We start from the raw sequence: 69,532 nt of genomic DNA, 5'->3' as shown, positions 1-69,532 counted from the left end.
GCGTTGATGGCGTCGTCGTGCGCCGCCGCGATGGACTCTACGCACCGGAAGCCGGGCAGGCGCCACACCTTGATGCTCCGGTCCCACGACGCGGAGTAGAGGAGCGCGCCGTCCGGGGACACCGCGAGCGCGGTGACCGCGTCCACGTGGTGCACCCAGGTGCACCTCCTGTGCCGCCGGATCTCCACGTAGCTCCACGGCAGCAGGCACGTCCGGAGGCGGTCCACGGCGGTCGGGAGCACCGCGCGCAGGACGAGCTGCGGCCGTGTCTCGCCGTCCCTCCGCCGGCTACCGGCACGCCACGCCCTGATCTTGCCGTCCTGGTGGGAGCTCAGGAGGAGCCCGCCATTGCCCGTGGCGAGGAGAGACTTGACGGAGCTGTCGGTGTCGGCGACCGTCGTGCTGCTGCTGCTGCTGCTGCAACCGTCATCCTGCTGCTGCTCCTCCTGACTTCTACTTGCGCCGTCCAGTGCCCACAGCCTGATGCTCCCGTCCGACGAGGCGATGTACAGCGAGTCACCGTCGACGGCGAGAGCGGAGACGTACGCCGACGCCGACGAGTGGCCTTTGATCGTGGCGATGCATTGGTGGAGCGAAGGGCTTGTGTTCAGGTCATGGACGTCAAGGGAAGGAAGGGAACGGAGGCTCGGCTGCGACGCGAGCGACATGGCTCCCGAGAGCATGCTACCTTCTGCAGCCTCATGTTGGATTTGGCTCCCTTCCTGCTCACCAGCAGAGGATTTCATGGAACGGGAGACCCTACTAGACCAGAAAATCAAATCTTCTCCAGGGAAACGATCCAAACACAAGCTAGAGTTTCATGCAATATAATAAGAAGCGGCTACTCAGCTAGCATGCTAGGATGGATCATATAGTTTTTTTATTATTATTATTTTTGCGCCTGGTTTTAAACAGGAAAATGACCCCATAGGCCATAGACCAACACAAAAACCAAATAATCAAAAATGCATGATAGAAGCTCAAACTCATGTTTAAAGGCAAAAGGGACAACCTAGAGCGCTCTAGATCGCGATCGAGATCGAAATCTTGGTAGAGTGTCAGTATCAGATAATCAGATAGAGAGAAAACTAGCAGCAGTCAAAAGTAAAATGATCAGAAGTTCATAACCCTGGAGGATTCAATCCTCGCACACTAGCCTTTACTGTGGAGAGTTCAGGTAGACGTCATACGCTCACAGTGTTGTCCAATAAGCAAAGATCGCTCTAGCTAGTGGGGTAACAATTGCCACCGTTCGCGTGCAGCTAAGCGTCCGTATCCATGGATGTTACCTAACACCAGCATCTGCCCTACCATTTTTGGAGCTCATCAATCTTCCTTTTCTATGACACTTTATCCACTGTGCTTGCATATGCATTCTTTGAATCTATTCTAGTACAATTCTACACAAAGGTAGTCTTGTAATGATATCTCACCCAATCCGCCTTTTATTTCGTTCCCATCCAGCGCATGTGCTGCCGTGTCCCCTTAACGTTCTAAGCAATAGTTATATCTATAGCGCTACATTTTTCATCGAAGATAATCAAATCGTTTTTACATTGTATATTAACTATATTTACTGTTGGAGGTCGTCGTAGGCAGTAGCTTTGCAGGTTCCGAAGATGTCGCTCGTTGCCGAACGATGAACAGCAGCTTCACGCCGGCGGCGCTGTCTTCAAGGAGATTCACGCCCTCGCCGAGGTGCACGAGACGGACAGCGGCTCTCCTCCAAGATACAATTATCTCGTATCCTCAGCCGTGCACTTGGCCAAGAACGAACCAGTGGACTTTCGTGGGATGTAACTCTCTCTATGCAAAACAAGCAGATGGATGTGGGCAAAAACTTCGTGCAACAAATACAGCAGCAGTACGTGACTTATATAGCCTTGTATAGCAACAAGAAAATATTATCCCTAAGCCGGATAACAAACAATCAACAGATTGATTTCCGTCGGCCTAAAAATCTGGAACGATAAAGACTTATCTTCCACGTACAGCTCAAAAAACCAACAATATCAAAACTGAAAACCGAAATCTGAAGATAAGGCAAAAGTTCAGATATATTTATCTGAACCAAACTGAAGAATCGCTGGTACAAAATGAACAAAACCATAGAGATAAAATCTGAACAACCATCAAATATCGTTTGTGACTTTCATTCAGATATAATCAGAAGGAAAACCAACTGAATTCCAACATTTACACCCTAAGTTTCAATAAATACACTGAAATTTTTAATACACGCCATATAAGAGAATTATGGTTAAAAATAATTGATTAAAAAAACGCGAACGCGCAAAAGAATTGCACGTCAATATATTAGAAGAAAAGAAATTTTGTTACACGATGCAATCAGCCAAACCGGCTTATGCCAAGAAAAGGGGGAAAAACGAGACTACTACGATAGCTAAACGTAACTCCAATCAGCTGGGACGAGGGCAGAACCCCGCTACACTCCCAAGAAATCCCAAAAAAAGCAAAGCCAGCTAATGACCACAGACGACCCTTCAAGAGGATGGACTCTAGAACCACTGAGACCGAAGAGAGCGCAGAGTCGAAAAATAATTAATTACATATAGCAAAAATCATTACAAAGAGAAAAAGGTGACTGAAATCAAGTAAAATAATATGGTGCCGTTTTTTTAGCAAAACCTATAATAGTTGCTTGCTTCCCTGTCAGCCTTATCAATGTGTGTAGGTAAAAAAGGACAAAAAAAGAGAAAGAGAGAAAGAAATACAATAAGGATTTTTTTTTTGGTTCTGAGTAGGCATGCTAAATTAGTATCTGAATTCATCATGACAACAGTTTCAGCACCAAGATGGGACGAATCCCCAGCTGTTTTCTGAAGAATAATTCAGCACCGACATAGTCGCTCGATTGGTACCGTGCAATTGTGCTGCAGTACTGCAAGCGACAACACACTTATCCAACATTGTCTGGGAGAAACTCCATCCCAAAATCCTGAACCTCTATGTGATGCTGCCGAATCAACTTGTACGTGCAAACAAGCATTATTGGGTTGTGTGGTTCTATGCTCCGAGTGAAACCGAGCGATGGCGCACATGTTGTACTGTGTTGCTGTGATCGCACTCGATAACAACAATTATCAATTGGATAATGGAATTGAATCACACATGCTGAAATCAGTGATAAGGTTGTTCCTCTGTCATAATTCTGACAGTTGATATTCTTCCTTCGGAACAGAGGGCGTAAATGAGCAGGAATATGCCGGTCGTGTCAATAGCAACGCGAGCGGTAGACTCGCATTCGGTGTTCCCTTGCTGGGCCAGAGGAAATCCCATGCTGAACATGACGAGACAAGCAGAAAGCTTAGCCCTAGTAGAAGCCAAAGCCAGCATTGTCGTTGTAACTGCGATTACGTCTGCCCTGCTTATAGACAAATCAAAGGAAGGTAGCCTGGTAGATCAACTGGGACCAATATGGAGTATCTTCGAACAGGACACTGCGTCTGCGTGCCTATGAATTGTGAGGCACTAGTTCTGTGCCCTGGTGAATGGTGATTGTTCAGAGAATCAGAGCTCAAATTGCAGATAGTTTTCTGATTGTTTCTGGGTAGTTCCTTCGCCGGCCGGGCAAAAAACAGGATTGTTCCTGATCAGTACACTTCTCCGTGAAAGCTAAGGACGATCCTTCTCTGTGCCCGTATGTGTCGCTTTCCTGATAATACGATCTTTTTGCTAGGCAAGTTGCAGACTCGCGGTATCATTTTTTTACAAGCGGGCCGCCATTCTTGTCGTCTCGAGATGATCTTTTGTCTGTCCTGTAGCTGATAAGTCAGACCACTATTCTGGTAAAGAACTTGTCCGTAGCATTTGTAGGAGGTTAGATACTGAAATATTCTAATCGCCAGTTGATAAGCAAATTGCTCCTGAACTATCGAAGAAGATCTTTGTCTCGTCACTGACAGTTCCAGTTCTAACTGCTGATATGCCGGTCTTGTAAGTCTATTAGTGGTCCTTGGACCTTAACAACTGGGCCTTCAGGGGAAATCTGTGAATCCGGCCCATAAGGTCAATGGGCCGAAATTGATCACCTCTGGCCGGTCGGCACGGGTTTGATTTCAGCCCAATAAAATTTGAAGCTGGAAATTTTGCTTGGAAACAGTCAGAAAGAGAGTAGAACACCTCCCTTTGTGATGACCGCATCTTCGGCTTTCTCATTTGTTTGTCTTCGCTGAGGTGGTGAAACTTTGTGAAATAGGGCAAAAGGCGTATCTTAGGCAGCCCAGCTAAGAGATATGGCTTCCTCAACTGAATCGAGGCCACCTAAATACCTACTTCAATCACCTGTCGAATAGTCGAACACCTGTATTGCATGTTCAACTGCTCAGAGCCGGGTCAGTGTTTTGGTTCTTGCTTTGTTCATTTGTACACTACTAAATTATTTCTTTGTTTATACTTTGTATTTCGCGGATGATTCAAAGCCGAGATAGCAGTTATCAACTTGTCATGGAAAGAGAAAATTGATTTAGAATGTAGACCATTCGTGAGGACAAGGTATATCAGAACATTCTTTTTCCACTTTTCACTCGTCGTGTTTAAATGAGAAAAATCGAGATTCCAACTGCCTTGAGAAGAGCATCTCGCTTTGGAACAACCGAACCCCCTGCATTCCCACTTTGTACGCCATGGTTTCTCGATTTCTTCCTCCCTTTCTTAAATGGAGCAAATATAAAGAAACAATGGCATGGGCTAAAATGCATCCTGTCCCAAGTCAAGCTAGCCAGAAGATTATGTTTCCCTACATTCTGATTGGCAAGTTGGTTATTCCTTTTCTGATTGGTTAGGTTGGTGATTCAGAGATGTCGAGACGTGTGTTCTTTTGCATCTCGTGTATGCTTTGGTGGTGCAGTTGGAAGAGATGGCGTCTCTGGTCTAATATCTGAAAACGGCACTGATGACAATAATTGCTGGCCATGGTTTCAGCCTACGACCCTTCTTTAATCGTCAGATTATCTCTTGCGTGTTGCGTGTAGCTCACCGGAAAACAACCCGATAGAAGCTTCTTGCCAGGTCAGACTGTAAGCATAAAGAATCCAATCACGAACTCTTTGTTATTTTGAATTGACAAAAGGTGCTTGAATTCTAAACACGTCCTATCATGTCACGTAGATAATATGACACGAGTTGACAACAACATGAAACAGACGCAAGACCACACACACACATACACATCCGCTGATAATCTCTTGACCAAACCGATCCAAACCTACCAAACACGCGCTAATTTTTATTTAGACATTTCGTTCGACGTAACCCGCGGCGACGAGCGAGCGTTCCCGCCTCCTGGCCGGCTGCTGACCAGGCAATCCGTGTCGTAGTGGTGGACTCCATTGAAAATCCTTAAATCTTACGTGACAGCAGCTGGATTTTGCACCGATCGCACCACGTCTCCGTCTGTTTGCGGCTCAAGGTTTCAGCGATGGGCGCCTCCACCTCGCCTCGTCTCGCCTTGCTAGTAGTGGTCGCGGCGGCGGCGTTCGTCTTCGTCTCGCCGGCGATGGCTTTCCCGATGGGATTGCCGGCGACGGCGAGCCCGTTCCCGAACCCGTGGTCCGCTTTCCAGAACCTCTCTGGGTGCCACGCCGGCGAGGAGAGGGAGGGGCTAGGGAGGCTCAAGGATTACCTCAGCCACTTCGGCTACCTCCCGCCGCCGCCGTCGTCGTCGCCGTACAGCGACGCGTTCGACGACTCCCTGGAGACCGCCATCGCCGCGTACCAGCGCAACTTCGGCCTCAACGCGACGGGGGAGCTGGACACGGACACCGTGGACCAGATGGTCGCCCCGCGCTGCGGCGTCGCCGACGTCATCAACGGGACATCCACCATGGACAGGAACTCGTCGGCGGCCGCCCTCCGCGGCCGCCACCTGTACAGCTACTTCCCCGGCGGGCCGATGTGGCCGCCGTTCCGCCGCAACCTCAGGTACGCGATCACCGCGACGTCCGCGACGTCCATCGACAGGGCGACGCTGAGCGCCGTGTTCGCGCGGGCCTTTTCCCGGTGGGCCGCCGCCACGAGGCTGCAGTTCACGGAGGTGTCCTCGGCGTCGAACGCCGACATCACGATCGGGTTCTACTCCGGCGACCACGGGGACGGCGAGGCGTTCGACGGGCCACTGGGCACGCTGGCGCACGCGTTCTCGCCGACGGACGGGCGGTTCCACCTGGACGCCGCGGAGGCGTGGGTGGCCAGCGGCGACGTGTCCACCTCGTCGTCGTTCGGCACGGCGGTGGACCTGGAGTCCGTGGCGGTGCACGAGATCGGGCACCTGCTGGGGCTCGGCCACTCGTCGGTGCCGGACTCCATCATGTACCCGACGATCCGCACGGGGACGAGGAAGGTGGACCTGGAGTCCGACGACGTCCTGGGGATACAGAGCCTGTACGGGACCAACCCAAACTTCAAGGGCGTCACGCCGACGTCGCCGTCGACGAGCAGCCGGGAGATGGACGGCAGCGCGGCCGCCGCCGGCATCCGGCCGTGGAGTGGGTTCGTTGGGTTAGTTGTGCCGGCAGTTGTCCTGCTCTTAGCTCCGTAGACTTTCTAGTCCATTTTTCGTGCCTCGGTGTTGCCACGTCCATCTCTGGTTCTATTTCTTGTACGATAGATTATTGTTGACTTTTGGACAGATTCTTGTGTACATAACATTACTGAAGAATTATAGATATCAATATCATACATATTTTTTTGATAGAGAAATTGGGAAGTACTTCTCTTTTCTTTTATTTAAAGTTACTTCTCGGCTAGTTCGTCATGCTCTGGAAAATGAGCATCAAAACGTACTGTATGTCCTGTTTAGTGAGGTAATTAAACTCTAAATTTTCAAGCACCATGGAAGATTCCATTGACACGTTAGTCGTCTGTCCTTAGCAATTAGCATTCATTAGTAATATATTCCGGAAGAAAATTCTATGCGGCGGTGCCGCACCAGACAGCCCGTGCAACACCGTGTACCCTAGTGACGCGTGTCCAATCCCTGTTGCAACCCGAGCCGATGTCCAATCTCCCAGAGCTCTACAGTATCGAGTCATATCTACCGGCTGCATGTAAAATCTAATTCATTTTTTTAACAGTGCTCTATTTGATGCGAGATACATAATGCCGTTACTTTTAGACACATATTTAACTACTCGTTTTATTTAACTTTTTTTTCATGATTATTATTTATTTTTAGACACATATTTAGCTACTCGTTTTATTTAACTTTTTTCATGATTATTATTTATTTTGTGGTGAGATGTTGTAATCACTAAAAATATTTTATGCATGATTTACATCTTATGTATGTCCACAAAATTTTTAAATAAAATAAATGATCAGACGTCTGTTCAAAAGTTAATGAGATCATTATTAAAAAATGGAGGGAGTAATATACAGGGGGTTTTTCTAGGGTAATATACATTTTACTAAACTTTATTAATATGCCTCAACTGGTCAGAAATTATTTTTTCATTTGAATAGGGTTGGGAAATTCCATTTTGATGACGTAGAAATCACGGTTTGAAAAGGGCTTTGAGATTACATTTTTGTTGACATATAAATCACGGAAAGTTTATAAGGCTGCGTTCGATCAACTCCAAAAGAGAGAATTTTTAGCGCACGCAAAACGAGAAAACATATTAGCTCATTATTAATTATAAATTTTAAAAATGAATTTATTTGAATTTTTTAAACAACTTTTATATAGAAATTATTTTTAAAAAGACGTATTATTTAACAATTTAAAAAACGTGCTAACAGAAAACGAGCAAGATGAAGTTTGGAGTAGAAGAAAATAACTAGGCCTAAGTAATAATCTTGCTTTGATAATCATGTTCTGGTAATTGTATATGCAAACGCTGCTATAAAGTACGCATGGAAAAAAACAATTTCATTTATCAATAGTTCAAGAAATTAAAAATCGATAGTTATAAAAAGCGGACTATACGACCTAGCTAGGTTTGAAGCCTCACCATTTCTAATTATTTGATATTAGGACATTCCCTAATATTTACGTCTTATTGGTAGTTATAAAAAGTATACATAATCTATCGTAATACTTTCTTTAGTTTATGCTTTCTTAATCTATACTACATATTGTATCATGTTGTACTTATGATGAGTCTCAATTTAGTATTTATTTCCGCTAGTTTTGCTAAGAAAATGGAAGTCCCTTAGTCTAAAAAACAGTATTTTTCTTAATTTGGTAAATTATGAATTAAGAATTAAAAACGTATTCATGTTTGAGTCACAATTTATTGTTTTTATTAAATTAATAGCTCTGAAATTTAGAACTAATAAATTGTATACTTAGCCTAGATTGTCAATTACACTTTTTTATGATTTAATTAATTATCGAGTTATTTTTATTCAAGACTATTTAGTTTTTTCTACGCTTTAAAAAAATTCTTTGTCTAATGAATTTAAAATTCAAGAATTAATAATTTATCATGTTGCATCTACAATGCACTATTGTTTGATCTAAACCGTCATAATTCGGTCTCACCCGAATGGCTTAGATTTATTCTTATAACACAATAATTTTCTATAAGTACCCATTTGGTATAATTACATGCAATGTAAACATATGTATATTTATAGATATACAATTTATCTTCCCTGAGCCAGTTAAAATTTTCAGCCGTCATGACTGGACACATGAAACTTTCACATGTTGCTTTTGTTGACGCTATCCAGTGGTTTAGAGATTGGTCAAGTGGTATGCACCTTATTAAACAAAGAAATCACAAAAGCAATTCCAAACACAGACATTCAAAAAACGTTCCACTTGTTGAGTTTTTCCTCGTTCCAGATTTGTCAAACAGGCAGCCCTTCTATTGATCAGATCAAATCGGACGACCACCTAAAAAAATGTCGTGCGACCGATTCTCGCACCTCAAAGTAGTAACGCATTCTAGACTCCAGAGACTCTTCAACGCAACGCCAGATATCCGCACGCCACAGAAATGTGGGCCAGGCATACTGCTGGCCCCACCAGTCGGTCTCTCCATTGCTGGAAGCTTCCCGGTCAAAACTGTCATACGGCCCCACAGAACCCAACCGCCAATCTCCGGACACATCCAGAATCGCAACTGCTCTCCATCCACCTCACGTACAAACGCAACGCGTGCACCGAAAATTCTTCGCGGATGACCTGTACACGGGACGCGCGCGGGTGCACACCTATACTATAATAAAAACTGCGACCTCACAATTTTTCGCGAGGAGAGGAGAGCAACACAGTTTTCTTTCCCTGATCGATCGATTACTCGAGGCGATACCGCGTTAGATCGATCGATCGATCTTCGTTTAGTTTCTGGATGGAGCGGAGCAGCTCGTTCGGCACGTCGTGGGCCGACCAGTGGGACTATGGCGGCGACCCGAGCCCGCGGGCGGCGGCGCGGCGGGACGGCCACGGCGGCGGCAAGAAGCAGGGCGGCGTGGAGAAGACCAAGGCGGCGGCGGCGACGGGGCTGAGGAAGGTGAAGGAGGGCACGGCGCACGGGTTCCAGTGGATCAAGGACAAATGCCAGAAGAAGAACGCCGGCGGCGGCAAGAAGCAGCAGGCTGACGAGGAATCGGGGATCGCTGGGTACTAGGCTGTTTTTACTGTCAGACCAACGATTTGGTTGGTTGATTTGGTAGACGCAGTTTTATTCGTAGGGTTGTGCTTATGCATGTGTGTATAGTAATAGTTGGGGCATGCCAGCTTATTTGCTGGATTTTGTATAGGAACTTCCTCCGTTTCACAATATAAGTCATTCTAGCATTTCTCATATTTATATTGATATTAATAAATCTAGACTACCTACATCAATATAAATGTGAGAAATGCTAAATGACTTACATTGTGCAACGAAGGGAGTACCTTCATGTAGATGGACATGTGAATCAATATCGATTGATTCGTTGTTTTTTTAGCGCATCGCTCTCGGTTGATATGATAAATTTTGATGTTGATCGGTTACAACTTACAACACCGTAGTATCACCCAAAAGATAGGATGCGTCGTGATCATTTTCACTTTTATCTGTTCTGCAAGATGTAGCTTGATGATTTGCGAGGACACTTCAAAACTGAATCTTTGCCTGAGGCTAAACCATCCGGCCTAACCTGCTCCCACCTGAGTGGCTGAGTACCTGACCTTCGGTCGCCTTCACCTGTGGTCGACTGTCGATGGGTCGGCGCCGGTGATGTGGATTTCCGGTGGAACACAGAAAGCAGATAACGAGTGAAATCGACATGACATATTTTTGTCAAGGAAAAACTATGAATGGTACCGCATCAGAATTCCAGTACTGCTTTGAATACCAGATCAGTACTGTACAACATCAGCAGTTCAGCACTTTAGTACAGTTTTGAATTAGATGGATAGTATATACTTAGGATTTGAATACCAAATCAGTACTGTACAACAACAGCACTAAAATGTTTCGAATTAGATGAACATATATATGCTTACTTTTCAAAGTTCATAATGGGGCAATAGCACTATTGGGATGGAGAAACTAACAGGAAAAGGACATATGGTAGGTAGGTAGGTAAGTTGATCCCTGGATAGGTTTAACCTCAACAACACTAATTTCTCACCGAAAACTCCTAAAGGGAGCTGGAAAAACAAAAAGAAGAACATTCTTCAGTGTCAATGGTTACCTTACCAGTCGATACCAGCTGAAAATTTCACCACCATAACTCATGTACTGATCTTATGAAAAGATAAACCATGTACTACTAATCGATCTGTCTATGTGATGTGTTTAACTACTTAAATTTCCCCGAAAAAACTGATAGTGAAATTCATATTGCAGAAAAGACAAGCAAACAGGACAACATCTGTTCCCACTGATATGGCTATTATCTAGGTGCTAGCTGATGTGGAGTTCACTCATCTTCATTTCCCAGCGTAAGCATTGTGGGTTCCTTTTTCCATGTACTTCCTGCATGATGAGCTGATTGCAGTTCCTAACTTGTTTTATTGCACTAGTTGCAAATCTATATTAGTATTACAAATATTTTAAGATCCAGCGTCCCAGACGTTGCCAGCTCTCCTCTGAAACGTTGTTTCAACAAAGTTCAGACCAAATTCTCGAGCCATCGCCGTTTGATGCTCACAGCCATAGGTCATCCCCATCCGATCCTTTTCTCCTTTTGCCTATACCCTTTTGGTTACTAGATGGCCAGTTAAATTCTTGCAAACTGCACATCCAATTCAGCATTCACTAGCTTCACAAAGGTTCATCTTATTTATTCTGCGAAAATGACAAGTAGTGGCATCAAAAGTTCACTATGAAGTTCAAAGTTGACCTTATTCATTCTACAACAGATCATTGAACAGGAGGAAACAAACAACATATACTACCTAGTACATGCCAAGCCTAGTAGTACGGGACAATCTGCAGGTTCTAGGACTTTTGACAGAGGCCATCACTGAAGTCTGAAGCTACAAGATGGAGTATAATTGAGCACTAGCCACTTAATTCTGATGGTACCTCCCCTCCTCAACCCTCTGCTTGAACTTCTCCTTCTCGTCATCTGACTCCCCGACCATTGCTTCCTTTGTTTCGTGCATCGTTTCCTTTGTTTTCTCGCTTACCTCGTCAGTCTTCTCCTTGGCCACCTTGAGGAATTGTTCCGCTGTTGATCTTGCCTTCTCTCCGATTTCGGTCACTGTGTTCTCATCTTTCTCCGTTGAGAGGAACTGACAATATTACAAGAAAATGGAACATTATAAACACACTAGTCGATACTACAAAAAATGACAGTGCTCATAAATTAGATTGCAAATTTTCAACCGCGTAGTGACTGCAACTACAAATCGAGTTGTAGTACTCATCAATTAGACTGGAACCGTAAATCTGAGTTGTTAACTGAACATTTTGGCCTCTCGGCTTTGAGCAGTAGCTTAGAAATATGCCCTCTTATGAACAAATCACAGTATTTTTTTATGGAGTATTTGGCGACAGTAATACAATGATGGAGAAGGCATGAGATCCAAAAAGTAAATCAGGAAGCGGGAGGACAAGATAACTCACCCTGGAGAGAAGAGCATCGTTGCAAAGTGCAGGCCTGACAGGAGATTTGCCCAACAAACCCCTGGATGGAGAAGAAAACAGCCCACGAACAAGTAACCTCTTCATCTCCTCCACAGTATCAACTTCTGTCCTAAAAAACACAGCAGATACTGTATTCAACTTTGCTCAAACTCGACGCAAGAAGGCACTCACGGCAGGGAGGATGGCAGGGAGGATGGGGATGGCGTTGTGGTGAGGAACTGCAACTGCTGCCTGCTGGTATCTGTCCCATAAAAAATGTTGGGGACTGAACTCTGAAGAGGGAAGACAGGTCGCGTCTCTTTTTGCAACGTGGCAGAAGAGAATCTCGGCACGTAACCGTGAGAGCATGCAAGGCATACCAGCGCGGCCATCTTTTGCGCGGTTCGTGTGGCCGCTGCCTTGCCTACCTCTTGGGATGTGTGAACTCGTGGTTTTTTAGGGTAAAGTTTATGGTTTCCGTTACTGAATCCGATGATTTGGGTGTCACACGTCGACGCAGGTAGGAACGAGAAGAAAACATTGGTTTATGTTAGCCTAAGAGCACCCGCAATGGTAAAGTAAGGTGTTTTCTATAAAATATGTACATCTCAGCAATAAACTAGATTAATAGTAAACCACCTTAATAGTATGTCTACATGTATATCTATAGTTCTCTCATTCATTGCCTTATTTTTCTCTATAGACTATCTTCAGGTTAGTAGATAGATTTACTCTCTCTCTTTATTTAATCTCTTTTCTATTTTTTAAAGTAGAAAAATATGCTGATATGGATCTCTTATAAAGAGCCTGTAGATAACTATTACGGGTGACCTAAATGAAGGAAGCAGTGGTCGGGGAGTCAGATAACACAATTGTTTGTGGAATAATCGACGGAGCCAACGTAGGCACGTAGCTCGCGGGCCGCCCTTTTCCTCCCTTCGCTCGCAATGGCGGCGGCGCCATTTGTACTTTGTGCAACGGCGATCTGTCCCGTTCCCGTGCGTTTGCATCTGCGAGGCCACCGGCGCCGGCGGTGGCACTTGGACGGAGGTCGCTGCCGCCGGCGGTGGGGCACCGGACGATCGAGTGGGTTGGGCGTCTCCTGCGCCTGACCGAGTGCCAACTTGGCCCAAGTGATGCGGGCTTTCGAAGACCAAACTGAGGAGAAACGGGCCCAACAAGGTTGTCACGCACGAGGCACGACGGCCTTATCGGCCATATGGCCATGTCGGCCTTATCATTTAGGCCCACCTGTGAAAACGCTGACGATGACGACGACTCAGTCGGACGGATCGGCGCCGGCTCGCCCTACGCCTCCGTTCCTCGAATCCTCGTCCAACGCGCCCGCGCGCCGCGCGAGCACAACTTCCTCGGCAGTCGGCACCCGACACACGCGAGCCCCGCGCTTGCCAAAATGCCAAGTTGCCATCCTTTCGCACGAGCGCGCGCGCGGTCGAAGCCCCCAATCCCCAACGAACTTGCCATGCTAGCTTGATGCTTCTAGCCTTTCTAGCTCCGCCACCGCCGCCGCACGCTACATACCGCACCATGCCCAAACGCCCAATCCTCCATGAAGGCAGCGTAAGGCCGCACGCACGTAAGGGTTCCGCGCATCGTGACGTCATAGGTGCGTGTCTCTCCGTTTATGCGAGGCCGGCAGAGAGCAGAGCAGCAGTGCGCGCGTGCATGTGCAGCAAGGGCCTGGAAGGACAACGGTATGGGAGAACGAGACACGTACACGCCATGGCATTGCGAATTTGTGATTGTGTGTTGCGACCGGTAGTGCTCACCGCCAAATGGCACCATCACGCCGGTGACGACCATAAAACCTTCTTGCGTGTGGGGGCGCTCGATCACCTCGCCAACTACCGGTCTACCACATTGTGAATCGTGATATATCCTGATCTGATCCTTATTCTATCGACAATACGGAAGCACGCAAGCAACAGATTGGTCTATGTTATCTATCGTGCGATGGATGACCACTAGTCCATTTAGGCACTTGCCCAAAGGCTCTAGCCTTTTTCCCTTTTCCGATCGATCGATCGATTATTGCTGTACTGCATTTGCATATCGGTTGGTTATAGAAAGTAACGGCAACGATCGAGGCATGGGCGCATGGCATGGGCCGGTGGCGCTCATGGCACTCGTTGCGTGATTCTTCATCGGTAGCTAGTGAAATCATCATCTGTTCCAAGCGGATACTCCATCAAACAGTACTATCTTAGTAGTTCCTAAAATACTTGTTATAGTTATTAGCCATGAGTTGTGATTATGACTTATGAGTAGTGGTCAAATATAATTCGACTGCCTTATCACTTTATAGTTTAGTCACCATCGATACACATATGCTGTTATGCAAGCACGTGTGGACGCATTGCTACAGAGTAAATTACATATGCTCTGAGAGATGCGCCTTAGAGTACAATTCAATGATCGATATATTTCCGACTGTGTTTGCTCCGACGGCCAGACTTGCACGAAAAATTGACCATATGCATGGAACTGTAGGATATATACGACTATCTTATGATATTCACACATGTACACACGTACAGGTATTTGGAGTGCTTAGCACGCATTCAGGAGCCAATAGCCCAATACGCCGTTAGGTAAGTACTGTACGTATGTACGTAGCCAATAGTAGCTCCTCTGTTGCTTGCATGCCATGCAAAGATCAACTCCGAATGTAGTACTCATGTTCCGCTTTTTCGAGGTTGTCTTGTTTGTTCTTCTTCAGAGCAGGTACAATAACAAGTTATAAGCCAGTTGTAAACATATTTTAAGAACATAAATTAAGAGAGAGAAAAGCAGCGGGCTACAGATTTATAGCCAGCTGTAGCATGGACTCCAAGAGACAGTGTGTGTATGATAGGTGGGACCAGGTATTAATAGTGTACTTCTTTCGTTTCATAATATAAGTCATTCTAACATTTCCCACATTCATATGGAAATTAGTGAATCTAGACATATATATATATATATGTGTGTGTTTAGATTCACTAGTATCCATATGGATGTGGGAAATGTTAGAATGACTTACATTATGACATGGAGGGAGTAGTATGTAACTATTGTATGAATGAGCTATTAGATTGGCTATAGATGAATTGAAGCTAGTAGTTGACTATACTATTGAACTTGCTCTCATGTGGTAGTACTGTAGTAGCTAGTAACTGATCACCGATTAAATTCCTATTAAGTACTCCCTCCATATTTTAATGTATGACACCGTTGACTTTTTAACCAACGTTTGACCACTCGTCTTATTTAAAAATTTTATGCAAATATAAAAATACTTATGTCATGCTTAAAGAACATTTGATGATAAATCAAGTCACAATAAAATAAATTATAATTACATAAATTTTTTAAATAAGACGAAAAGTTAAACGTTTGTCAAAAAGTTAACGGCGCAGGAAGTATCAAGGACTCCTCTTTCGATCAGAGACAAATGGTCATGGTTTTGATATATGTCGCTGTCACCAGTTAACCACTTGCAATTGCAAAGCGAGCTAGCAGGTGGGGGAAGTGTGGCTAATTGACAATAAATCACGAAAAAAAATTAACAAGTGACGATCCCTTGATGGTCAAGCTAGCCTCGCACAGGCCGGGCCATGCATACATGTCTCACTGATCGATATGGGTATGGTGTGCATGCGAATGGGAGGAAGAAAAATCTATGCGATGGGGCTTGAAACCAAATCTCCAGTCCCAAGGCCTCATCTTATATTCTCGCCACCTAGTATAAAAAATCAGGGTACTTTGTTTAAACTATTATAAAACTACAAAATTAAAAACCATGTATCACAAAACTAAAATGTTATCATATAATTATATATTTAAGACCAAATATCGTATAACTAAAATTTTATCATTAGCACCACTGTTATATTGAATGTTATATTTCCTGGTTAAATTTACACTAGATTTGTAGTTCCGTAATTTGTTTTTACTAAATACTCTCTCCGTTTCACAATGTAAGTCATTCTAGTATTTTTTATATTCATATTGATGTTAATGAATCTAGACATATATATCTATCTAGATTCATTAACATTAATATGAATATAGGAAATGCTAAAATGACTTACATTGTGAAACGGAGGGAGTATGTTGTTTTAATTTGTGTTGAATCTATAGTTTCATAACAAATTTGATACTAAATCTATATTTTTATGGTACATCAATTTTAATACGTAATTATTACCATAGTTTCTTCAAAGTAGATGTTGTTTTATAAATCGTGGGAAGCGGAAGCGCATGCAGCGGCCGCTTGCCGTTGTTATGAACGGATACGATACGTGTACTACTTTGTGTGTGTATAAATTGATAGCAGCGTGCCTCTCTTCTTCTTCACTGTGGTCACCTGCAGTTTGCCCCACAGCCATTCCAAGCACATATTCCCTGCACCCTGCTAGCTACCTTGAGTTGCAATTCATCCTTTTGGCAGTAAAGTTCTTAGTAATATTACCCAGTTGCTACGTAGCAGCTCGCTGAAGAACAAAGGAACCAATCCCACCTATCTGAATCCACACATAAACAGTAGATTCTTGTTCTCGCTTGGATAGCTACAGCCTACCTCTGCAGGCGCTATGATGAGGCTGAAAGTGACGATACTGGTGGTAGCATTTGTTCTCAGCGCCGGCGTGCATATCTCGGCGGCGGCGGCGGCCGCCGGCCAGAGGGAGGAGGTGCACCTGGTGCCGGCGGTGTACGTGTTCGGCGACTCGACGGTGGACGTCGGGAACAACCAGTACCTGCCGGGGAACTCGCCGCTGCAGCTCCCCTACGGCATCGACTTCCCGCACTCGAGGCCCACCGGAAGGTTCAGCAATGGCTACAACGTCGCCGACTTCATCGGTCCGTGCATATTTCGCCTCAAATTGTTTGGAGCAATGTAAAATTTCTGCTAATAATGGAACTCACGATGTATGTGCATGGATGAACAATTGGTTCAGCGAAACTGGTGGGATTCAAGAGGAGCCCGCCGGCTTACCTGTCGCTGACGCCGCAGACGAGCCGTCAGCTCATGCGAGGCTACCGCGGCGCCAATTACGCTTCTGGAGGATCCGGCATTCTCGATACCACTGTAAGGACATGCTTGGATACAGCAAGAAAATTTCATCTTCTTGTAGAAACTGTGCAAGGAATTTACTACTGGTAGCCTTTTCTTGTACTCAATAATTGGTTAATATAGTATTTGAGTGAGTGTAGTAGTTGAATGAATGCGACCGATCTTGGTACATGTGTGTCTGATTATCTTCGTGTACTCGTCGATCGATCAGGGGACAACCGTCGTCACGCTGACAAAGCAAATCGTGTACTTCGCGGCCACCAAGTCAAAGATGAAGTCGAACGGCGGCGGCGATGGCAACAGCTCGTCGGCGTCGGCGTCGGCGATCGACGATCTGCTGTCCAAGTCTCTCTTCCTCATCAGCGACGGCGGCAACGACCTGTTCGCGTTCCTGAGGCAGAGCAACCGGACGGCGAGCCAGGTGCCGTCCTTCTACGCCGACCTTCTGTCCAACTACACGCGGCACGTCCAGGCGCTGTACAGCCTGGGCGCCAGGCGGTTCGGCATCATCGACGTGCCGCCCATCGGGTGCGTGCCGTCGGTGCGGGTCACCTCGCCGGCGGGCGCCACCAGGTGCGTCGACGCCGCCAACGACCTCGCCAGGGGGTTCAACTCCGGGCTCAGGTCGGCGATGGCCAGGCTCGCCGGCTCCGGTGCTCTCCCGGGGATGAGGTACTCCGTCGGCAGCTCGTACAACGTGGTGTCCTACCTCACGGCGAACCCGGCCGCCGCGGGGTTCAAGGTGGTGAACAGCGCGTGCTGCGGCGGCGGCCGGCTCAACGCGCAGGTCGGGTGCGGGGCGCCCAACTCCACCTACTGCGGCAACCGCAACGGGTACCTGTTCTGGGACGGGGTGCACGGGACGCAGGCCACCTCCAGGAAGGGCGCCGCCGCCATCTACTCCGCGCCGCCGCAGATGGGCTTCGCCTCGCCCATCAACTTCAAGCAGCTTGTTTCTTCTTGATGCAGATTACGCTAATTCATCTTGATATATATCGTAGCAATACTATACACGTACTCGTACTATTGATGATGCATGCCGGCAGCTAAAGTTAGCTATACGAGGAAAAGAAATATTTGCACTTTTGATTCTTTTTAGAACGAGAGTGATAGAGATACAATAGACGAATCACATCATTTTAGAGGCATGTAAAAGTTGCAAACTAAGGCCAAATGGCCTGCAAATAAACTCTTGAATAAACTATCAAGTTGCGAAGTGAGTATAGCCCAACTAGTTGAGTTTCTTGTGGTGTACTGTAATATTGTTCACCTGGATTTTAAGTCTTATACTTAACACATGTGCTCGTATTTACGACTAATTATTCTTTTAGTGGTAGTCGACGTACCTGTCGACACTAAAATATCTTTGGTGACCTCGTCAATTTTAAGATATGCTTTTTTTAGAGGTGCTGGTTGAGATAGTGTATGTGTGTGCGCCTTTGTAAGGGCTCGTGAACTGCAGGCTTGTGGCCCGTTATAGTTCTGGGCCTGTTGATTTCGGCCCATATAGTTTAAGCCCATTTTGGGCCTGCTTGGAACTCGGAGCGAGAGCGAGCAAGTTGGAGAATCACATGAAGGCGTATTTCTGCGTTACGCTTTGTTCTTTCGTGGGCGGGGGGCAAAAACGCAACGCCAAAACAACCCCGCGGGCCGCGGCGCGAACTCTCCGGTAGCCTCTCGAGCGAGCCGACACGAGCTTCGAAATCGCAAACCCAGCCACGCCTCCGCCGCCGGCATGGCCATGCTTCTCCGCCGCCGCCTCCCGCTGGCCCGCCTCCTCCGGTCGCTGCAGGCCGAGGCGGCGGCTTCCACTACCTCCTCACCGCCGCCTCTCCAGAACCGTCCCGCCGCCGCGTCGCCTTCCCACGCGCTGGGATCACGTTTAGGGTTTTTGAATGGGGTACCAGGTGCCCCGGGGGCGCGTGAGGCTTCGGCGTTCCCTACGGCCGGCTTCCTCGCCGCCGGCGCGGCCGCCGCTCTCGCGTCTCTGCCGGTGGCCTACGCCGATGCCAATGAGGTGGTGTTTATTTTTCCTGTTTGAAATTTTAGTGGCGGCATTTTGGAGGTGAGATTTTGCACGGGCTGAGTTTGATTTTGTGTTACAGGGCGTTGTAGACTCGGCTGTAAGCTCTGATGCGGCTGTGAAACCTGTGAACCCTGATGCGGCTGTGAGCTCTGATGTGGCGGTGGGGGAGGATCTGGCCCATAAGGAGAGGAAGAGGATAATGGAGCTCATTCAGAGCCGAGGGATGCCACACGGGTCATACCCGCAATTTGATGTGGCAGTGAAGGGCCAAAAGGTTGTCCTCCCCTCCCAAACATTTGGGCCATATCACTGTTGCTTGTTAGTGCTGGAAAATATCATTTTTTTTTCAGCGGTTTTATAAATCTGAGTTAATTTTACACTTTGTATCAAATTGGGCCACTAGGCTTTAGAGTTGGTTTGGAACTTTGTGTGATTGGAGCAATTGATTCAGTGATTAATGATATATGGATTTGGGATGTGTTGTCGTGACTACTGAAGTAGACACACTAAAATTTGAGTTAGTTAAGTCTGAGTATCAGTGCAAGGATAATGTGATGTATGATTTTTTTTAAAAAAAAAATTGTAATTGTGCGTGGTTGCTTCTAGATCACAACAATGAAGGTTGTGGATTTGACATGCCTATTCTGATTACAGTTCTGGCAGTTGCATAGCTTATCTCTCTGCCATTGGCAAAGCATCTACAACAATGTGTAATCTTCAGTCGCTCATTTGATAATTATTGTTAATTTTCTCTGACTCAACTTGTTTCTTTTTCTGATAGGTGGTCGTTAAATTTAATGTACCATCAACTTGTAGCTTATCAGACCTTATTGTTGATCTCGTAACACATATCGGACTTGAGGCAGAACAAGGTGGTGGTGGCTCTGAGATGCTACTGCATGCTTGGAACAGGTTAGCAAAAGAAACTGGCTGTTATTCACTTCACCATAACCATTATCTGGTGATCTTGTCCTATTCATCGCAACCACAAACAGTACTGTTTCAGCTTTGATCTGTATTGTGTACGTTTTCTTGTGGCCATCTTTGTTATGTATGTATGTTCATTCTCTGCTTCTAGGCTGCACAAATTAGATCTCTGGCCCATGATTTCTATCTGTCTAGATGTAACTTAGTTGTAGCTATAAGTAGTAATGTTTCTTTATCCATGTCTTTATGGATTCCTCTACTTTCAAAGCCTTAACCCTGCAGCCCCCGCTCCCACTTTCCTAGTTATTCCTATCATCAGTGTTTCTGATACAATCTCCCTGCAAATAGCATAATGATCTTTATCCACGTCATAGATCCAGTGTCTGCCAAGTTCCTAATATTTATTATGTTTTAATCAAGTGCGTCTGTTCCAGTGTAGCTGCACGTCAGATAACGTTGAACCCTCACAAGAAGACAACGAGCAATGGAGATGACAATGAAGATGATCTTTGTGTCTTGATATTTGAACCACTTGTGGGATCTCAATATTCTGTCAGTTCCTATGTATCCTTTATTAAGATATTGAAAGCAATATGTACTGCCCATTTATCATCATGTTAAGATTAAATGCAATTCCTTAACATTATGTGTATTTTCAGGAAGTTGAATTCATCAAGCGTGGTGAATTTAGTTTGAGAGAGCTTGAAGCTTTGACAAGTGTTTTGAAATTAGTGGGCCAGAAAGATGTTAAGCAATCATCAGGGAAGGGCAATAAGTCATACACAACAAGAAAAGGAAATGGTCAGAGATCCAAGCATGTACCATCTATGGAAAAAACTATATCTGATTTAGAGGGTATGGGAGTTCGGGTCTATGGATTTGATGAGACCTCAAGTATTCCAATGGATGGTAGTGGTACTGTTATGTGGGAGAACATTGCTGGATATGAACCTCAGAAAAGGTTTGTTTACTACAACGCTATTTTGTTTTTCTCATTTGTAAGTTTTGAGATGCTTTGTGTGTTCAAAGCACAATAAACATTTTTCATATCCGTAACTTTCACCACTCAAAGAAGCAAATAATTTGCATTAGATTAAAATTAGTATCGTGGATATATTATCTACGTAATTATGTGTGTGATTGTCTAAGCATAGGGGATAAACATTTCCCTGCACATATATTTTTTCCTTCATGGTTATTTGGCATTTCCTTGACATTTGACACATCACGAGTCCTGTTTGCTGCTCGTCAAAGCTTCCTATTGGGCAATTCCTTCTATGTGTTCCTTCTGAAAGTATAGTTTTTAAACTTGGTGCATGTTTCTTTTTCCATTTATAGGGAGATAGAGGACACTATCCTCTTGGCTTTACAGAGCCCTGAAGTGTACGATGAAATTGCCCGTGCTACACGATGCAAATTTGAGACAAACCGACCTCGAGCTGTTTTGTTTGAAGGCCCACCAGGTGAGTAACCTGAATGGTGCTTTGCGTTGATTGGAGTTTCTGTACCAAGAAACCACTGCCATTGCCTTTGCGTTATCTTGTTTCATGATGTTCATAGCTTGGTAACAGTAGTAGATAGCTTGGTGACACCATTGAAAGTAAATATATGAGATACCCTTTTATGCACTGCTAGTATGGTTGCTTCCATTTCAAGCTGTATTTGCATACTTAACAGTTACTTTGGTCTCATTGTTTCAGGCACTGGTAAGACTTCTTCTGCTCGAGTTATTGCCAAGCAAGCTGTAAGTGATATCTTATTGAGATTGCCCCAAAGTAATTCCGTGTTATAAAAAAAGTGATACTAAGTACTCTCACGTTTTGTAAACTTCTTGATTTTACAAATATGCTATTCCTTTCTTGCAACTTTTAAGCTGAATTGTAGTTGTATTAAGCTGGTTGATTGCCTTTTTCTTATGACAGGGAGTTCCGCTGTTATATGTGCCACTGGAAATCATAATGTCAAAATATTATGGTGAAAGCGAGCGCCTTTTGGGATCTGTTTTTTCACTTGCCAATGACCTTCCTGATGGAGGTATAATTTTTCTAGATGAGGTATGTTTCATCTTTATAGTATACAGGTATCAAGGGCACTTCAACTGTTGTAAAAATGTACAGGAAATATACTGCCTAGCATACTGGAACTGTCAGGATATACCATTGTTCTTTTCTGCTGAAAGGAGTTACTAGTTTGAGTTTTGTTGCACTGCTGGTTTCTAACTGATATGTACCACCTTCCAATATGATACTGAAGATCTAGTTTCACCTGAAAAACAACTAAACTAAATGTCATTCATAATATATTCCCGAGCAACACTTTTTAGAACATAATTCTAACGGAGATATATTGTGGATTTGTAGGGTACAAAAACTGTATCACATGCATAGCATGTTTTTCTTCATTTTTATTGGGCAGTTTATAGTATAGGGGCATAGTGAATTTTGTTTGTTGGTTATACTAAGGTATTAATGCAACATCTTGCTATTTGAACGTCCATGTTACAGGTAGACTCTTTTGCTAGCGCTCGAGATAGTGAAATGCATGAAGCTACACGAAGGATATTATCAGTAATTTTGCGGCAGGTAGGGTTTGTGTTTGTTTCCATTTAAACTGGATACTGGTAATCTCTGATGTAAATATGTTTGTTGAGTTTGTCTATACTTCTAACTGTCATTTTTTTTCACTGTCCATCAGTGTTTATTGCAAACTTGGCAATACTGTTTAAACCTGTGTAAAACATAGGAGTTTTAACTCCAATTAAATAAGGGATGGATAAAATTTCACTGGGCTGCAGAAATTATGTATTGTAGCTAAACTATTGTGCAGGATTTTTTCATGTTTTTTTCCTGCGGTTATTTACTATTGCTTTCTTTATTCTGAAAGTCCATTACTGTTCTATTGCTTTCTTGAAGTACTGTAATATGATATAGGCATATAAACCATGTCAGCATTATCACGGAATCTTGAAACCACTAAGTTTTGCGAGAAATCTTTGTATGCAGTCTCTTAGGTGTCACCATCATGCTTATGGCAATTGATGTCCTAGAATATATTTTTTACTGACACTAAATAAATTGTCTCTATGAAGATTGATGGGTTTGAGCAGGATAGACGTGTTGTGGTTATTGCTGCAACAAATAGAAAGGAAGACCTTGATCCTGCCCTCATCAGGTATAGTTTAATCATTCACCTTTTGTTCCTCTTAGCAGCCCAGTTAATTTTTCAGATGTGTGCATGTTTTTGTTTTCTATTGTCATTCTCTTTTTGTTCCTATTACAAGTCCTTGTTAAATTTTCACATGGAGAGTTTGTACATGTTCCCTTGCAAGAATTCATTTCCCAGAGAAGCATATGATATTATCCTTTGTATGGGTTTCTGAAGTAAATATCATATTTTTTTAATTTATCCCCTTTTTGTGTTGTTAATTTGCAGCCGTTTTGATTCAATCATTTGTTTTGACTTACCGGATCAGCAAACCCGCGCAGAAATATCTGCCCAGTACGCAAAACATTTGACTAAATCTGAATTGTTTCAATTTTCATTGGCCACTGAAGAGTAAGTCCTTTCTGAACCTTCTAGCTCATGGTCTGCATATTTATTTTACCTGTTCATGTCTAGTTGATTGGGCACTTCAAATTTTGATGTTGCATTGGAGTCCTATAGATACTTATCTACCCAGTGTCTTGTAAAGCTTGTTATTTTGGTTTAGTATATTTATGTTTTGTTAAATATATATAAAAGTCATGCTGTGTGATGCAGTCCAGGTTTAAAAATATGTCCTGGAAACGACCACTATCAGGATTCAGCTAGTAGTTCCTGGCAGTTTGGGGCTAGGATGAATTACCCTACTCTGTTAGTTGAACTTGACGCACATTTGTTTAGAAACCAATTATCTTTCATTAAACATCCAAGTTTCCTCTGGATTGTATTACTAAGATGGTGAAATGCGTTCCATAATCCATTGAAAGATCAGTACTTTCAAGAAGTTCAAAGAAGTATAACGATATTTGTGTCTCTAATACAAATGTAAACACCTCTTCAAAGCTTGACTTCAGTAAGCTGCTTGAAGGAGCTCGCTACCGTTGGATATATTGGGTACACATGGTTGAAAGATCAGTACTTATAAGAAATTCAAAGAATTATAATTATATCTGTGCCTCTGATACACGTCTTCAAAGCCTGTCTTCAGTAAGCTATTTGGCCCTTTTATTCAGAACTGATTTATTGAACTCAAATGAGGTGCTTCATTTTGTAGAGTAGGCTGCATGTGTTCATATGTTCCTTGCTTCTCTATTATTTCACCATTAATCACTGAGTGTTCAGTGCTCGTACCTTTTTAGTCATGGATTCATGTGCGTGCATACTATGGATCATACCAGAAAACATATATAGGCATTTGTGACCATGACTCAGCTAGGTTACATGTGCTCAGTGCTGACCATCACTATACTACTGTAATATCTGGGAACATCATTGGTGATCCGCGTGGCTAGAAATGTGTTCTGTTCTGAAATCTGAACTACAGATAGACTGCCCTGGGCACATGCAGTTCATTTGTCTTGCTAATTATGGATATTGGATGCAGGATGTCAGGAAGAGATATCAGGGATATTTGCCAGCAAGCAGAAAGACATTGGGCATCAAAGGTATGTTATAGTGGTCGAAGCTTATTACCCCCCTTCCCCATGATCAGTGGCTCAGTCGATTTTTCATCTTCTTCTACAGTTGATAAGGGGACAAGTACCAAAAAATGATAAGGGGGAGCCGAGTCTTCCTCCAGTCGAAGAGTATGTTGCATGTTCTGAACAACGCAGAAGATCTTTGCCGAATAGAACAAGACAGGAATCAAGACTCCCTGCTTTGAAGTTAGCTTGAGGAATGTACTTATCTTTACAGTTCCACACCATATGTTAAATGATGTGTATATAGATTTTAGGCATCTCTTCTCGTGACGCATGCCGGCGCATGAAAATTGCGTTTACCCAAATTTTGATGGTCCTATCACAGCACGACAAAACGTATAATTCTAGAGATGAAGTAACAGTGGGTAATGCATTTTGCAATGTTTGCTGGCCGCCTTGGGTCGCGGTCCTCGAGGATAGGTGATCCGGACCAACAACTCTGGAACTGTCGAGATATCTGCTAGGAAATACTCCTATTTTCCTGAGAAAGCGTAGAAGTTGTGTACGTCAATGCATTAAGAGACAATGAAACAACACAATGTTCTTACAAAGAAATGTACATTGCCTTGGAACTTGTGTACCTATATGCAAGCATGCAGTATTGCCAAATACAATGGTCATCACAGAGAATGGAATTTGAAATCGAATAATGCTAATGCTGGCAAATTTCATAAGTAGAGAACCAGGGCGCATCACCTTGCACATCATTCGCCCACTGGGCTGCCAGGTCCCGACCAGGCGACCATCGACGCCATACGTGATTACGTGATGCATCCTGCTCATGCCGATGAGTCGCAAGGTCGAGAGTTCTGCAATCCCGAACCACCGGCGGCGCGTCTGCACATTGGGCCAGGATTGCCCATCAAGCCCTCTCACCACAAACAATTAAGCCCGAGAAGGAGATTCCCACGAGCGAGTTGGCCCAGAAAAGGGATTATGCACAGCAGCGCATCCACCCACCATACGAACAACGATTACTACTGGAGACTTCTGAGTTCTGACCAGCGTTACACGTGCATTTGCCATTGGAGAAGGTCCGGACCCCAAAAGATACTTGTTGGGCATGAGTATATTTGGAGGTTGTTTTTATTCTGGGTATGAGACAAAACCATATATGTTCAGTGCATTCGATGATCCGACGCCAAGAGAGAAGACAAAGCAAGCGGCAGCATCCCGCGCTGGTCACCGCTTCAACAAAGAAAGCTATTGCCTACCTATCACTCACTGACCATCCATTAGGTGACCGACATTCGACTGGAATGAATGAACGATCCATCGCTCGATTCTGTTGCATGTGCATCCACGACTGCATTCTGCTCCTGAGTCCCGACATCCACTGGTTTCCATTCGAAACGCCTTTGTCTACTCATGTACTGTGCAGGACTACAATTTTCCAGGCAAATATAGTTGATGAGCCAATGCTCTAAAGTATGAGTTATGATCGCCAATTTGCGGATGTTGCCTTTGCGATTATACGTTGTGAGTGTAACAACCATCGAACAGACCGACACTAAACAAAGCAGGGGTCGATCACAATCGCCGCAGTGGACATGGCAGTTACAGAAACGCAATTATATGCTGCCTGAACTGATGGACGGAACATAATCAAATCATCTCTATCACGCGCAGTAATCCGCGAAAGCGACCGCACACTGTAGGCTGTAGCATGCACGAACTAGCCGCCTAGCCGGCCATCCCACGCGAGACGCTGCAAGCAAAACAGCCACAAACCATCTCAAAAGAAGGCGAGGAAGCCCAATGCTGCGCAACAAACCGTCCAGCGAACAGCAGGGCAGATCACGAGAAAACGTCTCGGCTCGCCGGCCATGCTCCACCCACGCAACTTGGCGAGGAAAATACCCGTGCGCGCGTGAGGCCCGAGCCAGCTCTGCGCGCGCGACGCGGGGATCGGAGCCGTGGAGATTGGAGAAGAAGTGCGTGGCTTGGCTGCGTACGTCCGCCGTGGGTGTGGGCGCGGCTGCGTTTTCGTCCAGTAGCCGGCACGTCCCGGTCGACGCGACGCGATGGCTCCAGAGATCGAGCGCGGAGCGCCGTGGACGCGACACCTCACACTTTCTCTCGCACGAATCGATCACTCGAGCCGGTGGCGCCCACGGGATGGACTGGGTGCCGTCGTGCGGAGTGCGGAGTGTGGCGTGCCATCCATCAGCCCGGCCATTCCATCCTGATGCTTGGCAAATCTGTACCCGTGTCTCGTCCCTCTCCCTCCTCCTGCAGATCTTCTCCGCTGCTGTCTATCTACGGGTAGGCGTGCCCAGGCTATGCGGCCGAGGACGTTGGAACGGTCACGAGGACTCACGAGTCGTAATCATTGCACCGAGGCTTCAATTTATCATGTTCTTTTGTCAAGGTGTGAGTTTGAAGCACATCGATTGAACTATGCCAGGAATAGAGCAAAGCGATACTACAGAAACACATTTAATACGAATTTAACAATGTAAGCGGACAGAACGCAATGTTTGGCTGTTGTCAGATGACGAACATGCAGTAGTAGTACGAGCTTAATTTGTAAATGACGTGCTCCTAAAATAACCTGAATCTTGAAAACCTGGATGCCAGTGTTTAGTCACACAATGCAGACAGGAAAAATATGAAACTACCGGTAAAATAGTCTCTGCTGTAAGTTAGTGATGTTACTTGATATCAAAATGAAATTAGCTAAGCGGTCTTTTTACTTGCAGGAAAACCTTCTGGTGTACTGGTAGTAAAAAGGTAGTACCATATTGAGTGGATAACAAGCAAAGTTTGCACGTTTACTCAGCATTAAGGCACACAGGTAACCCGTCCCCTTAAACAGATCAAGTAAAGCTCCCTGAGGCCTGAAGAAACAATGACTTTTCAGCCTTTTTGGTAGGAAGGGTTTTGTCTTTTTTCTCATTAGCAATAGAAGGTCAGATCAACTCTACCGTCAAAGCCCTTAATCTCCCGTACATAATGTTAGGTGGGGAACACGCACCAACCTACCTACTAACATAATTCAGAAGGACTGCACTCTCAGTTAATTAATCGTTCCATCGTGCGCACACCTGGAAAGTGAGACAGTGTTACTGGGAGGTATATAGTGAATCAATCTCAACTAATCGTAAGAACACCCACAATGATTATCTATAGGCTCTCTACAAGAGATCTATGTCAGCATATTTTTCTACTTGGAAGGTATTAAATGAAGATATAGAGCAAAATTATCTACTAACTTAGAGATAGTCTATAGAGAAAAACGAGGCAATACATGAGAGAGCTATAGATACAAATGTAGACATACTATTAAGGTGGTTTACTATTAATCGAGTCTATTGCTGAGATGTATATGTTTTATAGAGAGCACCTTACTTTACCATTGCGGGCGCTCTAAGAACTGTATTAGTGTCCGACGATTGAACGGACTTTATTGTTTTTTTTTTGAACGACTCGCACGAGACGGTGCGAAGTTCTATTGATAGAGCAGGAAAAAATTACAAGATTACAACCATGGAGGGTCGTAACCAGGAAAAGGAAAAAAATATACCACCACCCGCATATCGACAGCGCCAACACACAACCCGGGAGAAGGCTAGCACCGAACCGGCCGCCGCTAGACCAACAAAGGAATACAGACAAGATCGCCCTCTAAGGGATGCCAAAAACGACGTCTTCAAGAAGAGAAGCGACGGAAAAAAACCGTCGCCGCCGTCCGTCGGGGCTCAAAGGAGCCGAGACTAGGCTTTCGCCCGGCAACCGCCCTTGAGGGGTGAGGCAGCACGACAACGCCCTCAGGCATCGTTGTCGGCCTGGCCAAGGCCGGACTAGGTTTTCACCCGCCGGTCACCACCTGTGAATCCTCGGCTGACGCACCGATGCTCCACCACCTCTCCAGCTCTGCCGACATGCGGGACCCCTGCACCGGCGTCCTCCGCCGGCCAGTCTTCGTGCGCCGAAGACCGCGCCACACCCACCGACAGCTCCTCCTCGCACCGAGGTCGTCTCCTCCACCGCCGGCCGCGCCTCTCGCGTCAAGCCGGCCTCCTCCACCGGACGCGCCTCTCGCGCCAATCCGGCCTCCCTCCACCGGACGCGCCTCTCGCGCCAATCCGGCCTCCCTCCATCAGCCGCGCCTCTCGCACCAAGCCGGCCTCCATCTCCGCCGCTCGCGCCTCTCGCGCCGAGCCGGCCTCCGCTGTCATCGGCTGCGCCACCCTGCGCCAAGCCGGTCTCCGACCCCTCCTCCAAACGATGCCGCGCCGGCCCGATGTAGCCGTTTGCCACGCCCTCAACTAGCCGTCCGAGGCCGCCATGCCTCTGGCGACCGTGGTCACCGCAACCGCAGCCACTGCTGCCGAACGCACCACCGCGCCTCCTCACACCGTGCCACAGCAGCCACTGACGCCGCCGCTGCGACGAGCTCCGAGGCCTCTGCCTCCACACCGACGGGCGTTGCCGCTGGTGCCTTAGGCCACAGCCGCGGCTGCCACTGGCACCGCCGCCGTTGCCCATCACCAGCCGCGCCGCCGGTCGCCGCCGTCCGCGAGCCTCGCTCCGCCAACGCCGCCGTGCAGCCGCCGTCGCTCGGACCGCTGCCACCAGTGCAGCTGTCGCTCGCCCCCGGCGGCGCGAGCACCGCCGCCCGCGCGCATCTCGCCGTCGCGACGGGCGCCGCCGGCTGCCGTGCGAGTCGTCGCCGTCGCGTCGCCGCCCTTGACGCGTCGCCGTGCCGCGGCCTCCTCCGCCACCAGCGCCCACTCCGGTCGGATCCGGCCAGGGGATGGCCAGATCCGGCGAAGGTGATGCCGGATCCGCCGTCTCCTCGCCGGGATCGGCCGCCGCCGTCGCTCCCCAACCGCCGCCGCTCGCCGCCTCTCCCACGCTGAGAGGGGTCGCCGCCATGAAGGAGGCCCCGCCACCGCCATCATGGCTCGCCCGCCGGCTTTCCGGCGGCGGCGAGGTGGGGGAGGGGGGAGAGGAAAGGCGGCGGCGCTGCTAGGGTTTCGCCCCCCGTGTCGCCAGCGCGTGGGCGGCGCGGGGGGAGGGGGGGGGATGGACTTTATTGTTTGTCACAGAGGAGAGGATCAGATGCTTAATCTCAACACACTCGTTTTAGTTCAGTTTCTTTTCTAAACCAACAGTACGGCTCTAGTTTTTGTCAGTAGAACATGGCCTTATGGGGGTGACGACTAACAATGCGAGTACTTTTGGTGCAGTTTTGCATTGAGATATCATAGCACAGGACTTGAGCATCAGCAAAGTTTACTATATATCTGCTGCAATATCTTGACCGACAGTCATTGCTTTGCTCCTAAGATTGTCGACCAGCAAGCACTATTAGGAGTTAGGACTGACAGCTTCTCCTCAATAATTCACAATAATCACCCCTGCACATAAAACTCAACAGTACTTCCTGTGCAACAATTATAGTAATCAACAGCACTAAAACAATCCATCAATTTACGACTACGAGCTAAAAAAAATAAATCCAAGGACAAGTGTCTGATCGATCGCCTCCACTGAATGTTTCCAAACCTCTGGTGGTCCTCCATGCATAATGTAGCATCAAAGTTCATGACAGGATATACAAGAAACTTGCATTTGTTTATGGACCAATCTACCGGTTGGCTCATGACAACATGCACTTCCCATTGGTTCCCATTTGTTGCCACGCTGCCTCCGCGCATGTTGTTGGTGGTGTCAGCTACTACTCGAGAGACACTACACGTCTCTCTTGGTCACTTCTATACCTCATCGCCTTAATAAAACGCCGAAACACGGAGGACGTAAAGAAGTACACACACCCGCGTTCGTCAATGTACTACTGCTACCCGGGTTAATGACACTTTTGGCGTACCGACGCTGGGGGCATGGGCGATGATCACTAGGGAGTTTTTTTGTTGTTTGGGCTGGTCCAAGAAAGTGAGCACATGCGCGTGACAGGGAGGAAGCCAGCACGCATGATTGTGCCGCGCGCGCGCCCCCCGCGCATGTGGCGAACGGTGCATCATTGCGAGGCGCGTCGTATACTCGCGCGTAGGAGATGAGATGAGAGCAGGTAGAATAGCAGGTTATAAGCCAGCTACAAACATATTTTAAAAAGATAAATAAAAAGAGAGAAAAGCAGCGGGCTACAGATTTGTAGCCAGCTGTAGCACGGACTTCAAGACACAGTGTGTGTATGGCAGGTGGGATCAAGTATTAACAGTGTAGTATATAACTATGGTATAAATAAGCTATTAGATTGGTTATAGATGAACTATTAAACTTAAACTTGCTCTGAGATTGAGATGAGACGCTGTGAACGCTGCCGCGGCGGCGGCCTTCGCGGTCGCGGCTCGGTTCCCCTGCGGCATGGCAGTCCGCTGCGTACGAAGCCGGCAAAGGCCACATGCCACCGGGCGCTGCGCTCGCTGCTGCGAGAGACCACCAGACATGCGCCCGCGCTGGCGAGGCCGGCGCAATCACTGGGTTCGCACAGGAATCGCAGCTCTCTTTCGGTCTAGGCTCTCGCTCTCGTATGTGTCCCCCTCTGCCTCACCTGACCTAGCGTGCGGTTCGAAGGTTGGAAAGCAATTGATTTGCCTGCACCAACGCCTGCTTCTGAACGAATACAAGTGTCGCTAAATTTTGTTGTGAACTTTGTTTTCTACCTATCTAATTTTGTGATCTGTCACGTATTTTAAACATGGCCGTTCTAACCGAAGTCAAATTATCTAATAGCATGTGTATTCAGATTCATCTATATAATTGGACCTTTTTTAGACGAATGGAGTAGGTATAAGCGCCAAAAGAGTAAACCAAAAAGTTCAGGTTTTTGTTTTGGATATATATCTGGCTGGAAGGCTGTGAAATCATAAGGATTCGTCCTGGATGGCTAGAAATTACCATGTTAATTGGACGGAAAGATAAAATATTGACCTTTTGATTATTTGACAGTCTAGTTTATAATGATATATATTAATTGATATATTTATATGCAAAATAAGTCGTGGGTATGAAAACAAAAGTAAAAGTCCGTTGATATGGGTGTATACAAAATACAATTCTATTTATGAACAATAAAAGTATAATTCATGTATCACTTCTAAAAGTCTAGCAGCATATAAAATTACGTGAGAAAATCCACTAGTAGAGTACTCCCTCCGGTTCTATAATAATTGACGCTTTGGAAAGTTTGAGGTCAAACTTTTATAACTTTGACCATCAATAACTTTAAAAATATTTAGTTTAAAGAAACTAGAACAACATATATAGATTTGTCTTTCGAAGCACTATAATAAAAGTAAACATGCATTTATTTATTGTATATATTATAATAGAAAAATAAGGTCAAATATATATTTTGTAGACCATGTTATTGTCCAAAACGTCAATTAAAATGAAACCGGAGGGAGTAGCAGTTCTTGTGAATCAGACCCATGTCTCAGTCGTTTTGGTTGGACTGAAAAAACCGAACTAATCAAGACTGATTTTATTAATTAGAAACTAGTATGGTGGCCCTCGCAGATTGCGCGGCTAGCATCATTATATTTTCTCTCATATAATAGCATAGATGTTTTCTCATTATATTATTCAGATATATTAAAATGACAACATAATTTTAAATTTTGCAATAACTTTACAAAACTACTAATGTGTAATATTTATATTGTATTTTATATACGTGTTAGTTAATAATTATTTTTAATATCAAATTTTAGTTATTTGTAAATTATATATATTCCTATATGGACTCTAGACTCGTCTTTTAATATTTCTTTTTTCTAATTCCGAATTTTCTGTAAATTGTATTTCTATATAGACTCTATGCTCTTCTTCCAATATTATTTATTTTTATTTCTGAATTTTTTTTATTTCTAATTGTATTTCTATATGGACTCTAAACTCAACTTTCAATATTATTTAATTTTTGATTTCGAATTTCAGTTACTTCTAAATTGTATTCCTATATTGACTTTAAACTCTTCTTTCTATGTTTTTCTTAATTTTGAATTTTAGTTATTTGTAAATTGTATTTTTATACGGACTCTAAACTCTACTTTTAATTTTATTATGTTTATTCCAAATTTTAGTTAGTTTTAAATTCCTATATAGACTCTATACTCTACTTCTAATATTCCTTATTTTTAATTCCGAATTTCTATTATTTCCTAATTGTATTTTTATATGGACTATACTCTACTTCTAATATTCCTTATTTTTAATTCCGAATTTCAGTTATTTCCTAATTGTATTTTTATATGGACTCTATAATCTACTTCTAATATTCCTCATTTTTAATTCCGAATTTCAGTTATTTCCTAAGTATTTCTATATGGACTCTAGTCTCCTCTTCTAATATTCTTTATTTTTTAATTCCGAATTTCAGCTATTTCTAAATTGTATTTCTATATGGACTTTGTCTTTTCTTTTTCTCCGATTAATGTGATAATTTCTAGGTCATGAGAGCGAACGTGGAGGCTCCTTTTTCTATTTTTTTTAATAATATAATAGATTCGCTTAGGCTTTTCCACTAACCGAAATTAATTCGGTCATCTGGTTAACCGAAATGATCGAATAATTAACCAAAATTAGAAAACAAGCTCTATATCTTGGTGAATTGGCATATTAATTATATGGTTGTGTATTCTTCCCCCTCTTTCTCAACTCACATATTTTTTTAACGCGCATGCTTTTAAAACTGCTAAACAGTTTTCTATAGTAAAGCTGCTTTTAAAAAACCGTGTCAATCAATTATTTTAAAAGTTTTCTAAGCTAATACTCAATTAATCACGCGTTAATGGGCAACACCATTTTTCGTGCGAGGACCTCCCAAACTCAACCTATATTATTTGCTATTATCATGTGTTATTTAATTGTTAAAACATGTCCTAAAAGAATATAAATGTCGCTAAGATTTTGTTGTGAACTTGTTGTCTATCTAATTTTGTGATATGTCACGTATTTTAAACATGACCGAAGACCGTACTGAACTAACCAAAGCCAAATTACTAACGAACCCATCTTTTCAGTTGGGACTGAATGCCCACACCTAGATCGAGCCAAGTATGCCAACATTTAGATACAGCTGGGAGAGCTGAGGCTCCAAACGGCATGGAAACCCTTCCAGATGTTCAAGTATTTAAACCAAGCTAGGGATGATAAGCCATGCATGTCGCTTTGGGACGTGGTGGTCCTCGTGTGGCACACGTAAATTAAGGACCATTATTCCCTTTCAGTCCCTTCACGTGATGTGCCACTTTAATTTCAACATGTTGTATTAACACGGAATTTTTATGATCGAGTTCTGATCATGAGATGCAGATCGATGTGTAGTAATCCCTCCATTCCAAATTAATCTACATATAATTTTTTTTAGATTATTCTGAAATGATCTACATATTTGTGTTCATTTATTATGTCTATTCGTTATTTTTTCATTCGAGTAAATGGACTTTGATGCATGCATCTATGCACACATGTATTTATAACCCACATGCAATATCTTGATTTGCTATTGGCTAGAAAATAGTGGGGTTGGTGCATGCATTGAGTTTATTGCTAAAGTAAATATAGTATGAGAGAGTTATTAGCTTTTCTTGGTCTTGGTGTACCTATAAAATATGTAGATCAATTTGGAATGGAGGGAGTAACATCTCGGGGGGACGATTCACCCCACAAAAATTTCAATACAGTTAACAACAGTAGTATTGTAGCTAGCTTTAGCTAGAAGATGGTTTATGTACATCATATCCCACTAGGCCGGCGTGCAGCATGATTAATTCAGGTTAGCTGAGCAGAAGTATAAATCGATCCTCTTATTCTGTTCTGGGAGTTGAACTACATACTCCTACATTGTTCATGGGCCAAAAGTTCATTTATATCGATCGCCTGGTAGCACTGACTGATGTCTCTTTGGAGGCCAACATCGCCGAGTGGCACCCGCTTGAACGTCTGCCTAGATCCATTCATCCATTAAAACCGTCCGGTGGATCCCATGGATGCAATTCAATATCAACGGATCCTTTTTTGAGAATATCACGGTACTTCTGAGCACAATCAACTTTGGGAGAATAGCTACTTTAGTCCCTAAAAGTTTCTTCGTAGGATCAGTTTAGTGCCTAACCTTTTAAATGGTCCAAAGAAATCCTTAAACTTTATCATAAGGCCTAGAATAGTCATTGGGTCCACCAAAATCATCATATGGATATGCCATGTCATCATTCATGCAAAATATATGATGAATTGTCCAATTTACCCTTACGTATATCATAGAAAAATAAATATAACGGTGAATTAGACATAACCATAGGAAAAAAATACTCATCCTTTTTTTCACCGTTTTGGGGTATACTTTTGCTCTTACATTTTACCTTTTGTTTTTTTATTTTGCTATGATATATGTAAAGGTGAATTGGACAAATTATATAGATTTTGCATAGGAATATGACATGGCATGTCCATGTAGCGATTTTGGTGAGACCAAGGACTATATCAGCCCACGTGACAAAATTAAAGGACTTGTTTGGACAATAAGAAAGATTAAGGACTAAAATAACCCAGAAGCGAAACTTTAAGGACCATATTGGCCTTTTTCTGGACCATCACATTATTTACAAGTAAAACCATGTGTATATAAGCTGTTCTTTTTTTTTAAAAAAAAACCATATATAAGCGCCAATGGTGCGTCAGTATAGTTATGGGCATATGATTTCATCCACCAGAATTTAAATCTCGATGCTCATAAATATTATCATCTATGTGTTTAAAATGTACCCCTAGTTTTATAATATAAGTCGTTTTGATTTTTTTTTCTTAATCAAACTTGTAGAAAAATATAGTACTATTTTCAATACAAAACAAGCATACCAAAATATATTCTGTTTTACAATTAACGAAACTAATTTGGTATTATGGATGTTACTAATTTTTTTCTATAAATTTGGTCAAACATTAAAATAGCTTGACTGGAAAAAGAGTTAAAGCGACTTATTGGCTATGAACTAAAAAAGTATTTGTTTAAATTCATAACTAAAAATAGTTTTATTGATCAGAGATTTATCGATTGTCGTTGGTCTATCTCTTTGAGCGTGTGTTGGATGCATTATATGTAAGCACGGCCAAAGCCAAAAAAAAAAAATCATCAAGGCTCAGGCTCAACTTATGAATTATTGAATGTCTTCATATTTTACATGGTGATTTAGGATAATTAAAACATGATTGGAGGTAAGCCTAGGGTTTATGAGTCTAAACTGCCATAGGCTTGTCTCTGCCCATATATGTGAGTATGGTGCAGGTCGATGGCAGTGTGCACCGTAAACGTGTGCGTCTTTCGTGTAATTAAGACAATAAAAAAATATATTTGTAAACAAGGATATACTCCGTGGAAAAAAAATATAAGTCATGTATGTGTTGCTGAGTTAGTTGATCGCACTGCACAACGTAGTGGAGCCAGGAGCATCATATATAGAGCCCGAACGATGAAGTAGCTTCTATGCGCTGTATACCATATTCGATGCAATTTTCAGCGAAGTCAAACTACGGTGCACGACGTACGCTATCGAGCACGGACAGCTACCCCGATCCCCGGGGAGGTGGCACTGGCAGAGAAACCCATGTTTCATCGGTCGGCCGAATTCCACAATAGTTCCGGATGCAATAAAAATCGGGGTTAAAGATGATCTTTAGTCCCGGTTAAAAAGGGTAACGGGCATATTTGATCTTTAGTCCCGGTTGTTATCTTTAGTCCCGGTTCAAATGCTGTCAGGGCCTGTCAGGCCCCCCCGGGATCTTTAGTCTAACCAACTGGGACTAAAGTCCCACCCCTATATATATATGTCTTCTTCCTCCTCCAGCTGCCCGAGCAAACTTCAAAATTTCTTAAAAAAAAGGGGAGGTCATGCCAAAATTTCTAGTGAATTTATTTTGGTGATTACATATAAATCGGAGGTGACTAAAAGGTTTGCAACTTCATCCTCCAATGTTTTTTTTGTCATATTACATTTGCAACTATGTTTTGCACATTTTTTTGTCTCCAAAATTTAGTTGTAAGTTGATGAGGGAGAAAATTTGTGTGGGGAAGAAAGAATATATAGAAATTTAGTTGATTTGCTAAAGAAGGTTTTATAAAATAGTTGAGAAGGAAAACTATAGTGAAAGTTAATCTTGAATACTAGAAAACAAACTAAAATGAAAATTAAAAGAAGTAAAACACATTAAAATTAGTTTAAAACTTTAGAAATAGTAAATAAGAATTATTTGGTGTAATATTTTATGATTTTTGTATGAATAAAGATATATCATTATTGTATGACTGTTGAAACAGTTTGTAATTATCTTATAATTATTATATGACTGTCATTATTGTAAGAATAATTATTTTTGTACGATTTTTTTTCGACTCATGTAGATGGATCGACAATGGATGTACGCTGACCGGCGGTCCAAAGAGTTTATTGATGGCGTGCACTATTTTTTGAGAGTGGCCGAAGCTAACAGGCAAAGGGGTTTTATTTGTTGTCCATGCAATAAGTGTAAGAATCAGAAGGAGTATTCTGCATCCAGGACTATTCATTTCCATTTGTTTGAGTCGGGGTTCATGCCAAGCTATAATTGTTGGACATCCCACGGAGAGCAAGGTGTTGAAATGGAAGAAGATGAAGTGGAAGACGACAATATTCCGGACTTTGCTCAGTACGTTGGATTTGAAGGAAATCAAACGGGCGAGGAGGAAAGGGATGCTGATGGTAACGACGTTGCGGATGATCTTGGTCAGATGTTGCAGGACGCCAAGGAGGACTGTGAAAGTGAAAAGGGAGCCCATAAATTGGACAAGATGTTAGAGGACCACAGAACTTCGTTGTACCCAGGTCGCGAGCAGGGGCACAAAAAGTTGGATACCACTCTGGAGTTCTTGCAATGGAAGGCAAAAAATGGGGTTAGTGACAAGGCATTTGGCGATTTATTGAAACTCGTCAAGAACATTCTTCCGGAGGGAAACAAATTGCCCGAGACAACATACGAGGCTAAGAAGATAGTCTGCCTGCTAGGACTGGAAGTTCAGAAGATTCACGTATGTCCGAATGATTGTATCCTATATCGCGGTGAGGAGTATGAGAACCTAGAAGCATGCCCTGTTTGCAAAGCACTACGATACAAGATTAGACGAGACGATCCAGGATAAGTTGACGGGCAGCTAACAAAGAAGAGAATTCCTGCTAAGGTGATGTGGTATTTCCTTATAATACTACGGATAAGGCGTTTGTTCAGGAACAAGGGGAATGCTAGAATGATGCGATGGCACGCTGAAGAGCGTCAACAGGACGGGATGCTGAGACACCATCGTCCGCCCGCCGCCTCCACCACAACCTGCCTCGCGTCATCTGCCGCCGCTGCCATCATCATCGTCGTCCTCCGCCACAGCTGCAGGTGCACACGGCCACCGCAGCGGGCGCGCTCGAGGCGGAGCTCCGCAGGTGGGTCGTGAGCTCCACAGGACGACGATGACGACGACGGTGGTGGCGGACGGACGATGATGATGATGACGTCGATGATGACGATGGTGGTGGCGGACGGACGATGATGATGACAACGACAACGACGTGATAGACGTGGGGGCGGGCGGTGGCGGAGGACGACGGCGGCGGCAGCGGCGGCGGTCGGACGGACGATGGCACGGCTGAGGACGGCGGCGGCGGCAGATGGACGACAACACGGAAGTCAGACGAGCTGTTTTGGAGGAGGATGAGTGGACAACGGCGGGGGATAACGTGGGGCTGGCAGCAGCAGACAGACGACGACGACGCAGCTGACGCCGAGGGACGGAGTGGCACGGAATAAACAAAATTTGCACTTTGGTGGTGTTTTCTAAAAACAGCACGAGATGGTACGTCCTGATAGTAGTGCGTATTAGGTGGCGAATTCTGAAAATTCTCGAAGATGGATGGGCGTTTCGTCGCGGCCCTCACGGCTATCGGACCGGTTCGGTTGGTTGCGTTTTGCGTGTAAGATCGCATCGCGTCGCGCGTTTCCTCCTCTTCCGGATCGACGGGGCGAGTAGGCAGGCTGTGCGCGGAGTGAAAACAGCGTAGGCGTACGAGTAGTAGAATTAGGCCCCCTTTGAATCACAGGAATGAAAAAACGGGGGAATAGGAAAAACATAGGATTCTGATAGGAATACAAGTATAAAACAGAGGATTGCAAAACACAGGAAAAACATAGGAATGACCGTTTGATTGAGCCGCAGGAAAAACACAGGAATTTGAGGAGAGAGAAAGACTCAAAGGATTCTTAACATGAGGTAGAACCTCATGTTAAATTTCCTTCAAAATTTGCATGGGAAGAGGCATTCCATAGGAATTTTATAGGATTCCATAGGATTCATTCCTTTGATTCAAAGGGCTATATAGGAAAAATTCCTATAGGAATTAAATCCTTTAAAATTCCTATAAATTTCCTTTGAATCAAAGGGGGCCTTACAGTGTGGTTTACTCCGTGTAGGGCGGTAGAAGAACAGGAAATCATTTATGCGTGGCAGACTGGCAGTGGGCGTGGGCGCGCGTGAGTCCGGGGTAAGATTGGTTGGTGAAGCGTTGCAGCGTGTTGTGGGTGGCATACTGGCATGAATACCATGTACTACCGGTGTGGCATCCTCATCCTGGCATGAATACCTTGTACCGGTGGCCTGCGCTGAAGGGTTCTGATCCCATCATTCCATTCTGTTTTTCTGTTACGCGTTCGGATTCTGGCCGTGAAGCCCTCTTTAGCTTTGTACTACAAACTTCACGTGAACTACGCATGAATTTTACAAATAATTGCTCCTCGACGCCCCTTGAACCTTTGGTTAAATATCTAATTCTAGTGGTGATGTTAGGGTGTGTTATAAACCAGATAATAAATAGCGTTTGTACTAACTCTAATAGTGGCTGCTATAACCATAGTGGATCGGAGACAAAGTATTGTAATATAGAGCTAGTTTGGTACACCTCATACTCCAGGATTTCTATCCATGGGTTAGAGCAGTATCAAAAACTTTTGAGGCCCTGAATAATATAGAGCGAGCTGCCATTGTGCTTCTGAAAATTACATTACGAGGGTGGAGTAGCATTTCCACCGATCCTTAACTTTGCTCTACCCTCAAAATAGGAGTTGTACCAAATGATCCCTTAGCTGTTGCTATTACATAGCGATCACTATTGTAGTCTGCTAGTGCTTTCTTGCACCATTATTTTGTTTGATTGATGTTCATGTATGGAGAATTTAACCTTGTATGCCTTCTTTTTATGTTATTCGTTTATATTGTTTTGTACTTCCTCCATTTCACAATGTAAGACTTTTTAGCATTGCTCATATTCATTTAGATGTTAATGAATCTAGACATATGTATGTGTTTAGATTCATTAACATCTATATATATGTGGGCAATATTAGAAAGTCTTATATTGTGGAACGGAGGGAGTAATTTTGCTATCAAATGTACAAGTAATCAAATATGAAGTCTAAACTTCTACTTATTTTAAGCAAAACTTTAAGTCTAAACTTCTATTTTAAGCAAAATTTTATGATACTATTGACATGTAATTTAAATCTATGATTATTTTTTAAATTCAACTATTGCTAATTGCTAGTGCTCTTTATTACCTACTCCCTCCTGTTCTGGTTCTGGTTATAAGTCATTTTGACTTTGGTCAAAATCAAAATGCTTTAAGTTTGTAGAAAAAAATAGTAACATTTTCAACTCAAGACAAATTTATTATAAAAATATATTTAATTATTGATTTGGTGAAACTAATTTAGTAATGTAAATATTATTATATTTGTCTATAAACTTAATCAAATTTGAAGTAGTTTGACTTTAACCAAAGTCAAAACGACATAATATGAAATGTAGGAAGTAGGTTAAAAGGTACCGATGGATGAAGGATTGTGGATAAAATTGAGTTTATGATAATTATTCAATGGCACAAACGAATAAATTAAATTTTAGAAAGTTGAAAAGTTGATTTAAAAATGATTTCTAAATACTGTTGATGAAGAGATATTATACAAAAATCGTAGCAGAGTTAAGAAGTGTGCCATGTTAGCTAAAAAGAACATGCCCTTAAGTGAAGAAATAAATACTCCATATGTTTGGAAATGTAAGATTTTTTTCTATGTAAGAAATAGCCAGTAGTACTTATATTTTTCAAGGGAGAGTATACAGGCATATAGTTTGTTTTTAGCATACGAGTTCCGTAAGAAATTCGCACGAATAAGCTCTTTTCCCATCGAATAAACATGGCGGAAATGTCTCTAGATTGCTTATGTTGGGATGTCAAGATCAGTCATCAAGCGGTAGGAATGACGTGTAGCTTCTTGGCATTGTCTGTTTTGTTCTTGTTTTTCCCCCCCTAAATAGATAGTCTAGTTATAACTCAAATGATTTGGACTAAGCTCGTTTGATTATAAGTCTCTCCAATCACCAGTAGTACAAACTTGCAAAATCCTTTTTTTATAGTGTATGCCTCTTTCAGAGCTGCTCATAGGAATAGAACGTGAATGTGTGCCCGTATTATAAGCACCTACGCATTTGTACTGTATTTTTAAAAAAATCTAAAAAAAGTGTGCCCTTTTTATTTCAGAAATAACTGGATTGGCCACAAACAGCAAAGAGTGTGGTACGTATCAAGTTGTTACTAGTAATAATCACAAAAAGCGCAACTATAAGTTGTTTTTGTATGTGCCGATCGAGCCAAATACAGGTGGCAGTACTGTTCATCCTGCCTTGCTTCCATTGGCTGATCCGACACACATCTACAAGTGACACCCGTGTTAGTGTGTTACTGTATGGTATGGCGATGTCCATCCAATATTCAGGTTGCAGAGATATGGGTATTCCCAGCTAAAATTAGTGAACCGGAAAAAAGGCTGCTCTTGTGCAAAGTGAAAGAAGAAAAACAAAGGGGAGAATAGCTAATATGGTCTCTAAAATTTCGCTTCTGGGTCATTTTAGTCCTTGATTTTTCATATTGTTCAAACAAGTCCTTTAATTTTGTCACGTGGGTTGATATAGTCCTTGATCCCATCAAAATCGCCACATAGATATACCATGTCACATTCCTATGCAAAATCTATATGATTTCTCCAATTTACCCTTACATATATCATAGGAAAATAAAAAACAAAAGGTAAAATGTAAGAGCAAAAATATACCTCAAAAGGGTGAAAAAAAGGATAAGTATTTTTTCCTATGATATATGTAAGGGTAAATTGGACAATTCATCATAGATTCTGCATCAATGATGACATGGCATTTTTATATAATGATTTTGGTGGACCCAAGGACTATTCTAGACCTTATAACAAAGTTTAAGGATTTCTTTGGACCATTTAATAGGTTAGGGACTAAAATGATTCTATAGAGAAACTTTAGGGACTAAAGTAGCTATTCTCCCAGAACAAAGAGAAAAAGTTAACAAGGAAAAAAAGAGTAAAACAAAGCAGCGGCATAAATAAACGCGCCGCTCCGTCCGCTACGCCCCTACGCCCCACCCGCCACCTATCGGACATCACTGGCCAGTGGCTCCGCTGGCTTCCATGCCACTCCACGCCGCGACCCGCTAACTCCTCCCAGCCCACGCCGCCAATATCTTGGCGTCGCGTCGCGTCTCGTCTCGCCAAGCCAGAGTAGGCGCACCGCAGCGAGAGGGCCATGGGCACGGCGGGGCGGGCGCGCGGCGGCGAGCCGCTGAAGCTGCGGGTGAACAGGTGCCTCCTCAAGCTGTCGGACCGCGACACGGAGGCCATGGCGGCCGCGGAGCTGGAGGCCATCGCGCGGGCGCTGGCCGCGGACGAGCTCGGGGCGTTCGTCTCGGCGGTGTCCGACGCGCGCCCCACCGACAAGACCCCGCTCCGCCGCCACGCGCTGCGGGCGCTCGCGCTCGTCGCCGCGGCGCACCCGCGCGACGCCGTGGCGCCGCTCGTCCCGCGCATCCTCGCCGCCGCACTCCGCCGCGTCCGGGACCAGGACTCCTCCGTGCGCGCCGCGCTCGTCGACACCGCGCGCGCGGCGGCGGCCGCGTCCGCCTCCGCCTCCCCGGCGCTCCGACCCCTCACCGACGCGCTCCTCCACGAGCAGGACCAGTGCGCGCAGACGGCGGCCGCGCTCGCCACGGCCGCCGCCGTCGAGGCCTCGGCCCCCACCGCCGACCTCGCTTCCTACATCCACAAGCTCCAACCCCGCCTCCTCAAGCTCCTCCGCAGCAATGCCTTCAAAGCCAAGCCCGCGCTCATCTCTCTCATTGGCGTCTCTGCATCCGCGGCCGGCGCCGCTGAAGTCACCGCCTCTGTCCCGTGCCTCCGCGACACAATCGCCAGCGACGACTGGGCGGCGAGAAAGGCCGCGGCCGAGGCTCTTGCTGCATTGGCCTTAGAACATAAGGATCTTCTCGTCAGCTACAAATCTTCTTGCATCACCATGTTCGAGGCCAGGAGGTTTGACAAGGTTGGTTCCCTTTCTTTATCTCGGTATGGATCTTGGCGGTTTCATCTTTTTTCTGGATCTGAGCGTAGGGTTTGAGTCTTTTCGTGTTCTTGTTTGGCAATGCAGGTCAAGATTGTGCGAGATTCGATGAACAGGATGATCGAGGCATGGAAGGAGATCCCGGATGTTGAAGAGGACGAATGCTCCTCCGGTGCGCCACCGGCATCGCACTCTCAACGACGATCTTCTCTTGCAGGTTATTTACTATTTTGGAGCTGTGTTGTTATTCTGTAGTTCTAATTGCTGCTTTTGTTGCTACTTTTGTTACTCAGATCTGGTAATTTAGCTTGGACTCTTGTAATCCTGTATGTTGCGAGTAAAAGGAACAAAAGGAATCAAGTGCTTTTGATAAAGATCAAAATAAAGAGGATGATTTTATTTTACTGCTATTAGATTTGTATAAACTGAACTCTGAACAGTTGGCCATGTGCTGGATTCTATAGGGAGTGCAAGTGATGGGCGATATCCGGTTGCATCGTCGACCAGGAGGAATAGTCTACCTGCAAGCAGGTCGCCTCCTCCTGATGCCTCACCCAGTGTCAACAAAAGGCATAGCTCTTCATCAGCTAGAAACAAGAAGCAATCACCTCCTTCATATCGCAAGGCGGGCCAAGCGAAGAACCGTGATTACAAGGTTGACATTGCTGTTACACCAGATGCCACCCCAATCAAAGTGGTGACAGAGGAGAAGCTTCTGAAAGGAGGCAATGTGAGATCAAGACTGGAAGCAAGGAGGATGCTTTTCCAGGATGGCGATGACAGGGCGACCAAGGTGGCTGGACTGAAAGCAGGATCACGAGTTGTTCCATATGAGGAGGGTGGTAACATGGAAGAAATTTCTGAGATTGGTGGCGGATCAGAGAGGTTTCAGACAGGTTACAAAGACGAGGGATTGTCAGAGATTCGGTCACAACTGCTTCAGATTGAAAATCAGCAGAGCAGTTTACTAGATCTTATCCAGGTGATTTCCTTTGCTTGGCTTGACCTTACATTGTACAATTTAATTCAGCTAGGCTCTTGATCATTCATATTTAAATGACAACGCTAGCCAGTGTTGGCTGTCTGTTCAAGTACATGTTCACAGTAGCTCTACTAATCTTTTATGGTCTGTTCAGTACATGTTCATTAACAAGAAAGGTGCATTTGCTATAAATACAGAGGCATGTTTTTTTTCAGTACAGTTCGATTTTTGGCCTTTCAAAAACATGCTGTAAGTACACTAGACATTCCTTGCTAGGGCTTGTAGCCATGAAACTTCTGTGCAGACTAATAAGTAGAAGGGTAAAGCCCACTTCTCATTGCATTGACTATTGAATGGGCATGTTAAGTCATGCTCTAAATTGTCGGTGGTCAGGAGTCTTGTTGCATATGCCAGACAGGTATTGCTACTGTGTGCATCATGTATAATTGCCACTTGAATGTCTTCATCCCACTAGTCAAATCAATGTATTTTGAACATTTAGCAATGTCATGGTTTTTTTTTTTGTTGTGTGTGTGTGTGGGGGGGGGGGGGGAACCTGGAACAGCAACATGACATGTGCTATATCACTATGTTTTAATATGCAAATTATCAGTTTATCACTATTTTAAATCTCACAGTCCAGAAGAACCACTTCATCTTTCTGCTGGCTGTACTCGCATCTGTTAAATTGCCATGCATCAATTGATATGTTAAATTGCAACCCATATAGTCAGTATTCACTCTGGGAATTATACACAGTAGTTCATGCTACAAGGTTCTCATACCATCCATGTTTATTGGAAGGTCATCTGACATTTGTGTTCCTCTTGTTTATCAGAAATTTATGGGGAAATCTGAGAATGGCATGAATTCTTTGGAGACAAGGGTACATGGACTTGAGATGGCATTGGATGAAATCTCCCGAGATTTAGCTGCCTCGTCAGGAAGGACATCAAACAGCGAAGCTCATGTCAACTCATGCTGCATTCTGAACCCAAAATTCTGGAGGCGTCATGATGCTAGTAGATACTCTTCTAGTTTTTCTGTCTCTGATGGTCGAAACAGTTCGGAGGGGAGCAGAACTTCTTACAAGTGGGGAAGGCAAAAGTTTGGAGTTCAGGGTGGTTTTGTCACCAACCCGTTAGCTGAGCCGAACATTTCGTCTGCTGCGAGAACAGCGACTGCTCAGGAAGGCAGAAGAAAGGATTTGACTTTACCAAAGTCAAGGTAATTATTGGCTAATTATGGCATAACAACATTTCTCTACAACTTAATTAGTGTCCATAGATATAAACATTAGTTGTCCAATCAGATTTTTATGGAGACCTAGCTGGTAGTGGATACTAACATAGCAGCAGAAAAGTAATACCTTTTGTATGTAATACATAGCATTATAATGATTTAAATGCTAGTGGCATGTCAACATTATATAGGTCCGTTGTATCCTAGCTGAAAATTCCTTTTCTTCAGACTGGTATTCCTTCACATTTCCCACCAACCTACACTTTAAATTCCCAATATGTTTTTCTAATATCATTACTTTCTGCTCAGCTACTTGGCAACTAATTATTGTTTTTCCTATCCTAATTTCTTCAGGATGGGCTAGGCACGACAAAGACATTTTCTTTGATGTGTGAGCTGCTCAAGTTAGAACATACATAAGCATGAAGGTAGCAACATTTTCTCTCTTTCTCTGAGACTTCCTGAGGGTTTTTTTTCCTTTGTTGGAGCCGGAACTGAAAGCGCGTGGTGTGCATGGATCATGGTGTTCTACGGGAGTCACTGCACTATGGCAAAGCATAGTCACTGCAGTATTGCAAAGCATAGATCCTGAGGTAGAACTCGTTTCTTGAGCTGGATCCTCACTAATTATCAGGGATTCGGATTATACAGCCTCACCGAGAAATGGAGAATGAGGATACAGTAACCGTGTTCATGAAACCCTGCTGGTGGAGTTGGGCTTGACAATTGGCCATTATCTTTTGTCCCGCGCAGCCGTGGTACTTCAGAACTGTTTTATTTTTTTTTTCCGTTTATAAGAATGTAGGCACAACGTGTTTCTGTACGAAGCTATGAATGTATCCTGTAAATAGTTTGGATAAAACAGCTTCTGTGCTCGTGAGTTTTCTTTGCCTTCTTTCTGAACTCTGAAGGTGTTGACAACTTGACATAACGGCATTACTGCCCGAGTGATTTCAGTTATGAGCAGTGCTTCTGTGCCTTTTCACTCTCGAGTCTCGACTCGGCGTTATTGTTTAAAATGGTTGGTGGGTGGCATTTAAAGTCTTGTTCGGAAGGCACGAGTAACCATTTGGTGAGGTGAGAATACGTATGTTTCTTAGTTTCTTATTTATAGTTTATTTTTTAATTCTATGACTACATATTTCTAATTTATTTTTTAAAGATTCTATAGACTATAACTGCAGATTCATTTGGGGGAGAATTTGTACCGTTTGAAAACAGGGCATAGCTAGTACCTCTACTGCTCAAGGCCATTCACTGTGCATCTACGTGGCACTTGGCCTCCACTCTCCACCTAGGCAGATTGCATACGTGGAGGAGAAAAGGGGGTGGGACCTATGTCTCAACCAGGTTCGTGTGACCTTGTTTGGTTCCGAGTACCTCGTCAGCATTTTCACAGAGAAATCAAAGAATCGCATCCACACCCATAGAGAGAGAGAGAGAGAGAGAGAGAGGGAGGGGCTCGCCGGTGCAGGCGAGGAGGGCAGTGCGACGGCAACGAAGCCACGACCACGGCCATTCTCGTCCCGCGCCCCGACGAGTCGTTGCCACTTGGATCTGGCGAGCTGCCACGCTGTCGTCGAGACTCGCCGCTGCCACGCCGCTCCTCGACGAGCCACGGCTGTCGGATCTGGCGAGCCTTGCCAGTGCCGCGCCGCGCCCCGACCAGTGCAGTTCCGGTCGGCGGCGAGGAAGACGCGGACGAGGCGGCGGGGGCACACGAGAGGAGACGTGGCCAAGTCCGCCGCCGTCGTCGAGCGCCAAGCCCGCGAGATGCAGTCCGCCGCCGCTGTCGAGCGCTGAGGCGGGTAGGGGAGGGAGGTAGGCGCCGGTGCCGGCGCCGACGGGATCGCCCGGAGACTGGAGAGGAATCGGTTGGGAGGGGATGGATTGGAATTTTTGGGAAAGGTAAAGAAGAGAGAGAGGGGGGGAGATGAAAAAATGATGTTGGTGGGGCCCAGTTCAATTAGCTTGCACTGTGGGGTTAAGTTGCTTGGTACAAGTTCCATCCAATGTGCCAGCCCCAGGCTGAACAAATACCGTGACGCATTTGCTCTTGCCCTAAGAGAAGTCCTAGGCCCATGGAAGGTCTGGCCCATTATTATAACACAATAATCTGTCAAGAGACCGGCCCATAATTCGCACGGATCAGCCTGGAGTCCCTGGACCTACGATGAAAGTACCTGCCTGAGTTTTTCTTTTCCGATTAAGGCCTGTTGGAATTGTTCAGATATTAGTTTCACATACAAAATCCCAGGATTTTACCCACACCATACGAGCAGATCAGCAGTGAAGAGAACCGAGAACAGACAATGCAGTAGCACAGTACACTCAAGACTCGACAACTATGCTAGCGGGGTCAACTTGGCACTTTCCACAACGCAGCAGAAGGCACAGCGGAGGTGGCGAAGCTTTGCTTGACGTTTGCGCTGTGTCCGCAGTTTTGTGCAGCTTGTGCTTGTCCCTTTGCACACCGCTGTGCCGCTGTTGCCGGATTGCATCGGCTTCGGCTCCACCCTAAACGTGGAGTCGTGGACCCAAAACCATCACCGTATTCCTGATCCGATTCCAGCGAAGAAGGCCATGCCGCGCCTCTGCTCCCCCGCGCCATCTCACACCACCCACGTGCCGCTCCCTAAACAAATCCCCTCGAAACACCCGCCCCAACCCACCAACCGTGGGGAAAAATAGCCAAATCGCCCGCGCCCCCGTCCGTGCCCGCGCCGCGCGCGTCCACCGCCACCGCGCAAAACCCCCCCAAATCACACGCCTGTTTGCCCCCATTTCCTCCGCCCCGCGCCTCACAAAACCGCCTCTCGGTGTTTGCTCGGGCACGCACGCGCACGCCGCGCGCGGCCGCCGCTTAAATTTCAAACAGGGCGCGTGTGCCTCCGCGTCAGCTCCTCCACCCCCTCTTCACTAACCGACACATGGGTCCGACCGCAAGTGGGCCTCCACCTGGGACCACGCGCGCTCATTCAAATCTCCCATCTGCTGCTGACGCATGGGGCCATGGAAAGCGGAGTTAGCGCGAGAGAAACCGAGTACCCCACCTGTCAGCCACCCGGGTTGCTGGTGGTAGGCGCGGCGTGCACTCGACCCAGCCCTTGCGCGGCGAGAGAATTTTTGAAACGAGGCGATACCGCCACCGCCGCGCCAAATCAAAGCCCCCTCTCCTCTTCAGATTCGTTTCAACGGCCGGCGCCTCCCGCAACCCGTCCAGATCCATCCATCTATAATACTTCCGCGAGAATTCCCTCTCCTCTCCCACCCGCGGACGCACCAAGATCCAATCCTCGCGAGCAGAATCGATGGCGACGGCGGCGGTGATGGCTGCTGTACCCTCGTCTTCGCCGGCCGACGCGGCGGAGGCTGTGGTTATGACGGAGGCGGTGCCTTCTCTCCCGCAACGCCAGCAGCCGGTGTTCGTCGAGGGCAGAGGCGGGAAGCTGCGTGACCACGCCTACAGCCGCAAGCAGAAGTCGCTCGGCCTCCTCTGCTCCAAGTGGGGATCTCGTGCATCTGGGGGATTCGTGGATTTTGGCGTTTTGGTTCCCTGTTCTTACCGAATTTTTTTGTGCGTTTTCTAGTTTCGTCGCTCTGTACAACCGCGACGACGTGGAGTCTATCGGGCTGGACGACGCGGCTAGGAGGCTCGGCGTGGAGAGGCGCCGGATCTACGACATCGTCAACGTGCTCGAGAGCGTAGGGGTGAGTTCCTTCTTCCTCCGCCTTTCCTGGACAGGGTTCTTGTTCTTTCTTGCTCGATTTGATTCTGACATTTGTTTTCGATTCATCTGTGAGAAGATCCTCGTGAGGAAGGCCAAGAATCGTTATTCTTGGATAGGCTTCGGCGGCGTCCCAATGGCATTGCGAGAACTCAAGGTTTGTGTTGCCATTCCATGTGATAATTCTGCAAGAAACTGTTGGTCTAATGCATCTAAAGCGTGGAAGAGGATTTTGATCCCTCGAGGGGATATCCTCTCGTTGTTTGCATGTCACTCAAATGGTTATAAAAAAATTTGAAAAAAATTAAGAAGATGTATTAATATGTGATATATCACTTCACAAACATGCAAGTAAAAATTCAACTTCTACATTTCGCAACGAAAAAAACAAATTTGACTCTGGATATACGTTAACTAGCTGCGGTTCAATTTGTTTTTTTCGTTACGAGATGTAGAAGTTGAATTTGAACTCGTATGTTTGTGGAGTGTTATATCACATGTTAATACACCTTCCCAATTTTTTTCAAATTTTTTTATAACCATTTAAGTGACATACAAAGAACGAGGGGATCCCCTCTCGAGGGATTAAAACAGTTTCCCCTAAAGCGTCTTCTTTTCTTCCTCTTGGCTTTATCAGGAGAGGGCATTGAGAGAGAAGTCTGGATTGGCTCCTCTGCCCGTGGAGGAGCCGTCTGCAGCCATTGTATGCTATCTTATCTTTATCTTTCTCAAGAACATTTGAATCGAGCTATCTGCCAGAATTTATTTTTTCAACCAAAATTTTCATTTCTTCTATTCGGTGATGTGAAGATGTCGGATGACGAAGATGAAGATAAGATGGGTGACGCTGATGGTGATACCGAGAGCGAGAAGCTGAGTCAACCAGTTGACAACCCTTCTGACAACAAGCCAGGCGCACCTCGCTGCCGGCTTAGATCTGGTACGGCTTAATTTTTTTAGTGCTAGTTTACTGCCTGTGCTACAGCTACATTTTGTTGTGTCAAACTCAGTATTTTGGTTTACATTTGCAGACCATAGGAAGGAGAAGTCGCTTGGGTTGCTCACGCAGAATTTCGTGAAACTCTTCCTGACCATGGAGGTAAGCAATTGCTGGCGTCTTTGATTCTGTTGTAAATATCAAAATATGTAATGCTCTTGGAGTAATTGTTATGAAATGGGATCTCGGAGCAGGTTGACACAATCTCACTTGATGAAGCTGCAAAGCTGCTACTTGGAGAAGGTCACGCAGAGAACAGTATGAGAAGTCAGTACTGCCATTTCCTATACTGAATTATGCAACCTTTTGTAGTAATCCTAGTGAAAGGGGGAAAAAAGCTAATACTTTTCTTTCTTGTATTTGTGATGCAGCTAAAGTCCGGAGACTGTATGACATTGCTAACGTGCTGTCATCACTGAATTTCATTGATAAGGTGGGGTTCATACATTTACTTATAGGATGTAGTTAAATGATGAGTTAGAACCTGTTTCTTAACACTTGCTATTGAATTATGGCTTCCAGATACAACAGGCAGACTCAAGGAAACCTGCATTCCGGTGGTTGGGCTCAGCGGGGAAACCAAAAGCTGAAAATGGTGTCACAATCGCAGTACCTCCACCAGGGAAGACCATATCGAACAAGAGAGCATTTGGGACTGAACTCACTAACATTGACATAAACAGAAGCAGACTGGACTCAACAATCCCAAAGAAAGCAAAGCTGACACAGAGTGGTGGTGAAATTTTGAAGAACTGCAAATTGTCAGTGCAGAAACAGCTCGGGCAGGGTAGCAAGGGTGGTTTTGTTTATGGGCCTTTCCACCCTGCTGGTGCAAGAAAACAAGAGCTTGACAATGGTAATAAAGGACACACAGATAATGTTCAAAACTGGGAGAGCCTTGCTGCTTCATTTCGACCACAATACCAGAACCAAGGTGGGTTAAACTCTTCTTTGACCCTTTACAAGAATTCCATGATCTTATTCCATCTCTTAGACAAAAAAAAGGTTATTTTGTTCTTATGGAATATGACTTGGGTAGGAAAAAGCCTGTCTCTGGTTCTGTGAGGAGTACTATAACATGTTTCTAGGCTTCTAGCTGAAGTTACAGCCCACTTTGTTGGCCTGTCTCTAACTGATATTGATATACCATGCCACTCTGAAGTTACAGCATCAAGCCTTCAGTGGATCTGTTTCCTACCAGTTGACATCTTTTTTCAAGTGATTTAAGTTGAACATACTGATAGAAAGTGAAACATGTGGATTGAAAAATCAACCATAGAAAATGAATCTTGCAAATGCTTTATATGCTCTATTTGATTTCATGAAAGTTTACATAGTTTCTGTAATATTGGCTGGTAGATTTGCGCTATATCACTGGTGTTTGTTCCCTGAGTTTTTGCTTGTAACTTTGTTAGTTTTGATACTAGTTTCTAGCTGAAATAAATTGCATACACATATCAATAGGATCTTCAGCCTTTGCTATATTTTGTTTCTTGGCTTCACTTAAATGGTGCATGAGTTTTTTGGACTTTGGTGCCAAGTTCTTTGTACTAAAAGTACTATGATAATCTATGCAGCTAGGGAAGTAGAGTACTATATGACAATTTTACTTTGGAAACCATGCTGTTATAAATTCAATTGCTCATGATTTCTTCCACAATTTTCTGAATGCAGCATTGGGCGATCTTTTTGCTCATTATATGGAAGCCTGGAAATCGTGGTACTCTGAATTTGCGCAAGGCAGCAGCATGATGCAGCAGCACTTTGGCATGCCTGTCATTAACCAGTTTTTGTAGTCAAATCATTAATCTCAAGCACTGTATTTCTTACCGCGTGCTTGGGATTTTACCTGTACAATTTGTCAAGAAAATGAGGGAACAAAGACATGACCTAGGCCTAGGATCCATTGTATTTACTCAATGCAGGAAATATCCAGGCTATTCAGTCCAAAAGATAAACTCGCCTCATTGTTAGGCATGTAACTGTTAATTCATCTAGCTATAAGCTTTCCTTACGTTTGTGCATTCTAAAGTTTGTCAGTTCATCTAGATTCTTGCGATGCAGCATCCCTCATTTTTCTGTATATACTATACGCTGTCTGAGGCTTTGAATCCATTTCAAAGGCTTCATCTTTTCGCTTATGCTTATGCTTATCAGTTAAAATTTAAATTTTCAACCTTAAATTTGAAGTTGATGTTGGAGTTTATTTTCCAGCCTTTGTTTCTAAATCGTTAAGAACACATATATAAAAATTATATCCACAAATTACTTTCCGTTTGCAAATATGCCATTTGGCTTATTTCACGAATAAGTCAAACGGCGGGGTTATGAATTTGTTACCAGTAACAATTGAAGCAGAAACAGAACTCTGCTCAAGTAGTCAAAAACCATCCTACCAGGCCAGTATAATAGGAGTACCAGATGGTGTAAAATGTAATTGTAGTACTGTAGTAGTTTAAGATCAAAAAGAAAAAGACTTAAGCAATCATAGGTGTATTTGTAAGGATGATTACACATACCTGAAAATTGTTAGCAGTTGCTAGTGGATGTAAAGCTCAAGGCTGTGTTTAGTTCAGCGCAAAGTTTGGATTTTGGTTGAAATTGGAGATGATGTGACTGAAAAGTTGTGTGTGTATGATAGGTTGATGTGATGGGATCCAAACTTCGGATTTAAACACAGCCCAAATCTATTTTTGCACTGAAAGGATTTGGCCAGAGAAAGCATTGTACATTTCGTAGTACTATTCTAGCATTGCTTAGCTGCTTGCACTATGCATTATGCAATCTTATTGCTGAACTAGTATGTTTGAGATCGACGGTTAATTGAAACAAGTCGTTGCGAGTGAACTGCCCCCTCGCCATCGCCTGGGGTTGCCTTCACCTGTTTATAATGACCTATAATATTCCCAACGTCATGACAGGGACACGTCATAACAAATTCTTGTCTCCTTGCTTTTAACTGTAGTCCAATTCTCATTGTTATTTTTTCTTCGGAAAATCATTTATATCTCTGTAATTATGTGTTTCTTCTGATCTGGAATTATAATTTTACATATTTATCCCTTGTTTATTTATATTCAATCATTCTGTGATAATTATTTTTTAATTATCGCAAAGATGATGAATTTTTAATAGGCTACTGTCCAGAACTCCAGATGTATTTAGCTCCAACGACAATACAACCAACAAAACCAGAAAAAAAAAACCTAAAGAAGACAGATCAGACTCCATATAAAAACATCTTCTACTATACTAATAAAAAAGGAAGTGCATCAGATGCGATTGTGCTCAAAATAATAAATCCTGACGTCAATTGTCGTCTAACCAACTTTTTAAACTCGCGAATTTCTCCATTATCTTATGCTAGTCAAACTCAGTTTGAACTAATAAAATTTCACAGAGATAAGTATATATATTACTCGCAATTTTTTACGCCCACACGACTGTCCGAGAGCAATATGCGCCGCAGGCCCGCGAAGCCCATCAACACCAACCAACCGAGCCCCATTCTTTATTTCTTTATTAAGAGCGCAACGAGAATTTCTCAAGGAAAAATCTCTCTTCCTATCACCTTCCTCCCCACCCACCCCCAAATCCACCTCGCCGTCGCCGCCGCGAAACCCTAGGCAGCCATAGCCATGGCTGCGGCCATCCTCCTCCGCCGCGTCCCCCCTGCGCGGGCCCAGGCCACGGCGCTCATCGCGGCGCGCTCGATCTCGGACTCCACGGCGCCGCTCACCATCGAGACCTCGGTCCCCTTCACCTCCCACATCGTCGACCCGCCCTCGCGCGACGTCACCACCACCCCGGCCGAGCTCCTCACCTTCTTCCGCGATATGTCCGTGATGCGCCGGATGGAGATCGCCGCGGATTCCCTCTATAAGGCCAAGCTCATCCGCGGGTTCTGCCACCTCTACGACGGCCAGGAGGCCGTCGCCGTCGGGATGGAGGCCGCCATCACCCGCTCCGATTCCATCATCACCGCGTACCGCGATCACTGCACCTACCTCGCACGCGGCGGCGACCTCGTCTCCGCGTTCGCGGAGCTCATGGGCCGCCAGGCTGGGTGCTCCCGCGGGAAGGGCGGATCCATGCATTTCTACAAGAAGGACGCCAATTTCTATGGTGGCCACGGTATCGTCGGCGCCCAGGTTCCCCTTGGATGCGGTCTCGCCTTCGCGCAGAAGTATAGGAAAGAGGAAACTGCTACGTTTGCCCTCTATGGTGATGGTGCCGCGAACCAGGGCCAGCTCTTTGAGGCCCTCAACATATCGGCTCTTTGGAAGCTGCCAGCTATATTGGTCTGCGAAAACAACCATTGTGAGTTCCTGTGCCGCTTTTGGGAATCATGATTGCATCGTGATATCTGCTTGTTCATTTGATGTGATATGATCTTGATTCGATTTCCCTTGTGCAGATGGGATGGGAACCGCTGAGTGGAGGGCAGCAAAGAGCCCTGCCTACTACAAGCGTGGTGATTATGTGCCTGGATTGAAGGTGATGTGAACTCACTGTTGTTACTTTTGCTCATCGTAGTGACTGGATTGATCAATGTTTAGTATTCTTGTAATGTTGGTTCCCAATTGTGATATGTGATTTGCTTGCAGTGGATTTTAATTTTAGAGTCTGACCTGATAAGTCATAAGACTCTGCGTATTTCTTGAGTTGCAGAAGAGGCTGCCTTGGTTGAAGGATATAGATGCTTTTAGCATGTGCTATCTGTTCTAACAAGTATTGGAAAAAAAGATTGTAAATCACAATGGTTACCTAAAGACAATTTCGATGTGACCTTAGTTTATAGCTTTGTAGATTGAAGTTAATTGTTCTTTAAATGCATTTCATCTTCTGTAGCTTATTGTCTATGGTATTATACATTTGGTTTGTACTTTTAAGTTTGAGATGACACATCCTTTCTTCTTTCTTTCCTATTTTGAATTATATTGACAACTGAAATCTTTTCATTTTATGTTTAAGTTCTACTTAATATCTGCCACTGACATCATCTAATTGCTTTGGTGTAGGTTGATGGAATGGATGTTCTTGCTGTGAAGCAGGCATGCAAATTCGCAAAAGAGCATGCTATTGCAAATGGCCCAATTGTGAGTAAACTTTGTCGTGTTAATAGTATGCATACTTATGTAGCGCAATTATATAGATTTGCTACTGTTGAACTACAGTGGCTTAGGATTCACATTTCTTGTTTATTTTCACATGAAGAATCAGTGCTGGCAACTTGAGCAGCTTAATTGACCTACATTTTCCTGTTCAGTCACTTATATTCTGGATCTTTTTGTTCATCAACATATCCTGAATCTTTCTATGAAAATTTGATGGTAGCTGCTAGTTGATCAATTGATGAGTAAAATACACTATGGCAATTATGTGCTTTACACCAGAGAGCTTGTTTTATACACTCACAGAGTAACTTCATAGATTAATTGTGAACTAGAGTTGGAATAGATTGTTTTATGTGGAAGTTCCTTCGAAGGGACAGCGCTTTGTTTCTGATACATAGCTGCTGTGTCCTTGAGCGACTTTGGTTACTGCTAGGACAACATTGTGACGTGAAATATGGAATAACCTAATAGCGATACACTACTTATGGTCTTATATAATATGTTTTTGGTTGCTCATTGATGTTATTAAATTTAGAGTAAATTTCACAAAACTACATGTTTTGTAGTTCAAGTTGCAGAAAACCACACACACTTTGGCACCTGGCACTTAAGTACATATATTTTGGTAGTGTAGTTTCACAAAACCACACTATCAATGAATGGATTCATCCGCGAGATGACGTGACTGTTTCACCTAGGACGAGGACATGGCATCCTATTACCAGCAATCGCACGAAATTAATAGGATGTCGCGTCCTCATCCTAGATGGAACAACCACGTCATCTCACGGGTGAATCCATTTATCGATAGCGTGGTTTTGTGAAACTAAACTACTAAAATATATGTACTTAAGTGCCAAGTGTCAAAATGTGTGTGGTTTTCTACAATTTGAACCATAAAACATGTAGTTTTGTGAAATTTACTCTTAAATTTAAGTAACAGATTTATTTACTCTATGGATGCTTAAGTCCTGTTGGTACTTGACTTAACATGGTTGTGCCTGCTAGCAGTTTGTAGCAATTCACCCTTAATGAAATGTTTCAGTTTTAGTAAGTGATGGTTACTAATGTTTCCCCACTCTTTGTATTTAGGTTCTTGAAATGGATACCTACAGGTACCATGGCCATTCTATGTCAGATCCCGGAAGCACTTACCGTACCAGGGATGAGATCTCAGGTGTAAGACAGGTGAGGATCCTGTGACCCTTAAATTTGTGGTGTAATTAACGCCAGATGTTTGGTTTTTAACGAATTATTGTTTTATCATGCCAACAGGAGCGTGATCCAATTGAAAGGGTTAGGAAGTTGATTTTGGCTCATGACCTAGCAACTGCTGCTGATCTCAAGGTATCATATCATATGTCAAATATGTTTAATGTTTAAGTGATGTATAATGACAGTCGTGACTAGAGATGCAATTTCATTTAGTGGTATATTCTCTGTATTATTATGATTCATTAACTTGTTCTTTCGTCTCAGGACATGGAGAAAGAAATCAGAAAAGAAGTCGATGATGCCATTGCGAAAGCAAAGGTTCTTGCTGCATTTTGCTTCTTTTTTTTTTTGTTTACTTGTTTTGCTTTGAATTAGATTTTCACTCACATATACCCCTTTTTAATATTTGCAGGAGAGTCCTATGCCTGATACTTCTGAGCTCTTTACGAATGTTTATGTCAAGGGTTTTGGTGTGGAGGTAAGTTCAGAAGTCTAACTCATCTAAGTCGTCTCAGATATTGAAGTCCGCATTATTATTTCCTTTTACTAAGACAAACACTGCACTTGATTAAAACACAAACACATTCTCTTCATAATGTGAAGTTACAGCTTGGTGTATCTCTTTTCTTACTAGTTCTCTAAGAAGTTGAAGTGTAGAAATTTCAATTTATGTTGCACTTATTTTTTCAACTGCTTATGGAGGCTAATGGAGCAGTACACTGGCTTGTAATAGCGGATTTTTTACAATTTTAAATTAAACCTCAAATTTCAGCTTATGTTTTATACGCACGTCTTGTTTGGTTAGAGTGAACTTATTTTGCCCATAACCACACGATAATAACTCACAAGCACTGAATGAGCCTGTATGGTTTTAACCAGGTCTCATTGAATTGACCTCAGCTGCATTTTGAACGTTTGAAGATGAACCATTTCTAACCGAACCTTGATTTTGCAGTCATTTGGGGCAGACAGGAAGGAATTGAGAGCTACTCTTCCATAGGCTGACAACGAGAAGATGGCGGCATTATTTCTTCTAATATGATATGATAGCCTGGAGAAATAAGCATTGGTGAAGAAGTCCTCAGGCATTTCTGCCATTCTTTGTTGCAAAAATGAACCTGTATAGAGATGCGTCAGGAAGAATCGCACCATATTTGTTTTTGCTTCTTTTCCTTTTCTGCAATTCATCTAACCGCTGTTGTCAGGCTTCAAATTCAAGCTTGAGACTTTGCCTGCGTGATTGCTCCTTTTCGGAAGAAAATGTTCAAGATTATACATCTAGATTATAAATTGCCTCGCCGCTTACTGTCTTGGAAACATATGGACGTTTTGGTTTGATACCGTATCAAATTTGTCCATCCGCTACCAAAATTTTAAGTCAAACATAGAGTAGCAAACAAAACACTTCGCTCTTCGTATGTTTCTAGGCATTATTACATATATGTTTGTCGTCTTGGCAAGGTTTGCCAAAAAAAAATTAACTCTACATGATACTGCTAAATTTTAGTAGGGTATTAAACCAAAAACGCCCTATAGTTAGTTCACTTTTTGAAAAACGAAAACGCCCCATACTTCGTTCGCTTTTGAAAATACAATACTTTGTTCACTTTTAGAAATACAAAATGACTCGTATAAGAAATCTCTTTTAAAAAACTCACATGCTAAGACGATCAGACTTCTAATTTTCTAGAAGTATATATATCACTACAAATTTATCCTATAATTTCTGCCTGTTAGTGTGCCACGGATCTTTTCTGGAATGGAGGCCCAACCCAGTGCCAGCCTTCTGTACGGCCCAGCCTAACGTCAGCCTTCCGTTGGGCCAAACTAGGCCTAGCAAAGATGGGACCGTGCATCCGCGTATTCATCATTTCGCATCTCGTTTTACCCGGGATTCCGTATGAAACTCTAGCACGGCGCCGACCGCACATGAAAAGCGTCCCGTTCCGAGCTGATCGAATACCCGCGATTTGCAGTACCCCAGCTGCTGTGGTCGGTATTGACAGTACTCTGGCGTGACGGCCGGACGGAGCTACACGTTCCCATGGCCGTGCCTACGAGCCCTGAATTTTGTATAGTACTGTATACACGGGCCACACACACTGCAACCAAAAAACCGTACTACTCGACATCCCTCCTCTCCCTAGCGTGCCCACGCCGCCGGACGACAATGGAACGGCGATGAACAGTGCCCACTAGCGCACTATAGGGATTATGATATACTCGTACTTAACTACGTACAGTTCCTTTTAAAACTAGTCGATTGATACTCGTTAAAAGTAGTAATAATAGTAGTACTAATTAGTTACGGGGTTCATGCATATGCATCTACGCCCAAGATACCACTGCTGCCACATGCAGTACCCGCGACGGGCCAGGTCTACAAGCAGACGCGCACATGTAAAGTAGCCGTTGCCCCATCGCCCTCTACTCGACTACCGTCTACTCCCTCGATCCCAGATCTTCGTCGCCTACGTACGTACGCAAAACGGGATGACCCATTCAAACTCCCAATTCTCCAGTCTCAGCACGCACGCACCCGGCCACGTACCCGTCCCGTATCGTTTGATTCGTTTCCGATATCTTAACTTGCCACTGCAGAGTGGGAGAAAAAGAGAGAGATCACGTATTCACGTAGGTACGTACAAAAAGGAAAAGGTAGAAAAAAAATTAATGGTCCAAAAAGACCTATAAGAGGCAGCAAATGCAGCATCACACGTCGCTCTCGCAGACGCAGCAACTGTCGAGATGTGATGGGACGTCCAAGTCTTGAGGCGGACGCTCACGCGAGTACGTATACACAAAGGCTTAAAAATACTAGCGCGTGATGTGTGTGAAATGCACGTTCCCGTCGCTGTATCGGGCTTGCTTGACCACGTATACGCGAGACCTTTTTTTCTTTTCTCCGGTTTTTACCGTTTCCCATCCGCGACCTCGCGCCGGGTCTCCACGCGACGCGATTCGCCACGGACTCGGATGGAAGCGTACGTCAACCTGTGCGTACACCTGGGCGCGCGCGCGGCACGTACGAAGAAGAGGCGCCGTGTCGTGTCCACCGCGGATTGCATAGTAACTTCGCATGAAGAGAGTAGAAGCGCGCCGTTATTTTGGTTTTTGTTTAGGTTGATTGATTGATGGCGCCATGTTGATGTCACCGATACGAGAAAGAAAAGTTAAGGGGGCGACTCGTAGCTTTGAACGGTTCGTGGGAGAAACAACCAACTTGCTATAGTGTCTGGCCACGTTAACAAAAAGAAATCATCCGTATAAAGAAGCGGCAAAGAAGTGAGCATGGAAGTTGAGATATCATATTCCGTTCTTAAACTAAGCCTAAATTGCCTCAACATCACCCAACGAATCTGATACAAAATCGTACCCCAAATATCATGTCTCACGAAAGAGAGAATGATTTTGTTTTCTTTTGCAATAACGGGGAATATAAAAAATGTGGGAAACTTCCTTTCCTCTTTCATCATCAACAAACTTTGTAGTAAATTTACACAGCAAGAATAACACTTTCTCTTAAAAATACATACACGGTGAAAACTATAGATACATGTAGATCCATACGATTAGACACGCAGTTACGCACCGACAGTGACTCCTGGTCTCCACGGAGAACGATTCTAAAGTAGTAAAACTCCTAGTCTCCTAGTCCTATGTGAGACGTCGAGAAACAGTGGTGTCACGTTGAGTTGTTGGTGTATGATTTCACTCTGCAGGATTTAAATTCTGATGCCCACGAATATTACACAATATAAGTGAACTTTTAACGGAACTTTAGTAAAATTAGGTATGTCACGTTGATTTCCGTCCCTCGTACTGCATGTGTTAGGAGACGTATTTGCGTGGGTGTTAACGTAGTGTTGCATGTGTAGCTGTGTGTGCACGTAGGCCGTGCAGTCTCCTACACGACGTCGGGTTCTCTGAAGATGACTGCGTCTACACCACCGCCTCCTCCCGCAGTCCTGCAGCTTCGTTTCCGGGCGATCGATCGGTTTTTCGGTCGAAACGAGTCGGAGGATGAACCGCCGATTGATCGTTTTCCCGTGCGCGCGCGCGTACAGCGTGCAGCTGATCGATAGGACGGAATGTTCCACGCGCGCGTGGCGCCGCCGTGAACAGCTTTTTTTTCGCGTGGGTCGCTCGGCGCTCGCGGTTGACACGGCATCGTTTCGTCTCGCGCGGATTTTGCAGTGGCGCGCGCCGCCCAGCGACCGCGTGTCCGTCGCTTGGGCGACGCGAACGCCTAGAAGGGGTAGAAACTGTTCCGTGGATGGATCGGTCCAGTGGCTGATTTGGGTTTGGATTTGTTCCTTCTTCTTCTCCCTGCAGCTTCGTTTTGGAGGTGTCGTGGCGTGCCGTGCTCGACCAAAATGTGAACGTACGTACGTCCTGCATTTCGACGTGTTGAATTCTGACGAAGCCGCCTTCGCTGTCCGTCTTGAAGCTGCAAGGTTTTTTATGGGGTTAATCTGCAGAAGATCTACTTGTGGAAGGTAGAACATGAACATCCGGTTCGATCGATAGCAACGTGAACAAAAACGAAATTCTCTAGAAAGCATACATATAATTCATGGCGATTTCGTTCTGCTTGTCCTTTCATCGTATTGTTGGGATGGCAATGGCATATTCTTTGCTCAAGCAGTACGGTTTCAGATAGGTGCTTTCGCCAGTTGGCTTTAACTTTGCCTCTGAGGCTCTGACTTGTATCACATCTGCAACTTCGCATCGTCAAGTTCTGGTTATTAGTTTCTCTTGCTTTCTCGCTAAGCTAAGGCTTCCATTTGACAATTCTGGTTGTAATGAGGGCAGCAATCTGCTTTTCATCCCCGACTAGTCATTTTAGCTTCGTGTTCTATCATTGATTTTGTGAAAAAGACGCGATCCCTTTCGTTTCCAGACTCTCCCTGCATTGCTTTTGCAGTGGCAAATTGCAACTGAAAAACTGCACATATAACATCGGACAAAGACATTGATCTTGATCAGTACGGAATCGCTTTTGTGTACAAGCTTGATCAAGCAGCTAATTGCTGATAACATGGCCTAATACTGTAGTATAGATGAGCTGATTCAATCGGTGATAACAAGTTCCAATCTTTGTGATGGAGACCATGCCAGTTGCATCTGGAAAACCGCTGAGCAGTAGCACTTGAAAATTACTTGAGATCGGTATAAAACGCATTTGCAGCATCGGTTGGTTTCTTCTGGACGGCTACACTCAATTTTTTTTTTTTTAGCAAACACTACTGAGGTGTATATTTGACAGAAAACGTCTCGATCATGGTGACAATATGCAGCCAATTTCACCAACGTATGTACATACCTTTTGTGAAAATGACATGTTTAGACCTGGATTACCCGAGAACTAAGCACAGCCAGTACATTTTGTATTGTCGCAAAATCTGTCAGATTGAAGCGTACGATATATAATTCAGCAGTCAGCACCGCTGATCACTACATCCCACATTAATTACCCGTAAACGCCTTCAAATTGGGAAACTGTCATATAGCCGAAATGCATGAATAGATAGATTAACTGATATTTGCGGTAGCTAATTGAGCTATGAATAAATAAATGAACTACTATAAAGTTGAAGTTTTGCCTTATGATAGTATCTATCAAGAAAACTTTTTATACAAAAATGCACTGTTTAGGAGTTAAGAAAACGTGCAAGCAAAACTCTAGAGCCCATGCATAATCAGAAAAAGAAAAAAAAATAGTTCCTCCTCGTTTTAAGTTTCCCACTTTCCCCTAACATATTGTGAACACTTTTCCCTTTTCTAGACTTGCTGAACATTCTCGTCAGAAAAATCACCAAATTTAAATTGCATTCGTGAACGTGTACGTCACTTGCCCTGTATGAACTTGCACGGGGATGAGCAGTCGACAGCTAGTATGAGGAAGATTCGGCAACAAACATCGATCCTATTGTGCAGACATGCAAACAGAAAAATACTACTAGAAAAAAAAGCCATGTGCCAGCTAACCACCGGTGTGCTGCACCAACTCAAATAGAAAATCAAAACGTGCGAACTTGTAGCAGCCGCCAATGTATATATATAAAAAAAATGCAATGACAACCGACAAAGGCCAATTTCTCGAAGGGACGAGAGGCCATACAAATGTGATGCAGCTATTACTCTTTGGAAGATTTCATTTACGACATCCTACTGATCATAAGGATTTTCAGCGAAATCCCTACTGTAAACATGTCTCTAGGGGAATAATATTTTGAATCATGAACATATGCCTTCAATAATCACACTACAGTCTATCACATGATGCTCATTTCTTTCATGCTTGATGAGCTACTACACATATATTCCATTTGGACTTTGGAGGCTTTTCTTCGAAGCTACATTCTGAGGGAAAATGGAAAGGGACAAATTAATAGACAAACAATGGACTGCATTTTATTCTCTAGGGGTCCTGCTCAATTATGGCCCTCATTTTGTGGACCAGCATTTGGTCACGACTCTCCAACAATGATGATATTTTTGAAGTGCTCTATTCTCATATTTAGCCCCTGTTTTAGAATGCAAAAATTCTGTCATTTCATATGAAAGCAAAGTCCGAGTTCCAAAATCCAAACGCACCCATGCTGTCCAATAATTTTTTTTAAAAAAACAACACTCAACATGCAAAGTAAATATCTTATGGAATCTTAGGACCTTTTTGGGAGCTTAAAGAATATGATAAGGAGCTGGTGAGAAATTGAAAAAGCTGAAAAATATAACATGTGGCTCGTAGTTCATTTATGGATTATACAACTACAATTTCTTAAAATTTAGGTAAAAATTTGGATTATTTGAGAGGAGCTTTTAGTAACTGTAGTTTCTAGAAGAATCTTCGACTGTTAGAAGCTCCCCAATCAGAACCCTAGGACTATTACAGTAAGTTGGTTAGTTTTTGAGGCACTTGTCACTAGAATACCAATATCGGTTGTTGGCACGCATCTGTTTATACTACATTCACAGAATGATTAGTTAGCATCAGCTGACTAATACAAACTTACTTTAATGAACGCATGTCAGCATGTCGGTAATATCTCTTAGGAAGACTTTTCATTACTAGAGATTTACCATTGTGACTTGTGACCAATGGGCTGTCATTAGCATGCAAATATTTCTGGAAACCCTTGCAATATTTTTTCCCACCTCCGTATCACTAATCAATAATACTATATTCCCTTTTTTTTTATATAAACACGTTTATATATTTGGAAGCAAAGAGGAAAAAGGAAATCATGGGCGTGAAACCAAACCACATGGTGCCACGTTCAAGGTCAATGTCCCCTGTTCTGTTTGTGTTTGTACTCGGACAGAAGCGGTCACTGTTATGTGGGACCAACAGCGTGCGCCGTGTGGGCCCCATCACGCAGTTGGTGGTCAGCGACCCGGGGACTTGCGTGAAACAGTTCCACGAGCTAGGCACCCCTGATACCGTGTCGTGCCGAAACATGCAAAGAAACAATTTTGAATACAGCTAAGGTGCCAAATGTAATACGGCCTTTCAAAAGAAAAATAGCAGTGACTTAAACAGGCAAATTTACAAATTCATTTAGAGTGTGTTTAGTTAACACCAAAATTAAAAGTTTAGTTGAAATTCGAACGATGTGACGGAAAAGTTGAAAGTTTATGGGTGTTTAAAAAATTTAATGTGATAGAAAAGTTGGAAGTTTGAAGAAAAATTTTGGAACTAAAACTCGGCCTTAGTGTTTCTATTGTTTTGTATTATTCAACACAATTTTCATGCCACTACGGCCATGTTAAGATAGCTGGAATTAATAAACTATCTGGTTTTTTATAACTATTTTTGAGGGTATAGACAAATCAATTAACTACTACAAAGTTAAAAGATTGCTTTAGAAATATTTTTATAAAGAAATTTTTTTGCACGAAACATATTGTTTAGGAGATTAGGTTTAGGATCGAATCACAAGAACTAAGCCAACCAGAAGGGGGTGAATGGTTGGTATACCCAAAAACCAAAAACTTTTAGCGGAAATAAAAGTTACCCTCGAAATCGATGGATCGCGGTCTGACCGAAGTGTATACGCCGGTTTGACCGCTTGATGAACGTCGGTCTGACCGACTAGCCACCGCCGGTCTGACCGCCGCTTCTCGCCGGTGTGTCGCCGGTTGGACCGCCGAAACTCGGTGAAACACAAATCGAAGAACTCTTAAAGTAGATGACAACTTTATTGCTTCTCTCTGTGTTTACAAAGTGCACCAACAACACTCCTTACAAAAATCTCGACTAAACTCGAAACCCTAACTAAACTAGCAACTCAATTGCTCTCAAAAGCGATACCGGGAAGCCTCACGCTCCCCCTCTATTTATACATGAGGTAGGCAGCCTAAAGCCACGAACCAAACTCATACTAAGAGTGCTAAACACCTTAGGAAACCCTCTAGTACAAGAAAGAAACTTTACATAACCAATCGTACCAAATTTGGACTCCTTCCAAATTCGACTCTGCATCCCATACACACACAATACCTCCATCGTATGCCATATGGAATCTCCATCAACCACGTGCATCAACTCTAGCCTTAGTATCCTGCATGATATCTGACCACCACGGACATTGTCTTACCACCAAGCCGACTCCCGGTCCATCACTGCAAATACTCTTCCGAGGCATCGAGTCACCTACACATGAAACAAACAAAGAACCCATATTCCAAGACCAAGCTATCTCCAACTTGACTCATTGTTAGCAAACAACAGTATTACATACGTATAGTATTCATCTAGAAGCCATAACCATGAAACAATCACGGATATCCAAACAAACAACCCGAAACCGAAATCGACACAGTGTCGGCCGGTCAGACCGCGGGCCGGCCGGTCTGACCGCTCACATAGCGCCAGTCTGACCGGCAACCACCGCCCGGTCTGACCGGTCCCGACAAACCAGTAAACCCTGTTCATCTCCTGAAAATTGATTATCTCCAAAACCACTTCGACGATAATCTCCAAATATCAAAACCGATAATCACATATGCCAATTGTTCATCACAGAATAAGAATCAAAACACACGTTGATCTTACATTAGGAAGCGTGGAAAGGAAAAATCCAAAATCAGAAAAAGAAACATGGCCTAACAGTAGAAGTATAAAGTATTCCATAAAAGCTAATTTCCCTTCATTTGGTCACGAGTCTTTGGCTTATAAGCTATATTAGTAAAAATATTCTCCTTATAACTCATGAGGGATATTATAGATTTTCCTTAGTACATGTTAGTGATATGTTCTTCACGATATTGTTAGCCTGATTTTCTCCAATGGAAATAATCTCTCAATTTCAAGTGACCACTAAGTGAATTGTGTTATTTCTGTGGAGGGAGCCAAAGGGTTCTATCGGTATGTCAAGAGATGTGTATGCCAATAGAGGCATAAGGATTAGGATATTCATTAGGAAGTAAATTTCCTTAATTCAGTTAGCCTCTCTTTTGTTGAGGATGGCTCGATGCTTTTGGTCTATTTGGCAATGTATGTACTAGGATGTATTCCCCTGTTAACGACCAAATTTGGTAATATCAGTATCGGAGATGAAGATTAGATTGAAGCGGGGTCGAAGATGAAGATTGTCGCGGAAACAGAGTAAGAATCGGCTGAAGTCCGGATCGGCTACGATTGGATCGGCTAAGTTGGAGTCAGACTTGGTTAGGTGATGCAGCTGATTCCAACAATACGACTTGGTGTACGACATCGGGTTGGGTTGAGGTGCTTCAAGATGATTGCCATGCATGGATAGAGTCCTGGGAAGGCAATTGTATCTATTAATTAGGACATTTTATGTAATTTCCTTAGAGATATGCTTGTGCAGAAGTCTGCCGTAAAGACTTGTGGTATCTTAGAGTTTGTTAGAGATAATAGTCATGTCTGGTATGGACATATCTTGTAATTCTTGGGTATAAATAGACCCTGAGCCCTATGTAATTAAAAACACACACGTTCAATACAATTTCCGCGCATCGCCACCTTTTTGCTTTAGTTTTATTTCGACGAGTTCTTGCTTTCGGGTTGAGCTGCATCGGTTTCGATCTTCAACAAGAGGTAAAACTTGTTATGATGGCTTGTGTTATCGGGATTAGTGCTTTCATCTTTATGATACTCTAATCTTGTTTACGTAATTCGTCGAGTTATCATATATCATACATAATCTCTGGCAATATCACTATCTAACCTACAATCGGCTAACATCTGTTAGTAGAGGGTAGCCGATTAGGTTAGATTTTGATGTTGATTTAGATTATATAAGATATCCACCACTCTATGAAACTTCCAGCGGCTTGATTGTCTAGATATTGTTCTTCTTTTCATACTTAATGCTGCATCAGTTGAGTTTATCTATTAAGTCATGCTTAGAATATCAATCTCTAGCCTGCCTTCTGGTTGCTGATTAGTGTAGTATCAGAGTTTCAGCCGATCTTATCTGATTTAACCATATTCGCTCTATATGCTTCAGTGACATGTTAAATCCGCCCTTTATGTCAAGATCTTATTGCATTTAAGTATATTAAACTTTTGTTTGATATATTATACTTGTTTTAATATCCTGATATAGAGTAGTATCGGATAGCCAATATAGCTCTTCGCCTAATTTGTTCTACTTCTTTAATGGCTTGAGCATCTTAAGCGTCGGTTCCAGGGATAACTTTCAGAGACTTGGTCAGATCAGCGATATTCTTGATAGCCGATTTTAGTCTTGCCTTCTGCGATTAGTTTTTTGCTAAATGTTACGGCCTAAATGCTGAACTATTGACCCTACTTTTTCGGATGGGTGTTCACCCCAAAGTCCTTCGACAACTTGTGGGAGATCGGCTAGCTTCTTGTGTTCCAGATCCAGCTCGGTGTTGCATTCTTGAAGTTGTGCCAAGAGCTCAATCTTGCAAGCTTCGAGCCGATCAATATTGGCTTTGATCGGGCCGTCAGATAACAGATCAAGCTTGGCCTTCTCTTCATGAACAAGCTGTCGATTTGCCTGGATTGTGGCCTCGATATCTTTTCGCTCCCGACGATCGGCTAATCTCTGCTTGGCCTTCTCCAGCTTGAATCGGTGTTGTTCAAGGTAGACAGCTGGAGTGAGGGCATCGGCTAGCTCATCTGGGAGTAGAGCTTGGATATCTGCAAACCTTGCCCTGATAGAACCACAGTTAGTCACCAAGTTGTCTAATGATGCCTCTAGCCGATAAGAGATATCCTCAAGAGTTTTTTTCACATCATCGGACAAGGGAGCTAGAGCTTTGCTGGTGGTATCAGTTTCTGTTTCTTCATCAAGATAGTCTTTGATATCAAACGAGAACAGATCGGCTAAGACCTGCAAAAGAGAAAATTGAAGACAATTATAGATCAGATTGCACGGTACAACCGATTGAAAACCTTTTGAAGGTGACACTTACTAGGATGTTAGGAACAGCAGGTTGTTCTTCTTCCTCAACATTGTGACTATCTACAGCCTGAACGTGTAGAGATGTAGCCTAGAGGGGGGGTGAATATGCTTTCCTGAAATTTTCTTAACAATTGCAGCAGTTAAATTAACAGGGCCCGGAACCTCCCGGTGATAAACACTGGAACTTCCGGGCAGGATGAGTAGCCCGGAACTTCCGGAGTTCTTGAGCCAGGAACTTCCGGGCAGCTGAGATAAATTTAAACTGAGATGAAAAACAGGTCCTAGCAAGAGAAGTTTAGGCACACAGAGGAACAAGATGAAGATCGCAGAATATCAACAGATTCACACAAAGATCATGCATAAGAGAGACAAACACGATTTTTTCCCGAAGTTCGGATCACACGAATCCTACTCTCCGTTGAGGTGCTCCAAAGAGCCGGGTCTTGATTAACCCCTTGCCTCACTTATGCAAAGATCCCAAAAGAGGTCCACAGCCTTCAACTCAACACTTCTAGGTCATTTTCTAGAATTGAGTGACCACCAAGATCCAACTCAAAATTTCTTCTAGAAAAGACCACAAGTGCAAGTTGCTCTACCTAGGATAACCTCTGAAAACTCAGCACAAGAATCTTTACTCACTTACCTCGTTTCCTTGCGGAGGTGAGGAAAATCTTCACAAACTTTCCCGGGACATCCACAAGATATTTGGAAGCTCACGGGCAACACCTAACCGTCTAGGAGAAGATCTCCAAGAGTAATAAGCCCAAGTGACAGCCCACAAGATATCCAAAGTGCTCAGTCCAACCTAATCTTCAAGCCATCTCCAAAACACTCCTACACTCTCATCTAATCTCACAATCTTACAAGATAGGCTCTAGATTTGAGTGGAGGAAGCAAAGGAAGCTTGGGAGTGGCTAGAAAACCCTAGAACATGAATGAACAGAAGTGGAATGGCCAAAAGGTGACCTGGGGACGAAATTCATATATATAACGGCTAGGTGACGTCATCTAGCCGTTACTCACAAGTTTGAACTGGAAACCTGCCAGGAGGTTCCGGGCAAAAGTACCAGGAACTTCTGGGCAGCATTTAGGAATTTTTTTGCAAATAAACGGTGCACGGAAGTTCCGGCCAGAACCTCTGGGTAGCCCTCTCTGTCCCGGAGAGAAAATCATTTTTCAAAAATGATTCCAAAAATCTTTTGACTCATGGATAAGACTAAGAGCACTTTGTATACCCTAGAACCACACTTGAAACCCCTCTTAATAGTACGGTTTTTCCTAAACTCAATTTCGAAAGAGAAAAACCTAGTCTAATCACCTTCGATGATTTTTGCACTTAGGAACATTCGAATTGGGGGGTCTCCTTGCATTCTTAGCCATCAAAACTAGCTTTGGGACTAAACTCCTGTGAATAAACTTGATAAACACGTTAGTCCCCTTTAACCACCTTGTCATTAATCACCAAAACCCACTAGGGAGTTTAAGTGCATCTTCACAGCCGATGGAGTACGATCACTTGATATTCGCTGCACAGGAGATGAAGAGGGAGGAGGTGGCTGCAAAAGAATAAAGTATTATGGAAGGTTGGCCATAAGAAAAGGATTTATATGATAATCTTACTGGTGAGGCTGGTTTAAAGATT

The 69,532-nt window shown here is 43.9% G+C and overlaps 9 protein-coding genes across 11 annotated transcripts in view; 7 read left to right on the top strand and 2 right to left on the bottom strand.

Annotated features, from left to right (window-relative positions):
• The window catches only part of LOC127761706 (protein JINGUBANG), a 1,661-nt gene extending 770 nt beyond the window's left edge, over positions 1-891 (bottom strand). The window contains exon 1 of the mRNA XM_052286029.1: positions 1-891. This exon is cut by the window's left edge and continues 770 nt beyond it. Within this exon, the coding sequence (XP_052141989.1) occupies positions 1-746 (746 nt within the window). The 5' untranslated portion in view covers positions 747-891.
• A 4,274-nt stretch (positions 892-5,165) lies between these two features.
• LOC127761796 (metalloendoproteinase 2-MMP-like) lies at positions 5,166-6,720 on the top strand. The gene has a single exon (XM_052286128.1). It carries the CDS (start codon positions 5,441-5,443, stop codon positions 6,557-6,559), a length of 1,119 nt encoding a protein of 372 aa, XP_052142088.1. The 5' UTR covers positions 5,166-5,440; the 3' UTR covers positions 6,560-6,720.
• A 2,467-nt stretch (positions 6,721-9,187) lies between these two features.
• Positions 9,188-9,782, top strand: LOC127763974 (uncharacterized). The gene has a single exon (XM_052288778.1). It carries the CDS (start codon positions 9,321-9,323, stop codon positions 9,597-9,599), a length of 279 nt encoding a protein of 92 aa, XP_052144738.1. The 5' UTR covers positions 9,188-9,320; the 3' UTR covers positions 9,600-9,782.
• A 1,505-nt stretch (positions 9,783-11,287) lies between these two features.
• LOC127763591 (uncharacterized) lies at positions 11,288-12,318 on the bottom strand. The gene is made up of 2 exons (XM_052288341.1): positions 12,033-12,318; positions 11,288-11,698 (listed from the first exon to the last, which is right to left on the bottom strand). Exons 1-2 carry the CDS (start codon positions 12,135-12,137, stop codon positions 11,474-11,476), a joined length of 330 nt encoding a protein of 109 aa, XP_052144301.1. The 5' UTR covers positions 12,138-12,318; the 3' UTR covers positions 11,288-11,473.
• Positions 12,319-16,379: 4,061 nt separating this feature from the next.
• On the top strand, positions 16,380-18,401 carry LOC127761686 (GDSL esterase/lipase At1g71250-like). The gene is made up of 3 exons (XM_052286011.1): positions 16,380-16,895; positions 16,994-17,124; positions 17,321-18,401. Exons 1-3 carry the CDS (start codon positions 16,628-16,630, stop codon positions 18,071-18,073), a joined length of 1,152 nt encoding a protein of 383 aa, XP_052141971.1. The 5' UTR covers positions 16,380-16,627; the 3' UTR covers positions 18,074-18,401.
• Positions 18,402-18,726: 325 nt separating this feature from the next.
• Positions 18,727-25,014, top strand: LOC127763662 (uncharacterized). 3 transcript variants are annotated; one of them, XM_052288435.1, is made up of 13 exons: positions 18,727-19,126; positions 19,215-19,409; positions 19,917-20,047; positions 20,497-20,614; positions 20,722-21,023; positions 21,401-21,525; positions 21,763-21,806; positions 21,985-22,116; positions 22,567-22,644; positions 23,151-23,233; positions 23,495-23,617; positions 24,648-24,708; positions 24,788-25,014. In XM_052288435.1, the coding sequence occupies exons 1-13, from the start codon at positions 18,845-18,847 to the stop codon at positions 24,935-24,937; spliced, it is 1,824 nt and encodes a 607-aa protein (XP_052144395.1). In that variant the 5' UTR covers positions 18,727-18,844; the 3' UTR covers positions 24,938-25,014. The 3 variants fall into 3 exon arrangements, with proteins under 3 accessions (XP_052144395.1, XP_052144394.1, XP_052144396.1); XM_052288434.1 differs by having other exon boundaries at positions 20,497-20,626; XM_052288436.1 differs by lacking the exon at positions 23,495-23,617 and having other exon boundaries at positions 20,497-20,626.
• A 17,204-nt stretch (positions 25,015-42,218) lies between these two features.
• Positions 42,219-46,394, top strand: LOC127763621 (TORTIFOLIA1-like protein 3). The gene is made up of 5 exons (XM_052288386.1): positions 42,219-43,186; positions 43,292-43,421; positions 43,669-44,186; positions 45,025-45,413; positions 45,783-46,394. Exons 1-5 carry the CDS (start codon positions 42,395-42,397, stop codon positions 45,790-45,792), a joined length of 1,839 nt encoding a protein of 612 aa, XP_052144346.1. The 5' UTR covers positions 42,219-42,394; the 3' UTR covers positions 45,793-46,394.
• Positions 46,395-48,532: 2,138 nt separating this feature from the next.
• On the top strand, positions 48,533-52,135 carry LOC127762461 (E2F transcription factor-like E2FE). Its single transcript, XM_052286987.1, has 10 exons — positions 48,533-48,933; positions 49,019-49,139; positions 49,236-49,313; positions 49,794-49,859; positions 49,967-50,096; positions 50,188-50,255; positions 50,348-50,420; positions 50,525-50,586; positions 50,676-51,087; positions 51,828-52,135. Exons 1-10 carry the CDS (start codon positions 48,740-48,742, stop codon positions 51,947-51,949), a joined length of 1,326 nt encoding a protein of 441 aa, XP_052142947.1. The 5' UTR covers positions 48,533-48,739; the 3' UTR covers positions 51,950-52,135.
• Positions 52,136-53,686: 1,551 nt separating this feature from the next.
• LOC127762462 (pyruvate dehydrogenase E1 component subunit alpha-1, mitochondrial) lies at positions 53,687-57,766 on the top strand. The gene is made up of 8 exons (XM_052286989.1): positions 53,687-54,473; positions 54,571-54,650; positions 55,175-55,252; positions 56,363-56,458; positions 56,546-56,617; positions 56,750-56,803; positions 56,898-56,963; positions 57,441-57,766. The coding sequence occupies exons 1-8, from the start codon at positions 53,792-53,794 to the stop codon at positions 57,483-57,485; spliced, it is 1,173 nt and encodes a 390-aa protein (XP_052142949.1). The 5' UTR covers positions 53,687-53,791; the 3' UTR covers positions 57,486-57,766.
• Positions 57,767-69,532: the final 11,766 nt, after the last annotated feature.

This window comes from Oryza glaberrima, chromosome 2 (assembly GCF_000147395.1).
Source record: "Oryza glaberrima chromosome 2, OglaRS2, whole genome shotgun sequence".
NCBI lineage: Eukaryota > Viridiplantae > Streptophyta > Magnoliopsida > Poales > Poaceae > Oryza > Oryza glaberrima.
Note: the sequence above shows the minus strand (reverse complement) of the source record. Positions and strands in the feature narration are given on the sequence as shown.

Coding starts and splice junctions, on each gene's coding strand:
- LOC127761796 (XM_052286128.1), top strand. CDS start 5,441: ATGGGCGCCTCCACCTCGCCTCGTCTCGCCTTGCTAGTAGTGGTCGCG.
- LOC127763974 (XM_052288778.1), top strand. CDS start 9,321: ATGGAGCGGAGCAGCTCGTTCGGCACGTCGTGGGCCGACCAGTGGGAC.
- LOC127763591 (XM_052288341.1), bottom strand. CDS start 12,137: ATGAAGAGGTTACTTGTTCGTGGGCTGTTTTCTTCTCCATCCAGGGGT. Junction 11,699..12,032: donor ACGATGCTCTTCTCTCCAGG/GTGAGTTATCTT, acceptor TAATATTGTCAG/TTCCTCTCAACGGAGAAAGA.
- LOC127761686 (XM_052286011.1), top strand. CDS start 16,628: ATGATGAGGCTGAAAGTGACGATACTGGTGGTAGCATTTGTTCTCAGC. Junction 16,896..16,993: donor CAACGTCGCCGACTTCATCG/GTCCGTGCATAT, acceptor CAATTGGTTCAG/CGAAACTGGTGGGATTCAAG. Junction 17,125..17,320: donor CCGGCATTCTCGATACCACT/GTAAGGACATGC, acceptor TCGATCGATCAG/GGGACAACCGTCGTCACGCT.
- LOC127763662 (XM_052288434.1), top strand. CDS start 18,845: ATGGCCATGCTTCTCCGCCGCCGCCTCCCGCTGGCCCGCCTCCTCCGG. Junction 21,807..21,984: donor GAGTTATTGCCAAGCAAGCT/GTAAGTGATATC, acceptor TTCTTATGACAG/GGAGTTCCGCTGTTATATGT. Junction 23,618..24,647: donor TTTTCATTGGCCACTGAAGA/GTAAGTCCTTTC, acceptor TATTGGATGCAG/GATGTCAGGAAGAGATATCA.
- LOC127763621 (XM_052288386.1), top strand. CDS start 42,395: ATGGGCACGGCGGGGCGGGCGCGCGGCGGCGAGCCGCTGAAGCTGCGG. Junction 43,422..43,668: donor ACGACGATCTTCTCTTGCAG/GTTATTTACTAT, acceptor TGGATTCTATAG/GGAGTGCAAGTGATGGGCGA. Junction 44,187..45,024: donor GTTTACTAGATCTTATCCAG/GTGATTTCCTTT, acceptor CTTGTTTATCAG/AAATTTATGGGGAAATCTGA.
- LOC127762461 (XM_052286987.1), top strand. CDS start 48,740: ATGGCGACGGCGGCGGTGATGGCTGCTGTACCCTCGTCTTCGCCGGCC. Junction 49,140..49,235: donor ACGTGCTCGAGAGCGTAGGG/GTGAGTTCCTTC, acceptor ATCTGTGAGAAG/ATCCTCGTGAGGAAGGCCAA. Junction 50,421..50,524: donor CGCAGAGAACAGTATGAGAA/GTCAGTACTGCC, acceptor TTTGTGATGCAG/CTAAAGTCCGGAGACTGTAT.
- LOC127762462 (XM_052286989.1), top strand. CDS start 53,792: ATGGCTGCGGCCATCCTCCTCCGCCGCGTCCCCCCTGCGCGGGCCCAG. Junction 55,253..56,362: donor CTATTGCAAATGGCCCAATT/GTGAGTAAACTT, acceptor CTTTGTATTTAG/GTTCTTGAAATGGATACCTA. Junction 56,804..56,897: donor ATGCCATTGCGAAAGCAAAG/GTTCTTGCTGCA, acceptor TAATATTTGCAG/GAGAGTCCTATGCCTGATAC.